The sequence below is a fragment of the Humulus lupulus genome, chromosome 1, assembly GCF_963169125.1.
Source record: "Humulus lupulus chromosome 1, drHumLupu1.1, whole genome shotgun sequence".
Taxonomy (NCBI): domain Eukaryota; kingdom Viridiplantae; phylum Streptophyta; class Magnoliopsida; order Rosales; family Cannabaceae; genus Humulus; species Humulus lupulus.
Genome location: NC_084793.1, coordinates 53,728,899 through 53,800,987, shown reverse-complemented (window position 1 = coordinate 53,800,987; position 72,089 = coordinate 53,728,899). Strand labels below are relative to the sequence as shown.

Here is a 72,089-nt window from a genome sequence, read left to right as displayed (position 1 = left end):
TCCCTTGTATATACCAAAACTTTGTAATGAACAGTAATATTCTTTTAGCCTAAAAATTTAATACCTAATCCTTTAATTAACTTTAACTACACGATTAAGTCCAAATGACTCGCTTAACGAGTTAAGCACTATTTTTAAACACACAGTATAACAGTCCCTGATTAGTAAGGCGTTTCACTTAATCTCTGTTCACAAAGGTGTGGTTTTTTCTTCGCTTGATACCAAAAACTTGGTATTTTTTAATAATTATGTTCAGAATAGTGAAGATGCTCACATTTACTATGATGAATCTGACTTAGATGAGGAGTCATTGAAAAAATCCTACAAAAAAAATGTATGGTCAATGGCTGAAAGTTTGCTCTGAGAATCGATTAATGGCTAGCAATAACAAGAAATCTTTGGAAAAAAATCAAAGAGCTTGAGTTGATTATTGTTTCCAAAGATGATAAAATTAATTTTTTGAGTAAAGAAATTGATTATATGAGAAAATGTGTCAAAATGCTTAATCCAAAATCTGGATTTTTGGATGATGTACTTTCTGCAGGAAAAAATGCTAGTGATTTCAGGGGATTAGGATCAAATGGATCTGAATCCTCTAGAAAAACAATTTTTGTAAAATCTATTTATTGTCTTTCTATCATTACAACTAACTGTTTTGCAGGAACAAGTGGTACTTCGAAGGAAACAAAGTTTACATCTATTACAACAAAATTGCAGCTGACCAAAATTTCTCTGAAGTAAAAAACTGGACAATTTGTGCCAGTTTTTCATTTCTGTGGTATGAAAGGCCATATTAGGCCAAAGTATTTTTCTCTATTGGATTTGTTGAAAAATAATTATATTAAACTTTTTTGTAGCATGAATCAATTCTTCACCAAAAACAATCCAAAATAAAAAAAATATATGGGTCAAGAAAAATCATTATGTTTGTTTGGCTGCTTTTACTTGTCATAAAACGCATGCATCTAGTTCATGGTACTTTAATAGTGGCTGCTCTAGGCATATGACAGGTGATGCCATCATACTCACCAATTTGAAATCCTTGAAATGTGGTGTAGTAACCTTTGGAGATGGGATGACGGGGAACATTCTAGGAAAGGATACCCTAAACGTGGATGGGTTACCAAAACTGAAAAAAAATGTTCTCCTTGTTGACGGGCTGAAAGCTAACTTGATTAGCATAAGCCAAATTTGTGACCAAGGATTTGTAGTTAATTTTTCTCATAATGAGTGTAATGTTGTGAATCAAAATGGTGACATTATTCTAAAAGGTTCTCATTCTTTAGATAATTATTACACACTCACGCAAAAATGTACATGTCATGCAACATCATCCAGTGTTAATAACACCTATTTGTGGCATGAAAACTTTGGTCACATAAATTTCAAAAATTTGAAAAGAATTTCCAATACATGTCTTATTCATGGAATACCCAATCTGGGTAAAGAATCTATTGGTAAGTGTGAATCATGTCAGTTGGGAAAATAGTTGAAAATTTCCCACAAATCTTTGTCTCATAATAATACTTCAAAAGTGTTGGAATTGGTGCATATGGATCTCATGGGATGATTTTTCTAGAATTACATGGGTTGACTTTATAAGAGAAAAATTAGACACATTTGATTCTTTTAAAACTCTCTGTATGAGACTTGGAGTTGAAAAAGACTGTAACATTGGGAAAATTGTAAGAATCCGAAGTGATCATGGTAAGGAGTTTGAAAATTCTGTGTTTGATGAATATTGGAAACCTTTTGAAATTTTGTATGAATTTTCTGCTCCCAAAACCCCATAACAAAATGGGGTAGTGGAATGGAAAAATCGTACCTTGCAGGAAATGGCTAGAGTTATGCTAAAAAACTCAAAGAAATTGTGGGCTGATGCAATTAACACTGCCTGCTACACAATTAATCGTGTCTTCCCGCGACGATGTACAAATAAAACTCATTATGAGATATGGAAAGGTAAAAAACCCAATGCTAATTATTTCCATGTTTTTGGATAACTTTGTTATATTCTTAGAGATCGTGAAAATCTTGGAAAGTTTGATGCCAAAAGCGATCTAGGGGTTTTTCTTGGTTATCCCAATAACAGTAGGGCTTATCATGTTTATAACATGAGAACTCAAACTCTTATGGAATCTGCTAACGTGGTTGTTGATGATCTGAAGGATTTTTCTGAGTATTCCTATGAGGAAGAAATTGATAGGTTCATTGATGCTCAACATTAAAAAAGAACGACAGATTCTACAGAAGGCCATTATGTAGCTACAACGTCTGAAAATTTGTGACAAAAACGAAATTTGTTGCAACAACTTCTGGAAAATCTGAGAAGGAAACACCAATCATTATCTCTGATTCAGTTTCGAGAGAACCTTCGGCCCAAGTAAAACAGAATCACCCTTCTAAACTTATTTTGGTGGATCCTGAAGAAAGCATGGTCACAAGAAGAAGATATGTTAATTTGGTTCAATTTGTTTGCTTCACTTCTATGTTTGAGCCAAAAACTGTGAAGGAAGCTTTGAATGATGAATCATGGATTAGTACAATGCAAGAGGAGCTAGAATAATTCATAAGGAATGAGGTATGAATTCTTGTCCCTAGACCAAGTCGTACAAATGTTTGGATCTTTAAAAACAAAACTAATGAATTTTGTACCATAATAAGGAATAAAGCTTGTAATGCCCCGACCAATTCTAAGACCCCAGACCATTAAAACTACTAAACATAATAACTATTTTGGAAGACATAATAAGTGAATAGAATTTTATTATAAAAATCCAAAATACGAGATCACATTGTTATTACATAAAAAAAAAACCTTTAATTAATTGTTCAAATACTAGATGCGGAAAAATAGATACATATATTAGAAAGACTCAAAATATAAAATTCATCCTCGATCTTTTCCAGCAGTCCATCCATTCAGTCCTCTCCCAATACACATGCCAAAGCTGCCACGAATCCATCCCGCCTTCCAAGCTTATTTTCCTACACCATCTAAAATAAAAAGGAATGAGCCTAATGCCCAGCAAGGAAAATCTACTAAAACATATCATAAATCATAAGACTAAAAACATATATCATAAAACATATGACGTAAAAAAGGTAAATCATAAAAACATAGAACTACAATATTAATGGCCATTAACTCATTACCGTAGTATGTGATAAAACCATCTAGGTCCTCTGTCTACTAATCGAGGTAGGTTAGATCACAAAAAAGTATATGATAAACCATCTAGGTCCTCTGTCTACTAATCGAGGTAGGTTTAGTCATAACTCTAATCTACGATAATGATAAAAATCTTGGGATTCATTTGCTCTCTAAGCAATTATATTTCCCAAGTGACTACAACATAAAACATATACATACATATGCATATAAACATAACATAACATATAAACATATCATAACACATACAATCTAACCTATTTTTCTTACCAAAACCAAGATATTGGAGACAAGAGCAGGATTGAAAACTCCTAAAACCAAACAGCAAGATCCATAAGTTTCTAAAGAAATGGAGATGAAAAGAAGATCTAAACCATCAAGATAGAAACTTATCGAAAACCTTAAGTTTCAAGAAACTCAAACACCTAATCAAAAGCCATTATAACAAGTTAGGATCTAGAAGAATATGAAAGAATAAAAAGAACTATAATGAACTAAACTTAAAAATAAGAATACCTTGGATAGACTAGAACCTTGATCTACACCTCAATGCCAAAATGTCACTCTATCTTACTTCTAAAGTGTTTAGAAAATCTTAGATTGGAAAGCTTTTAATTCCAAAACCCTAGGGTTTTATCCCTATAATAAACTTAGCAGCTTGGAGGCTCTGAAGAATGCTTGAATGATGAATGAAATGGCTGAGTGAAAGGTCCTATTTATAGAGTTCAAGGAGTGAAACCAACTCCTTTTAAAAAGAATAAATAAATGAATAATAATTTAATAAAGTTTGAATTTTATGTTCAATAGATGCCAAGAACTCGGTCAAAAACGTTCAGGAGCAAATCTAAGTTGTTGAGGGTTGTTTCTAATTCGGTTTCCACAAAATTTCAAAAATACCATAAAGGGTCGATATATCGCCCCTATAGGCGATATATCGCCTACCCCTATGTCCCAAGCCTTCATGGTTTCGTTCGTACGAAGTCGACGTATTTTTCGTATCAACCTTAGGCGACATATCGGACCCTATAGCTACAATATATCGGCATACGCTGATATTTTAAACACGTTTTTGCACACTTTCAGCACACTTGAAGTTTGTTAAAACAACTTTGACTGCGTAAAACATGATCCTAACAACTACTGGAAGGTTTTAGACCTTCTAGATCTATCCTTTATTAATTTATTCATCTAAAATCCTTAAATCCTTAATAAAAATGCATGTGGCAAGTGTCACACTCTTAATTATTCTATCTAAACCTTAGGTTATAATATATATTATTTTTAGGACCAGCTATATTAATAAAACCTTATGTTAAAATTAATATTTCTAAACTATAGGTTAAACTTATAAAATCCATAACTATTTCTATGAGTTTCCAACTAAATCTCGGCTTGAACCAATAGTCACGAAAACTAAAATACTACAAGCTACTACTACTACTACTACTATCTAGCTAAGTAAAATTCTGAGACACTACAAAGCTAGGCTTGTTGCACAGGGGTATACTCAAATTGAGGGTATTGGTTTTGATAAACATTTTCCCCTGTTGCAAGACTTGAATCCATAAGATTGTTGTTAGTTATTTCTTGTGTTATTGGTTTTAAATTGTACCAAATGGATGTTAAAAACACTTTTTAAATGGGATTTGGAATGAAGAGGCTTATGTTGAGTAACCAAAAGGATTCGAGGATCCTCATTTTCCTAATCATATCTTTAAGATGCAACAAGCCTTGTTAAAACAAGATCCTCGAGCTTGGTATGAAATATTGACCCAATTTTTGGTCTCAAAAGGCTACAAGAGAGAGGGAGTAGACAAGACTATTTTCATAAAAAATGTTGAAACTGATATTATGATTGCTCAAATATATGTCGATGGCATAGTCTTTGGCTCTACTAACAATTCTCAAGTACAAGAATTTGTGAAACAAATGCAGGAAGAGTTCGACATGAGCATGTCAGAGAACTCAATTTTTTCTTGGGGCTTCAAGTTAAGCAGCCCGATGACGAAATCTTCCTTTCCCAAAGCAAGTATGCCAAGAACTTGGTGAAGAGATTTGGGCTCAAGACAGCCAAACCTACCAAGACACCCTTGGGAATTACGATCAAACTGTCCAATGATGAGAATGGGACCAAGGTGGATCCAACTCTTTACTAGAGCATGATTGGGAGTCTTTTGTATTTAACTGCTAGTCACCTAGACATTAGTTGCAGTGTTGGAATATGCACTCGGTTTCAAGGAAACCCAATGGGGCCCCATGTGACTGGTGTAAAGATAATTATTTGCTATGTGAATAATACACTTGATTTTGGTATATGGTACTCCAAATAAACAAACTCTAACCTTGTGTGCTATAGTGATGCAGATTAGGTAGGAAACACTAATGACTGCAAAAGTACAAGTGGTGGATGCTTCTATCTAGGGAACAATTTGGTTTCCTGTCATAGTAAAAAGCAAAACTCCATCTCCTTGTCAACTACAGAGGCTAAGTACATAGTTGTTGGTTGCTATGTTGGGGTTTTATGCCCTAATTAAAACTCAAATTCTTTGTAATCTCATTTTATTATCAATAAAAGAATAGAAATCATTTTTTGACTTGGTCAATCACTTTGCTCACATGTTTTATTTTCATGATTATTTGTTTAATATAAACTTCTATTAAATCCCGAGCATATAGCTAATCTTATTTATAGTGACGTAATCACAGTGGAATATAAATATGATTATATGTTCAAAAATAAGTTAGTCCTAAGATTAGTTAGTGCACCGGATTTACACTGACTTGCCAATCTACGATATGATCTACTTACACATTACAGTGTTATGTTCTTTCCAGAACATTAGCAAAGTAGATAAGATCGGATGTATTTGTTACATCGGACAGGACCGATATTGACAGTTGATAAGATAAGTAAACATACCGTTATTATCTATTCTAGTCATATCATATAGTTGACCATAGGTCAATTCAATCTCAATTCTGAGTGGTTAGTATTCTAACTGATTGTATTATTTGAGTTCTTTGACTTGTTCGTTACCAGCTTACCCTACGGACTAGCCCATACTTACATCTTGGGAACTCGATAGTATAATTGAGTGGGAGTGTTAATCATAGATATGAACATCTATAGCTTCTGATGAAGAAGTGAAACGATGGTTTCCTTTTAGTTTGGTTCAAGGTGATAAATGATAGAGATCTCATTTCAGTAATTAAATTAGTTTACTGAAATATCATTTACAAGGAACTAAGTGTTTTAAGGATAAAATACAGTGAGGGGTAAAACGGTATTTTAGTCCTATCTCATTGTAGACCGTCTATAGTGGATTGAGTGACAATTATGGTTGTAACAATGGATAATTAATAGCGTATCTATATTTGTTATAGAGCGTTCTATGAATTCAAGAGTGCAATTCCAAGTCTATAGTGGAGTCACGAGGAATTAATAAGTTAGTAAATTTATTTGTTAAATTTATGATAACTTATTGGAGCTTGATTTCATAGGCCCATGGTCCCCATTGTACCTTGGATAAAATCATCTAGATAGTCTCAATTAATTGATTTAATTATCAATTAGAATTATCAAAGTTGACCAGGTCAATTTTGGATAGTTTCACAGAGTTGTGTAATTTTGAGAAGAAAAGAGAAATTATGGCAGATTTATTAATTAAAATAAATTGGTATCTAAAGTAATAAATAAATTTAAATCAAGGTTCAAATTATAAATAATTAATTTGATAAAGGATTTAAATAATTATTTAATAAATTAAATCAATAGAAAATAATACAGGCCTTGATTTTAAGTCCAATGGGCTTATAATCAAATAGGAAATTTCACGGGTCTATAGCCCATGATAATTTCGACCTAGGGCTTCAAAATGGCTGTTATTTTATTGATTTTTTAATTAAATTAAATGGCCTAATTGAGTCTATAAAAGGAGTGCTTAGAGAGAAGATTTTAGAGACGACAGATAAGTCACAAGTCAGATTTTCTGATAGTTTTATATTCTCTCTAAACACAAGTCCTTTTCTAAGCCACTTTGTTATTTTCTCTTCTTCTCTCTATATCTATCTCATGTGTTGAGAATTGCCCACATTAGTCTAGGTGGTTCTAAGGATACATTGGAAGATCGTGAAGAAAATAGAAGATCGGTTCAGTTTCTTGATAATACTCTGCGACAGAAAGGATACAAGAGTTAGAGAAATTGAAGGAAGGACTCTTAATTCCGCTGCGTATACTGTAAGTATTATATTATTTGTTTCTCTTTGAATTCAATTTTAGAAACATGTTTTAGGCTATCTCGTATTAATTTGTTTAATATTAGATATACATGAAAATAAATAAAGATCTTGTATAAGCTTTTTCCAACAAGCTGCTGTACTCAACTATTATGGATGAAACAAATGTTGGCTAACTATCGATTTGACCTTAAAATTTTTATCATTTTTTGTGATAATACAAGTGCTATTAATATCTCCAAAAATCTAGTTCAGCGCTCTCGCACCAAACACATTGACATTCGTCATCACTTTATCAGGGAACTTGTTGAAAATAAAAGTTTAGTTTTAGAATATGTTGAGACTAACAAATAAATTGCAGATATTTTTACTAAAGCTCTAGACACGGTCAGATTTGATTCTATCAAGAAATCCTTGGGGTTTTGTTCTCTTTAAATTGCCAATAATTGAAATTTTTCCATGTATATGCGTGTGTAATTCTCTTGTCCTGCCTAAAAGAAATTTGTTAACCATTATATTCAAAAATGTATTTTTAGGAGAATGAACTTTATAATTTTTATATTTTGTGGTGATTAAAATTATATTCGAAAATGTTTTAGACCCTCCAATTTATATTTGATCAAATTAATATGTTTTTAATGTATGAGCATTCATTTTCTTCTTCGGGCACCATTCTGGAATAGTGCTACCTACACTGATGTGTGAAAGCCAGCATTGAGCAAGTTGGTACCAGGTAATTAGCAATTATATGGAGGATACTCTACCAGTGAAAAGGACTACCATCAATATAGAGTCATAGCCTCCATTGTGGGTACAAATAGAAAAAGGCTAACATTGTCAAACATGGGCAATGACCCTAGCAGAAAAAGGCTAAAAAGAAACGACATAATTTTCCTTGCTTACACATGCACACAAAAATGCATGTTGTAGAAACTATGTAAGAATCGTTGTAAGTCTCACACACATGTTAATTTGATTAAAATATATTTTGTGACTAATGTATGCTTTTTTGGATTAATTTTATCAACATCACTTAATACAAAGTCTTTAAATCTTGTTACGTCCTCGCGGTGCCTGGATGCAATAAAATGGTATAGTATGGGACTTCCCCCAAAATTTCTCGTCTAATAAACATCTATCGGAATACAAATCCAACTCTTATACCTCAATAACCCATCTCCAAAATTGTATGGTCCTTAGCCACTGCAGCTAGGACGTCCCATCTATGTCTCATCAACTAAGAATCACTTGTCTAACCTTCCTTTGTTCTCTTTAGGTATCAGTTCTAAACTGAATAACTATCTCAGATCCCTTAGGCTTAAAAAATCTACCGTTACATTTGTTTTTGTTCTGACAAAAAATTCAGCACTAGATTAGTAATGAATCGTTGCTTCAACTCCTATAAGTTGTTCTCGTATTTGTCTGACCATACAGACCTCAAATTATTTCGTGTCCATTTTGTTGATGGTGTAGCAATCCTTAAGGATTCTTCTATAAAACACTGGTAATACCTCATCGCTCCAAGGAAACTTCTAATCCCAAAAGAATTCATGGGCTTAGCCCATTTCTAAATTCCTTAACTTTGGATTGATCCATCTCAACCCCATTCTTGCCAACAATGTGACTAAAGAATTTCACCTAAAGTAACCGGAGCTTATGCTTCTCGAATTTGACATACCATCTGTGTTCCCTCTATCCATGTACTATCTACTGGAGATACTGCCCATACTCTATCTTACTGAGAGTTAATCAGAATATCGTCGGTGGAGATCATCACAAATCTGTCTGGATAAGTCTGGAACAATCTGTTCATTGAATCCATAAAATCCTATACGAAAAGTTGTCTTCAATATGTCTTATCCTTCTTTGATCCCTAGCTGGTAATAACTAGATTGAAGATCAATCTTCAGAACTCTTTTTTTGCCTTTCAACTGATCAAATGAATCATCAGCCCCTGATAGCAATTACTCGTGCTTGACAGCCAACTTGCTCAATTATCTGTATTCAGCACATATTCTCAATATCTCAACTTCTTTCTTTATCAACTCACACTGATATATTGCATGGTGAGGAACTAGATCTGGTAAACCCCAAATTGGTAGTTCTTATAACTATACTTCCAATTATGTCACTGTGTCAATCTCAGGAGAGACTCAGTCCCCCTACCATGATACAATCCCTGTTACTCCTCAGAAAACCCATATGAAACCTCACTGGCCAATCTAGTCTATACTAAGAGTCATCTCAAATTCTCTTATAACTAACTCTTATCAATTCCACTGATGAATCTTTTCTCATAATAATCTGACCCATCTCTTAAGAAGTCACTAGTTCCCCAGTAGGCAATAGGGTTGCAAATTCTCACCACAACACAATCACATAATCTATACAATATATCTATGCTTCTGATAGATGCAACAACAAGAAAAGGTACATGGCACCAGAACCAATCAACATAATATAAGAATCATAGCTAGGAAGCTGACCTGTCACCACTGAGGGACTAGCCTCAGTCTCTGACTACATCTGAGCGAACACTCGAGCTGGAGTCGAGCTGTCTGCCCCCTTTGGGTCTTTCTTCCTCACCCTTGGGTAATCCCTCCTGAGGTGCTCAACCATTCCATGTAAGAAACATGCCCTTCCTCGGCATTCTCTCAGATGGCACCTCCTGCACCGAGTGCATTTCTGGTACAGTTTCCAACCCTTGCCCTCACCCTGATCTTAGCGTCTCGGAACCCCTTTTCTAGTCCAGGGTTACTGAATATGTCTGTAACCTTTCCTTTATGATCACTAGGGCCTCCGCCCCTGTCTGACCTAATAAACAAAGGTATCACTGTCTAAGCTTCACGCTCTCCAGTGTTCTCCCTCCTTATCTCGTTTCTTGTGCCCTCAACGACAAGGGCCCTCCCTACCACCTGAGCATAGGTAGAGATATCATGCACTGGGGCGTTCCTAACGCCCTGAGCTATCCTAGAATTCAATCCTCAGATAAATGTTGGCACCATATCAAAAGCAAATTTGCCTAACCCATCAAATTTGTTAACATACTCTATTATTGTCGTGTTTCCCTGAACCAGATTAAGAAATTCATTTTTCTTTGCAGTCTTAACTGCATCACAATAATATCTCTCATGAAACAACTGCTTGAATTCTTCCCAGTTCATCGTTACTGTATCTCGCGTTTGGGATACCACTTCCCAGCAAGTTCGGGCATCCTCTTGTAATACATATGTAGCACAGATCACTCTATCATGGCCTACCACCCCCATAAAGTTGAGCATGGAATTGATCATGCCCATCCATTGTTCAACTCTGAATGGATCTCCCTCAAAAATTGGAGGGTAATGTTCTTAAAATCTCTCATATACTAATTCCCACTTGTTCCCAAGCCTAGGCTAAGCCAAAACTAGTGCCACACCTGGCATAACAAAGAAAGAAGTGTTCTCTAGAAGAACCTGCTGTTTCAACCACCTGATCTCTTCATATTGCCTTTGTAATCTTGCTTTCATATCTGTAAACACCTGCTGCCAATTCTGAGGAGCAGGCAGAAGGCTTTAGCCCTGGCTATAATTTCTAACCTCAATATGAACACCGTCGGGTCCCATTGACTGCCTTGGGTACATAACCTCTGAGTTCGTCTGTAGTCAATGACTTGACCTATCAGGCATGATGACCACATCTAGAAGCCTTCCCACAGGAAAACAAACAACACCACATTCACATGCAACAATAGTACTAAAATGCATGCCCATAAAATTCATGCATCAACTAATAAGCCTTGTTCTTAACAATATTGATATCATGCTCTCTACTCTAGCTTGCAGGTAAAGCATTTATTTATCAACTAAGTAGGCAAGCACATAATCATATCAATAGTTACCAAACCTTGAGTCAAGCTTTTCTTTAGCGGTGAGTGTACATGCCCAACCAGTCTTCAGGAACCCTTAACCTTGGCACGCTCTGATACCAAGTTGTAACGCTCTGGATAGCCAAGGCTGTGTGTTTTAAATAGAACTAGACTTACTAAACGAGTCATTTGGCCATAAACATGTGACTAAACGTGATTAACGTTTTAGGGTTAAAATTTTTGGTCAAAAGAAATAAACATTTAATTTCGTACATGGGATCCCAAAATAAACATTTATAAGGTTATTTACAACTCAAAAGTTACAACAAGCCGACCTAAGCGACAAAATAGGGTTTGACCCTAGTTCGTCTGACAAACCCTGGTCGTGGTGGTTGAGCAATCGCATATGTACACGCTACCACCGATGCTCTCCAACTTATGGCTGGTCCACCTTCCCTTTCCCCTTACGTGCACCACAAAGCACATGTGAGCCAAGGCTCAGCAAGAAAACCTCACAAGGTATAACAATATACTCAAATATTCAAAAGCACTAAACTCATGCTTCACCTATATCAGATACATTTGTTCCCATCATATAACCTATAAATGCATTCCACAGTTTACAAATAAAATATTCATTTAAATCATACAATCGATTATTCGGCCCAGGATATCATTCCTACCGAGCGACCCAACTGAGCGAGGTGCATACTCAGACACCCAACCTGCGGTTCATGCCGAGTAATGGGGACCGCACCTTCATGTTGGACTTGTTCTTAGTCACATGGTCCAAGAAACAATCTTGCTGAACGACCCAGCCGAGTGAGTGCGTACTCAGGCGTTCAACTCTTATCTCATGTCGGGCAAGTGGGGACCACACCCTTAGATTACACTTGCCTTTAAGCCTGCATTCCATACGCATTGTCAAGCGGTCCAATCGAGCGACATGCGTACTCAGGCATTCAGGTCGCGGTTCTTTCAGGGCGAGTAGGGACTACACCCTTATCCAGGACTCACATTTGCGTCCTGCGTTCCACATGCATTGCCGACTGGCCCAACCGAGCGACATGCGTACTTAGGCATTCAGCTCGCAGTTATTGTCGGGCGAGTAGGGATTGCACCATTATCCAAGACTTGCCTTTCGACCAACGCTCAGTGCACTATTGTTGTCCTTGACTTATAATTCAAGCCTTTCGACCAATGCTCAGCGCGCTATTGTCACCCTTGACTTATGAGTCAAACCTTTCTCAATCAGATAATGCAAACAAGCATACATCATTTAACAATTATCCAGATACAGATCATTCAAACATGCATAATCAAATAATCACATGCAAAATCATAACCATGCTCATTCACAGGGGCCTGAGCCCTAATCATAACTATGTTTAACAATCGGGCCGAGCCCTAATCACATATATCACATAGTGGGTACAGTTTTCTTACCTCTGGTACAAGCACTAGATAGATAAAAATGGCCCTCGAGCATGATCCTGTCCTGAGCCCTAGCGGTAACCAAGTCACAACCATAAATAATATCCTCATTATGATTCAATCCCAAAGACAAACTCTGAGACCAATCTCGTGCTCTCAGGACTTCCAATCCATCCCAACGGGGTGGTGGAACCATCCCCCGAGCCCCCAAGCTCTAAAAATGGGGTTTTTTGAAATTGACATAGGGCAGGAGAGCCCAAAGATAGGGCACGGGAGCCCAACCAAATCAAAGAGACCCCAGAACTTCCCCTACATAGCGTAGGGCGCCCAAGCTAAACAAAGAGCCCCCAAAGCCCTCCCTTGCATAGCGCAGGGGCGCCCAAACCCAAGGCAGGGGCTCCACCTCACAAACCCATAATTTTTGGGTTTCCACTTGCGTTTCTCCGGGCTCCACTCATCACAACTCGCCCCAAGGACCAACCCCAACCAGAAATAAGTCCCAAAAATAATACACCCCAAGCAACATAAAAACACCCAAAGTTCAACTAAAAATACTTTGAACCTCAAACTCACCCTTTGAGTTCCAAGAACTCAACTCGTCTTCAAAATCTGAAATTTAATCCATAGAACACAACTTCCCAGCTACAACCAGACCTCCCAAACCAATTCAAATAAGTTAACAACCTCAAAACATCAAATTAAACTTCCTAGACTAAGGAATTCCAACCATCATATTACACTTAAACCTTCCTCAAGAACACCATAACATTAGGAAGAACTCAAGAATAACTTTAGAAAATCAGAGGAGAATTCCTTACCTCAGTTGTGAAATTCAACCCCTAAGCTGCTCCCAACTAGATCCTCAGCTTCAAGCTTTCAATTCCCAAGAAAAATCTCCTCTAAAAAATCAAAGACTCCCTAAGTAATCAAGAGAGAAGGAGAGAAACAACATAGAGAGAGAGAGAGAGAGAGAGAGAGAGAGAGAGAGAGCTGCTATTTGGTGTTTTCTACCAATTTCTAAGAGTTTCCACTCAATTAAGTCACCCTAAAACCCAGAAAAGATCAAACTACCCTTTGGTCAAACTTAATTCCTTTAATGCCCTTAAGGGAAAAATGGTCTTTTGCCACCATTTCCCACTAATCTTCAAATTACCTCATAATTTCTCAATTAATTATAATATCCCAAAATAATCACCAAATAAATTCCCATTACCCAATAATACCCAGTAATGTACTAAATTACAAAAATACCTCTAGGCTCACCCCGAGAAAGGTATTTGGCCCAGTTGTGACTAAACTGCTAGTTTTCTTGCTAGGATCGCCTCGTGCCGAACAACTCAAATATATCCACATAATAATGTGATCTCAATCAATATGCACATATATATATAAGTATGCCCTCAACGGGCCAAAATTACAAAAATGTCCTTCTAATAAGAAACGGGCCCACATGCATGCCTAATACACCTAAACATGCCAACATAGTCATATTATAATATAACTCACATAATTCATATAATCATGCAAGTTTTCACAAACATGCACATAATATTCAATTATTGCCCTCCTGACCCCCAAATCAAGGCACTAAGCCTTATTAGGTAAATTGGGACATTACAATTATCCCCTCCATACAGGAATTTCGTCCTTGAAATTTTACCTGAACAGCTCGGGATACTGATCCCACATGTTGGACTCTAATTCCCAGGTCGCCTCCTCGACCTTGCTGTTCCTCCATAATACCTTAACCAAATGTATAGTTTAGTTCCTCAGGACCTTGTCCTTCCTGTCTAATATCTAGACTGGTTGTTCTTCATAAGAAAGATCTGCCTATTACTCCATATCTCGTCACTCAATACATGAGTCACATCGGATACATACTTTTGAATCGTCAAAATATGAAACACATTGTGTACGGCCGAAATTGCTAGAGGTAAGGCCAATCTATAGGCCACCTGACCAATCCTCTCCAGGATCTCAAACAGTCCTACAAACCTAGGGCTCAACTTGCCCTTTTTTCCAAATCTCTTCACCCATTTCCATGGTGAAACTCTAGGGATGACATAGTCTCCCACTTGGAACTCCATGTTCCTGTGCTTCAGATCTGCATAACTTTTCTTACTATTCTGAGACGCAAGTATCCGAGCTCTAATCTTCTCAATAGCCTCATTGGTCCTCTGAACTTCCTCAGGACCCAAGAAATTCCTTTCTCCCATCTCATCCTAGTGAACAGATGATCTACATGTCTTCCCTACAGCATCTCATAAATAATTATGCCAATGGTCGGCTGATAGCTGTTATTGTAGGAAAACTCTATCAAAGTCAAATACTTACTGCAGGATCCTTTAAAGCCCAGTACTCATGCTCGTAGCATGTCTTCTAATATCTAAATCGTCTTCTCTGATAGAAAGTGATATGAATTGGTATACCGATCCACAATGACCCATACCGAATCATGTTGACCCACGGTCCTTGTAATGCCCTAGATATCCAAGACTGTCACACTATGTATTTTAAATAGTGTTAGACTCTCTAAACGAGTCTCTTTTCCATAAATGTGTAACTAAACGTGATTAACAGTTTAGCGTTAAAATTTTGGGTAAAAAATAAATAAAAATTTCATTAAAATATTTACGTTCATACATGGGATCCCAAAATAACGTTTAAAAGGTCTATTACAGTTCAAAAGTTACAACCAGCCAACCTAAGCGGCAAAATAGGGTTTGACCCTTAGTTCCTCTGAGAAACCCTTGGCCATGGTGATCGAGCAGCCGCATATGTACACGTCGCCATTGAAGCTCCCCAACTCATGGCTACTCTAAATTCCCTTTCCCCTTACCTACACCACATAGCACCCGTGAGACAAGGCTCAACAAGAAAACTTAAGCATGCCTAGCAGTAATGATCCTACTCATGCATGCATTCTATGCAAATACGTGACTATACTATCACACAGGGGCCCGCTGCCCTAACTAGATGACTAATAAGTCATATTGGGGCCATGCCCAAGGATATGGGACTAATAAGTCATCCCGGGTCCCATTGCCCTATCCTTTGTATAACTAGCCTTAGAGTTGGCCCAGCATACCTGGCGCTTAATTTTCCATGACCATTGGGTCGGACAAGCATATAATGCGCTCCTAGTTAGGCCTAACCAAATCAAACAGCACTCAACGCTATTGTCATCCTTGACTTATAAGTCAAGTCTTTCTCAGTCAGATAATGCAAACATGCATATATTATATAACATTTATCCAGATACTGGGCATTCAACATGCTTAATCAAATAATCACAAGCATAATCATAATCATGCTCATTTACAAGAGCCCAAGCCCTAATCAAATCTATATTTAACAACCGGGCCAAGCCCTAATCACATACATCACGCATTGGGTGCAGTTTTTTTACCTTTAGTTTGAGCACAAGTTAAGTATGAATGACCCTCGAGCACGATCCTTTCCTGAGCCCTAGCGGTACCCTAGTCATAACCATAATAAATGATATTCATCAATATCGAGTAAATAAGGGCTTTCAAACGAGTCCTAGCCTCCGGGACCTCGAATTCTACTAACCCGAGTAGTAGAATCCTCCCTGAGCCCTTAGGTTTGAGTTCCCGTCACTCAAAACCTGACTTGGCCAATTCTCCCTATGCGCATCGCGGTGCCCCCTTACGGGTCGTGGCATGCCTCAAGTCAGAAAACCCCTGGCTTAAATCCCAGGGACGCGTGCCACGACGCAGCCCTATAGGGTCGCGGCGCACTTGCAAGATTCAGAGAACCCCTGACCCTAGGTTCACGCAGGTCACAGTGCGACCCTACGAATCCAATTTTTCCTAGCTTTTCTCCAAGCCAGTTTCACCCAAAATCCTTTCCAAACAATCCCAAAGCCAAAATTCAATCCCCTAAACATCATCGGCACATTAACACCAACAGAACCCAACCCTAAGCTCACTCAAAATCCCACTAAAACTCAAAATCAATACCTTGAGCCACAAATCTCAAGAACACCTAAGAACCACAATAGAAATGAATAAAAACAGGGATTAGTAGCTCACATCTACTAAGAATTCTATCCTTCTAGCTGCAGCTAATCCAATCCTATCCTCAAGAACATCAACCACACCAAGTTCAAGCTTTCAAACCTTGAATTCCCCTAGCTTTTCTCAAAAACCAATCCAACCTAGTGAGAAGAAGGAAAGAACGTAGAGGAGAGAGAGAGAGAGTTGCGAGTGTTCTACTGGGTTCTGTTTGCTGAGTATATCACTTCCCTAGGCAGTAAATGTCTAAAATACCCTTGCCCACTAACTAACTCATCATAAGCCCCCAATGGCAAAATGGTCTTTTGCCACATTTTCCCGTTAATCATAATTAACATCTCACAATTCCAGTTATTTCCAATATCCTCGGATAATCACTAAATAATTTCCCATCACCTGATAAATCCCAGTAATGTACTAATTTACTGAATACCCCTAGGCTCACCCCAAGCCGGGTATTTGATCAGGTTATGACTAGACCACTAGCTTGCTCCCTAGGATCACCTCGTGCCTAATAACCCAAACATATCCACATAATAATATGGTCTCACTCAATATACACACATATATATATATACAAATATGCCCTACACGAGCCAAAATTACTAAAATACCCTTCTAATAAAAAATTGGCCCACAAGCATGCAAATACAGTCATTTTATAATATAACTCACATAATTCATTTATTCATGCATCAAATCACATAATAATGCAATTAATCAATTATTTCCCTCCTGGCCCCCTATTCAAGGCACTAAGCCTTATTAGGGAATTTGGGAGGTTACAGTCTTGGGTAACCCAACCACAAAATCCATGTGATATCCTCCCATTTCCACTCTGGGATATTTAGAGGCTATAATAGCCTTGGTAGTATCTATTACTCAACTCCCACCTACTAACATGCCAGGCATTTAGTCCCATAACCAATTATATCTTTCTTCATCCCAAATCACCAATACAAAGTCTTTATATCCTATTATGTCCTCGCAGTGCCTGGATGCAATAAAATGGTATAGTATGGGACTTCCCCTAAAATCTCTCGTCTAATACAACATCTATCGGAATAACAATCCAACTCTTATGACATAGGTATAATCTGTCCCCGCAGATTTCACAGATGTCAAAACAGAATCTGAAGATTGGAAAATCTTCATCAATCAAGGATATTGTCAAATATTCTTGCATTTATTATGGATCTTCTCTCAACCTTTCTCAGCACGAAATGGTCTATATAAATAGGATGCTATGGCTTTGAGAATGGCTGAACTGTAATGCCCTGGATAGCCAAGACCGTTACACTGTGTATTTAAATAGTGCTAGACTCGGTAATCGAGTCATTTTGCCATAAACGTGCAACTAAACGTGATTAACGACTTAGGGTTAAAAAATTTGGACGAAAGGATTAGTCATTTTATTAAAACGTTAAGTTCGAACATGGGATCCCACAATAAACATTTACAAAGTCGTTTACAGTTCCAAAAGGGTAATTACAACTCAAAAGTTACAAACAGCCGACCTAAGTGGAAAAATAGGGTTTGACCCTACTTCCTCTGAGAAACTCTGGCTGTGGTGGTCGAGCAGCCGCATATGAACACATCACCACCGAAGCTCTCCAACTCATGGCTGGTCCAACTTCCATTTCCCCTTACCTGCACCACATAGCACCCGTGAGCCAAGGCTCAGCAAGAAAACTTTAAACATGCTCATAAGCAGTTAATAACATATTACCGAATCATAATAAGCATGCCTAGCAGTAATAATACTACTCATGCATGCATTCTATTGATATAAATGACTACAACGTCATATTAGGGTCAGTTGCATTAATTAACTAACTAATACGCCATACTGGGGCCCAGTGCTCTAGGATATGGGACTAATAAGTCACCCCGGGGCCCGTTGCCCTATCCTCTGTATAACCAGCCATGGAGCTGGCCCAGAGTACCTGGCGCTTTAATTTTCCACGACCATTGGGTTGGACAAGCATATAATGTGCTCCTAATTAGGCCTAACCATAACGACCAACGCTCAACGCGTTATTGCCGCCCTTGACTTATAAGTCAATGATTTCGACCAACGCTATTTCCGTCCTAGACTTATAAGTCAAGCCTTTCTCATTCAGATAATGTAAACAAACATACATTATGTTAGGAGTATGTCCTAAAAGCATGTAAAATACATTTATTATTTCGATGAATAAATAAATACAATGGTTTATTATTGTTATATGTAGATTATTAAATTATTGTTTGAATAATTTTGTAAATATCAGAAAAATTCCATATTCATTATTGAGGATGTGATCTTGTATTAGTACGAGAGAATTAAGATCACATGAATGAATAGAAATAGTCAACAACGACAAATTGAAGTTATGGAATTCTTTAATTGGGGTTGTAAGTATAGTTTGCTGAGTATCATGTTGATACAAATAATCTAGATTCGGATTATTGATGTGGAAAGACATCTCGGTAAAGGTGCTTTATATAATATGATTATATATGACATGGACCGATATGAATAAAAGTATTTATCCAAAAATCATTTAAAAATAAAGACTTGTAATTCATATCATAAGTGATGATCATTTATAGATCAACCTAAATCGTGAGTGTTCATGAACTCTTGTTCATGTTTATTAAATCTTTTGATTCATTCGTTAAGGTCTCTTCATAGATTGAGGCTAATGACTTTTGTTTTGGAGATTTAACATCATGGATGGCTGGGAACATGTATCAACAATACGGAATCTAATCTTTCCTAACGGATCGTATATTAGTTCCCTTAAGGGTTAATTCTGGAACTGAATGATTTTGAGCTCAAATATATAATTATATTATAGATTAATTATTCACTAGTTAATTAATGGTACTTAAGGAATAAGAAGTAAATTAGAAAGGTAAAATGGTAATTATTCCATTATAATTTATGAACTAATTAATTAGAGGGTTGATCCTGCCCCGAGCCCTAGCGGTAACCTAGTCACAACCATAAGTAATATCCTCATTAAGATTCAATCCCAAAAACAAACTCCAGGACCAATCTCATGCCCACGAGACTTCCAATCCCACCCAACATGGTGGTGGAAACATCCGAGCCCCCAAATTCTTCCCAAGCTCTAAAATTGGGTCTTGTTGAAATTGGTATAGGGTAGGGGCGCCCAACCAAGTCAGAGAGCCCCTTAGGACCTCCCCTGTATAGCGCAGGGGAGCCCTAACCACAAACAGAGAGCCTCATGCCCTCCTCTGCACAGCGCAGGGGCGCCCAACCCCAAGGGCAGGGGCGCTACCCTGCGAACCCAGAAATTATGGGTTTCCACCTGCGTTTCCTCCTAATTCAAACCACCAAAATCCACACCAAACACATCCTAAAATCAAAATTCAGCCTCAAAACATCATCAATACATTAAGACCATCAAAACCCAACCTTAAACTTCATCAAAACCCCACCAAAACTCAAAACCCACATCTTGAGTTCAAAGCTCAAGAACACCTCAAGAACATAAAGAATTTATAGCATAACTAAGAGAATTCTTACCTCAAACTATTAGGCTGCAATCCTAAGTTGTCCCTTAGCCAAATTCTAGCTTTAACCTTCCAATTTATGCATTTTCCTTCCTTTAAAATCCAAAAACCCCCAAGTGCTAAGAGAGAGAGAGAGTAACGAGAGAGAGAAAGTTAAGAGCTAAGAGTGTTCTAATTGTTATGTTCTACTAAGTTCTGAGGTTATTATCTAACTAAGCCACCCCTTAAACATAAAAAGTCCAAAATGCCCCTTAGCCCATTAGTTATTCTCTCATGCTCAGAAGGGTAAATCCGTCAATTGGCAATTTTTTCCGATGATCATAATTAACGTCTCATAATTCTTGTTACTTCCAAATCCTCAAATAATTACCAAATAATTTCCCATTACCCGATCAATCCCGGTAATGTACTAAATTACCAAAATACCCCTAGGCTCACCTCGAGTCGGGTATTTGACCCCGTTATTACTAAACCGCTAACTTACACCCTAGGATCACCTCATGCTGAATAACTCAAACATATCCACATAATAATGTGGTCCTAATCAATACACACACATATATATATGTCCTCAACTGTAATGCCCCGAATTCTCCGTTGTGTTTAACGGCGTGACCAGTAGGCCGGGAGGGCCATACTTGCTTAATTATGTTATTAATTGATAAAATGCATGTATATGTTGATTATATTATGATATGATGTGAAATGCATGCATGTGAGTCCATATTTCTTTATACAGGGGTGTGATGGTAATTTGGCCCGTTAAGGGTAAATTGATTATTTGAACGCATGTTGGTAATATAGATTGAGACCACATTATGATGTGGGTTTGTTCGAGCCATTTGGCATGAGACGATCAAGGAATGTTGAATATCGGTTTGGTCATAACAGGCATAAGCTCGGGGCTCAGGGTGAGTCTCGGGTGTTTTAATGATTAGAGTGTTACCGGGCATTAAAGGGTAACGGGATGTGAAATATTGGAGTTTGAGAATATTGAGATTAGCGGGAATTGGGAAGCGTTAATTATGATTAACGGTGTAGGTGGAAAGTACCAAAATTTCCCTTAAGTTGGCTTTAGAGACTTTTAAAGACCTAGGGGTATAATGGTCTTTTGGCTAGGATATATATGAGCTTGGAAGGCTGTAGAGTAAAACAGAACAAAAACAAAGTTTACTTCTCCTCCTTCCCGTACCTTCACTTTCCTTGTCTCTTCTTTGGAGATTTTGAGCTCAAGGGGTGGAACTAAGCTAGGAAATCAAGGGGCTTAAGTTATAGACTTGGTTCATCCATTGAAGAGGGTTCAATTCCAGGTTTGAGGTAAGCTCTGTCCATTAACTTGCTGGTTTATCTCTGTTTCAGTATTAGATTTCAACTTGTGTTTCTATGGTGAATTGTTGGAATTGATGGAAGTTTGATTGGGGTTTGTCTTGGGTTATGATGAGGGATAGTTATGGGTGATGTTTGGAGGTTTAAATGGGTGTTTGAGAGAGGTTTGGGTGGTGTTTAAATTGGGTTTGAAGGGTTGGTTCCAAGAGAAAACGCAAGGGAAGAAAAACAGGGGTTTTGGCTGAACTGGAGCTTGCGCCGCGGCATGGCAGGGGTGAGCCGCGGCCCTTGGGGGCTGCTGGGTTTAGGCGCCTCTGTCTGAGGGGCGGGCCGCGGCATGGCCAAGGAGGGCCGCGGCCCTTAAGGCATTTTTGGCCAGAATTAGTTTTTTGGCTCGGGGATGCTAGCCTAAGGCCTCGGGATTGAACCTACTACCCGGTTGAGTAGTGTTTGAGGTCCCGGAGGTTAGGTTTTGGTTGGGAACCTTTTATTATTCATTTTATTGATGGAATCCCATGATTTGGTTATGACCAGGTAACCGCTAAAGGACCAAAAAGTCGATCGTTCTCAGGGTTGTTCTTTTATTCGTTCTTGCTCGAACCAAAGGTAAGAAAACTGCACCCCAAATGTGACACGCGTGGATATTCATGAGGCATGTTGATTGCGAGAATATGGACATGGACTGAATATAGAATGTTTAGCATATGTTTCTCATTTGTGCATGGTACTAACTTATTAGTCAGGTTTGGCAAGGGTGCTAGTATCAGCTGCGAAGCTATGACTTATTAGTCAGGTTCGGCGGGGGTACTGGGCACTGATCACGTTGAGCTGGCTCATTAGTCAGGACGGTCTTAGCGTGAGTCACGCAAACCAACAGAGATTAGATCTAATCGACTACTAGCATTGAATGACTCAAAGAGCATTAATGCCAGACCGACCCCGAGAGTCGATGAATGAAATAAGCACTTGGAGGCTAGTGGCTTACCTAGCAGCCACTCTCCCATCTGAATTAGTGACATGTATGGCAGTCACTCAGTAGGGTTACCAGAACCTGTTGAAGGCTAGTGGCTTACCTATCAGCCACTCTTCCATTTGAATTAGTGACTTGCTTGTCAGTCACTCAGTGTGGTTTATCAGGACCTCATATGGTGCTTACTCATTTGTTTGAAAGCTTTATGCTCAGTGTGATTATAATGATAATCATTTGATAATGTTTATATAAAGTGTTATGTTTTCTTGCTGGGCCTTGGCTCATGGGTGCTATGTGGTGCAGGTAAAGGGAAAAAGAAGCTCACCTAGCCTTGAGTGGAGAGCTGATGTGGTGGTGTGTACATATGCAGCCGCTTGACCACCACGGTCAAGGTGTTCTCAGAGGAACTAGGGGGTTTACCCTATTTTTGCCGCTTAGGTCGGCGGGATTGTAACTTTACAACAGTAGTGGCCATTTTGTACTGAGAACAGCTTGTAAACGTTTTTTTTAGCTCTGCAGAGCAGTTTGTAATAAAAATCTCCATTACCTTTTTACTAGTTTTATACCTTGACCTGTTAATTACACTTAGAGCACGTTTTTGACCAAAGGACTCAGGTAGTGAGTCAAATTTCCGGTCCACCGTTCACCGTAACTGTTCTGGGGTAGCCATGGTGTTACATCAACGGGCCAAAATTACTAAAATGTCCTTCTAATAAGAAACGGTCCCACATGCATGAAAATACAATCATATTATAATATAACGCACACAATTCATATAAGCATGCATATCATCGCATAATAACGCAATTAAATCAATTATTGCCTTTCTGGCCCCCTAATCAGAGAACTAAGCCTTATTAGGAAAGTTGGGATGTTACATGAACTTTTTGGTGTAATGTTTTGAGTGAATTGTAATATTTGTGAGAGTTCATTGTCTTTATACAAGAACATCTTGTTCAAGTGATCTTGTAATTAATTGAATGTTTATTTTTTGGTCTGTCCATATCACATTCATGTATTGGGTATAGATTGTATTTTGAACACAACTCTTTAGGTCTTTGGGAGGAGACTTCTTCAAGTCTTGCTTCGAGAGGAAGCAAGCACTCACTGATCATTGAAGGGAGTTCAAGTGGTTAGGCATTTAATCAAAACTAGATATGTGAAAAGAAGTACAATAAAGTTGCGGCAAATCTCAAGAGGGAGTCTTGTTTTGTTTAAGTCAATATTTTTGTACTGGGGTTTCTTTACTAATTTGTTTTATGCTTTAGGCATGGTCCCCAATGAGTAGGTTATCTGAAAGGGTTTCCGAACCTTGTAAAAATTTGATGTGTTCTTTATCTTTTATGCACCATTTTTCATTGTGTTCAGTTTTTGTCGTAACCAATCCTCATTCTGTCACGACAGATCTAAAATCTATTTTAACAATCAATTACCATTCTGCATTTTTTAATTTAATTACTTTGGTAATTATTAAAAATAGAATTTCAATTGGTATCAGAGTGGAACACTTATTTCTAAGTGAGATCTTGGTATATTCTGTTTGTTAGATATGCCTCAAATAGTAAGGCCTATAGGCCATTAGACTTGGAGTCTAATGTGATAATTGAATCTAGAGAAGTGGTGTTCTTTGATAATATTTTATAGTGTGATATAAATTCTCAGGAACCCACATGTGTTGGAGAATCTCTTAAAGAGAAAGATCCAAAGGTTGATGAGCAACCAATATTGCCTCGAAGAAGCCAAAGGCTTAAAGAGTTGGGGTCAATTGAGAAATGTTCTCATATAGAGATACTCTGCAATAAACTTGAAGAAGTCACAACATTTTTCTATGATTCTTCAAGTTGAGGATGATCCCAAAACCTACCAAGAAGCAATGTCTTCAAAAGACTATGAGATGGATTCAATTATGTCAAACCACACATGGGAATCGATCAACCTTCCACAAGGTTCAAAACCAATTGGGTGCAAGTGGGTATTTCAGAGGAAATATCACGCTGATGGCACATTATAATCCTTCAAGGCAAGACTAGTAGCCAAAGGGTTTAAATAAAAGAATGAATAAATTATTTTGACATGTATGCATCGGTTGCTAGGACAACCACTATAAGAGTACTATTTTCCTTATCATCAATATATATATCCTTTATGTTCATCAAATGGATGTCAAAATGACATTCCTAAATGGAGATCTCGTTGAGGAGATCTATATGGAACAACCAGAAGGTTTTGTTCTAAGGTGAAATGAACATAAAGTGTGTAGGCTTGTTAAATCTTTATATGGTTTAAAACAAGTACTGAAACAATGGCATAAGAAGTTTGATAAAGTTATTGTTTCGGATGGGTGTAGACATAATAATTGACAAGTGCTTATACTCTAATACTTGTGATGGCTATGTCATCTTGATGTGCCTATATATTGATGATTGTTTATTTTGAGTAATGAGATGAGAGGCATAACGAAAATGAAGAGGTTTCTATCTTACACTTTCTAAATGAAGGAGCTTTGAGAGGTCGATACCTTCTTTGGTATAAAAGTGAGAAGAAATAGTGGGGCTTATGCCCTAAGTCAATCTCATTTTGTTGGGAAAGTGCTTGACAAGTTTAGCAATCATAAAATCAAAGAGGTGAATATACAATTTGATTCAAGCATAAAACATGAAAATAATAATGGTAGAGCGGTGGCTCAACTTAAGTGTCAATTAAGGAGTCTAAAGTATGTCGCTTATTGTACAAGAGCGGGTATTGCATATGCGGTTAGTAAACTAAGTAGGTTTACTAGCAATTCAAGTATCAAACATTGGAAGGAGAATTGAGAGAATTCCAGCGTACCTAGAGAGGACCAAGAAGCTAGATCTCCAATGTTTTCTTAGATACTTAAAGGATATTCTAATGCAAGTTGAATATCAAGTGTGGGAGATAATCTCTCCACAAGTGGTTGGGTGTTTATGCTTAAAAGAGGAGAGGTTTCTTAGGGCCCAAAGAAACAAACATATATTACACTCAACCCTGTAGAATGAGATTATAGCTCTAGCGGGAAATGACAAAGAGGAAAAATGGCTTAGGGATTTTGTAACGCCCCACATCGCTATGGCTACTTCCTGGAATGACAACTGGCCCTACAGAGCAACACGAGTCTTTTCAGCATGCTTTGTCCTCACTCGCATGCTTCCTAGGAAAACTTCCCAGGAGGTCACCCATCATGAGACTACTCCAGGTCAAACACGCTTAACTTTGGAGTTCTCAAGTGATGGGCTACTCAAAAAATATGCATCTTGTTGTCATAGGTAGTAGCCATCAATCCATTTAAGTCATCTTCAACTATGTAGTCCCATACCTAGATAGTCTTAGAATCATCACACTTGACCTTCCCCATGCGATGTGGGATTGCACAGCTTTTACCCGGTCTTTCTCCCTGCGAATCACGGGATTCTGACTGTCACAATTACCTCCCCCCTTAGGGGTCCAACATCCCCGTCAGCCATACTTCTGGCTAGGTCAAAGCTCTGATACCATTTGTAACACCCCACGTCACTATGGCTGCTTCTTGGAATGACAACTGGCCCTACAAACCAACAAGAGTATTTCCATCGTGCTTTGTCCTTGCTCATATGCTTCCTGGGAAAACTTCCCAAGAGGTCACCCATCATGAGACTACTCCAGGTCAAGCACACTTAACTTTGGAGTTCTCAAGTGATGGGCTACCAAAAAGAAGATGCATCCTATTGGCATAGGTAGTACCCATCAATCCATTTAAACCCTCTTCAACTGTGTATTCCCATACCTACACAATCTTAGAATCATCACACTTGACCTTCCCTGGGCGATGTGTGATTGCACAGCTTTTACCCGGTCTTTTCCCCTGCGGATCACAGGATTCTAACTATCACAGATTTCATGAGGAATATCCCAATGGTGATAAACAAGCCACATTAGCTAAAGCCTATAACGACATATATATAATGGGAAGTCTAGACATATAAGTCTAAGACATGATTATGTCAGACAATTGATTCGAGGAGGAATCATATCGATCTCATATGTTAAGACAAGTGAGAACTTAGCAGATCCATTTACAAAACCTCTTGCGAAGAGGTTAGTAAGTTCCACTTCAAAAGGGATGGGACTAAAACTCCTAGAATATTATATTCACCAACGATGGCAATCCACCTCCAAACTTGTGAACATTAAGGGCAAGAGTTCAATGGGTAAGAACAAGTTATTGGGTGAATAGTTTCAACACTAACAAAGTCGTGAGTTCCATCCAAGGATGGTTAGTGTTGGTTGCTACCGAGTGAGGGTTAAGCCTAGGGCGTTTAATGAAGTTTAGTTGTTTGCAACAAGCATCTCTAAAGGTAGCAAAGATGTTGTAAGAACTTCACCTATGTGAACTTAGATGTGGTGTCGCCTCTCATGGAAGTTGGAGTTTCTCCCCGAAAAGTTCATGAAATGGATGAGCACATGGCCTTATGAGTGTTAAGTAAGAAAAGTGGAAAAATGAATGGTCAAGTGGAGGTTTGTGAGGTGTTATCGGTTTTATCATTAAGGAATACTTGGTTCAATCTTTAAGACATCAATGACTTCGATAAGACTTTGTAATACTTTCACTAAGGTAAAGTTCAAATCGATAGATACTTTATTTTATGCACAAAAACTGTTAAGCTAAGAAGATAGGATTATATTTCACCAAGTGAGGGAATTTTTCCATTGGTTAAATATAATGGTTAAGATGTTTACACGTTGAGGTGAAAAACACTTAGCGGTCTTTGTAATGCCCCAAATTTCCTAAAAAGGTTTAAGACCTTGATTAGGAGGCTAGGAGGGCCATAATTGATTTATTATGCTATTTAATGTTAATATGCATGTTTATGTGAATTATATTATTATATGATGATAAATGCATGCATATGGGTTCACATTTTATTATAAGGGCATTTTGGTAATTTGGCCCGTTGAGGGCGTGATTGTGTATTTTCATGCATGTGGGTGAATTATAAATAATATTGCATTATATGTGGATTGGTTCGAGCCATTCGGCATGAGACGGTCATGGAATGCAAGTTATCGGTCTAGTCATAACGGAGTTAGTTTCGGGGCTCGGGGTGAGTCTCGGGGTAATTTGGTGATTAGAACATTGCCGGGAATTAAAGGGTAACGAGATATGAATTATTAGCACTTGAGAATATTGAGAATAACATGAATTGGAGGGTGTTAATTATAATTAATGAGATAGGCGGGAAAGGACGATTTTACCCTTGGAAGTCTTTAGAGGGATTTTATTGACCTAGGGGCAATATGGTCATTTGGCAAAGGATATGTATCGTTTAAAGGCTATAGAAAATGTAAGAAAAATAGAGCATCATCATCCTATCTCATCTCTCTCCCGTACCTCTCCTTCTCTTCTTTTCCTTTTCTGATTTTTGAACCTTACTTGAAGAACCAACCTAGGAAATCAAGGTTTGAGGTTTAGAACTCTGATTCTTCCATTGAAGAGGATCTAAATCAAGCTTGAGGTAAGAAATTCAGCCATGAAATTCTTGTTATACCCTGTTTTTTCTAATAAGTTTTCAGTTGAGAATTTGAGATGATAACTTGAGAATTAGTGGAAATTTTTTAGTAAGATTGATTGGGTTTTGAAGATGTTGTGATATGTATGAAGTTTAGGGGTTGAATTGGATGTTTGGGTGATGTTTGGGATTGGTTTGGAGGCTTGGTTTCAAGGGAAATCACAAGCAGGGAAAACCAGAAGGATTCTGGTCTGTAGTTGGCGCAGCAGCGCTAGGCAGGGTAGAGAGTTGGGCCTCCCTGACTTGAAATAGCACCTCAGCGCCATTTAATAGGGCTGCAGCCTGGTTCATTTTCCAGTAAGCCTATATTAGGGCTCGGTATGACTTTTAAGGCTCGGGGATGGGTTCCTTGACCCCGTTTGGGTAGATTGAGATTCCCTAGAGTGCGGGATTGATCTCGGGAGCGTGTTTTTAGATTGTTAACCTCTTATTGATTTACTTTATTAATGGATTCCAATTGGTTATGACTAGGTGAACGCTAAAGGATCAAAGGGTTGATCGTTCTCAAGGGTCGTTCTTTTATTATTTCTCGCTCAAACCCGAGGTAAGAAAACTGCACCCTGTGTATATGACATGCATGGTTATTCCTAATGCATGGTTGATGTTTAAATGTGATGCATGTGATGCACGAGAAACATGTGAATAGGGCATGCCATGAATATTGAATATGAGATTGTTCAGAGCTTGAATCTATGTGTTTATGCATGATCCTAATTATGCTAGCAATTGTTAAGTAAGCATGCTGAATGCCTTATATTCAGATATTTGACATATGATACATGTTTGATAGCATTGCTTACCTGTGTATGGCACTGACTAGTCAGGGTCGGCACTGGTCGCGTATCACTAACCTAAGAGCCGAAAATGGCATAAGCGTCATGAACGCAGGGCCGATAAAAGATTAGATCTAATCGATATCAGCGTTGAATGACTCTAGGAGCATTAATGCTGGACCAACCCTAAGGTCGATGAAAATTATAAGCGCTTGACTAGTCTAGGACTAGTTACTCAGAGCCAGGGCCAAAGGCCTAGGTGACTGTTTGTCACATGGCTAGGGAGCGGAATCCCATGGTTGTGACTCTATGGTCATGCGATAGGTTATATTGGTGACTAGTTCATCGAGCACCTATTTTTTTCAAGCTAGTGAAATGATCACTTATCTATAAAGCCCCGGTGACCCTATTGTCACATGGCTAAAGGGAACGGAACCCACCTTAGTGACTTGTACAACTGTCACTCTTTTATTTAGGGCTATAAGCCCGGTATGGTTACCGGAACCACCAATGTTAAATCACTATTCTGATTAGGATTGACTTGATAGTCATCCACTCAGGAGGGTAGGATTCCTTATCCTAGATATCCATCATTACGTGAACCTATTTGCCTTATGATTTGATGACATGTTATTACTGTTCATGAGCATATTAAGTTTTCTTGTTGGGCTTCGGCTCACGGGTGCTATGTGGTGCAGGTAAAGGCAAAAGAAAGCTGGACCATCCTTGAGTTGGAGAGCTTAGGCGACGATGTGTACATATGCGGCTGCTCGACCGCCATGGCCGAGGGTTGAAAGAGGAACTAGGGTTAAACCCTGTTTTGCCGCTTAGATCGGCTGGTTGTAAATATTTTCTTGTAATAGACCTTTAAATTATATTTTTGGGATCCCAATGTATACAGTAAACGTTCTAATGAAACGTTATATCTTAACCAAAATTTTCAATCCCTAAACCGCTAATCATACTTAGTTACACGATTTTGGCCAAATGACTCGATTAGCGAGTTTAGCACTATTTATAAGGCACACCGTAATGGTCCCTGGAGTTTAGGGCATTACAACTTGGTATCAAAGCGAGCCAAGGTTTATGGTTCCTGAAGACAAGCCGGGCATGTACACTCGTCACTAAAGATAGCTTCATTCAGGAATGGTAACTATTTCTGTAGTTATGTGCTTAACTGCTTAAATAGAATGTAATGCTTTACCTACACATTGTATTAGGGAGCATGAGATTCTGATAGAGCCTGGCTCTTGACTATATGATTATATGCTCCATGAATTTTTATATGAATGTGATCATATGATTACCTGCTCCATGAATATATAATTGTAATATTTGCATGCTGGAGTTGGAGGCATGGTATGAATATTGGAAGAGTAGGGATTATGATTGATGTATGAATGTTATGGGCATGTTTTAGCATTGCTGTGCTTTGCGATTGTAGTGTGGTAAGATTGTTTCCGTGGGGAAAGCTCTTGATATGCTCATCATGATTAATAGGTTAAGTTATTAACTGCAGATTCAATCACCAGGTTTATATTCAAGGCAGGTAATGAGGCCTGGTGTTGGTTATACAGAGGCTAGGAATTACAGCCAGGGTTTCAGTTCTTCATCTGCTCCTATGAATTTTCAGCAGATTTCACAGATTTGCAATCAAGATTGCAGAGGCATGAGGAAGAGATTAGGTGTTTGAAGCAATAGCAGAATCTGTTGGGGAGCATCTCTTCCTTTGTTGTGCCAGGAGTGGCACCAGCTTTGGCTCAGCCTAGGGTTAAGAATAGATGGGAATTTCTCTGTGGAAGATTTCAGGAGTATTACCCTCCAGTCTTCGAGGGATGCCTAGATCCATTCGGAGCTGAGATGGGCATGATCAGTTCCATTCTTGACAGTATGGGGCTGGTGGGTCACGATAGGGTGGCTTGTGCGACATTTGTATTGCTGGATGATGCCCGGACGTGGTGGGAAGTAGTATCCCAGACACGAGATATAGCTGTGATGGACTGGAAAGAGTTTAGGCAGCTGTTCAATGAAAGATATTATTGTGATGCAGCCAAGACTGCTAAGATGAATGAGTTTCTGAATCTCGTTCAAGGAAAGGCAACAGTAATTGAGTATGTTAACAGATTCGATGGGCTGGCCAAGTTCGCTGTTGACATGGTACCCACAGATGTAGCTCGGAAGGAAAAAAAAATTCAGGGATTGAATCCTGGAATAGCTCAGGGCATTAGAGTTGCCCCAGTGCATGAAGTCTCTACTTATGCTTAGGTGGTAGAGAAGGCTCTTGCTGTTGAGAGCATAAGAGATGAGAAGAAGAGTGCTAGGGAGCATGGAGCTCAGATAGTGGTATCTCCACTTATTGGAGTAAGCAAGAAGAAAAGTTGGATGACTTATCCAATATGCACTCGGTGCAAGAGGCGTCATCTGGGAGAATGTCGAGCAAAGGCATGTTTTGCATGTGATATGGTTGGGCATATCATGAAGAATTGCCCAAGGCTAAAAGAGGATGAGCAGAAGGGGATGGACAGCTCGACTCCAGCTCGAGTGTTCATTCCGAGGCAGTCTGAATCTGAGACCGAGACTAGTTCCTCGGGGGTGGTCGGCTTTCTAGTTCTGATTTTTGAGTTATGCTGATTGGTTTTGGTGCCATGTTGTTCCATTATTTATTTCATATAGAGAAGCATAAGGTTATTATTCAGATTGCATGGTTATGTTATGAGGGGAAAAGTGATATTGTATTGGTGATTTAAGGGATGAGGTGAATTATTGTGGAAATGACTCATCACTGGTTTTGATAAGTTGGTTATGACTGACTTACTTTGGTATGATTCTGGGATGTGGATTGGTTAAGTAAGTATAATGCAATGCTAAATTGTAGGGAAAGGATAATAACTCTTGGGCTTAAAAGTGGGAAGCCTTGAGACAGTTAGCATAGTGTATGGATTATGTATGCTTATGACATCTATATTAAGAGCTAGAGTTTTATGGCAGAGAGATGTATGGAACTCTTAGCTAGTGTGGTGGATACCACTTAGATTGTGATAGTAGGGTTAGAACAGACTGGAGTAGTCTGTGAGTTTTTGGGTGTATTTCCAGGGGATTTGCCAGGGTTACCTTTATATGAAGAGATAGAATGGTGATTTGATTGGTGCTAGAAATGGAATCATGTTTTAGGGCACTGTATTGAATGGTTTAACAGGGTTGTAAGAACTTGAGGCTTAGATATTGAGTACGATGGAATTCTCAAAAGTGGATTTTTGATCTGGTTAGTACCAGTTAGAGACCAGGGAGAAGATTAATCAGAAGATTGTTTTATAATAGATAAGGGCACTGGGAGTGCTGAGTTATGATTTGAGAGTTTGACTAATGTTGAGTTATCTTGATGAATCAGATGAACAGAGCATTCAAAGGATTATTTGAATGGGATTTGTGATCGTCTTGGACGATGGTATTGTGGTGTTTTCTTTGCGAAGATTTTCCAAGGTCAAGGAACGCCTCGATAGGCAGAAGTTTCCTTGGATGAACAGGATATTATATGTGCCATGAGAAAGAATTATGAGTCTTCTTGCAAATCAGAATCAGTTTAGAAGTTGTTATGACACCTCAGTGGCAGAGAAAAGTGATTGCCTATGCAACATGTTGGTTAAAGGATCTGACCAGAGCTAGAGTAGAGAATCTGGTGGGCCAGGTGGCCAGTTGTATGCTTGAGATTACTAACTCAAAGAAGATTAAAAGGAAAGATGATTAAGTGAACCACAGATAGGAAAGATTGAGTGGAAAGTCTTAGTTGCATTAGTTAAGGGTGTTACAGTGTCAGGTATGAATTTATTAAGGTATAAGAACTGGATTTGGAATCCAATGGACATTGAGATTAATTGGGAGATTCTGGATGAATCTCGTGCTACTCTTCGTATTCTCTTCGTTCAGGCATCATGGCAGTGTACCAGAGTTTGAAAGCTTTATATTGATGTCCTGAGATGGAGAGGGACATAATGGAATGCGTGGTAAAGTTCTTAACCTGTTAGCAAGTCAAGACAGGGTATCAGAAATCAGTGGGGCCATTGTAGCCTTTGAGTATTTTTATAATGGAAATAAGAAAGCATCGCGATGGGTTTCGCGGTGGGATTGCCCAGGTTAGTGGGTCAACGTGATTTGGATTGGGTCATTATGGACCAGTATTTAAAGTGAGCCATTTCTATCAGTAAGGACAAGTAATTAAGTTGATCAGTATTCAGATCTCTTTGTGAGAGAGATAGTGCGCCTTCATGGAATTTGATGAGGACACCAAGACTAAAGATCCAAGTCAAGTTCCAGTTGGTCCGGTGACGAGGGCGCGAGCCAAGAGATTCAAAGAAGAACTTAACAACCTAGTCCACAGAGTCCTAAAAACAAGAGGAGACCGTGGTCAACACTGAAGGAGAACAAAGACTTGTACTGCTCATCAAAGTAGACTCAGTTTAGGAGCTTGATCAATATTTAGCTTCTTGTAATGAGTCTTATTGGATTTTGGCATCTTGTTTTTTTATTTTAATCAGTCACTTAATCACGTTTTATTTAGTCTATGTTTTTTTTTTGTTTAAGTCAAACATTTGACTTGTGAGAGTCCAAGAGTCTTTCTATTTGTGATTGTTAGGGTTTTCATTAGGAAGACAAAGGGGCTTTTCTTTCATGTAATTTCGGCCATATTAGGGCTTGTAAACGTTTGGGAAATTCAGATTATTTTGGTTAATGAAAATATTGTGAGGTTTTCTTCTTGAGTTCTTGAAGAGACTTTTCGAACTTATCAAGGGATTTCCTTGTGGCGTTCAACCTGACTTATCAAACGGATATTCCATCCCTGTTTGTGGCGTCTTCCTCATACCAAGGTTCATGCTTGGCTAAGCATTGGGTCACGGTTCATCATTCCAGATTCGTGTGTTCTTGGTGGCTGCCATATTTGGTGTCGGGTTTCACCACAATCGTTGGTGTGGTTCGTATCAGAATTCAAGGTCTATCTTATTAGATTAAGACTTTATTGTTACTTCCAGGTCTTGGAAGGGTTAAGGAAGGCGATGAATATATAGATGAAATTCAGTACAATTCATTCTTCTCAGACTAATGGTAAATCAGAGAGAGAAAGAGAGTTATCCAGTATAGGAAAGATACCTTATAAGATGAGGTATGTTGAGAATGCTTAGCACCAACTCATTGGAATGAGATGGGTGAGGTGTTGATTCTGTATCATGTGATGGTTCAGGGGACCATTGAGATTATTAGAGGTTAGAGCTTGGATGCTCACTTCTCAGAGTAAATGGAAAATTTTTTACTAAATTGAAAAGCAGGAACATAAAGTTCCAAGTAGAAGATTGTATCTTCCTTAAAGTATCACCAAGGATAGGGGTGAGGAGATAAGGGCAAGTTGAGCCCTAGAGTAATTTAACAGTTTGAATCCTGGATTATTTTGACAGTTTGAGTCCTGGATAGGACTGGTCAGGTTGACTTTGGATCGGCCTTATCTTTGGCACTGTCAATTGTATACAGTGTACTATGTATCTCCATGCTGAGGACATGGGTTGAGAGAAACTCATGAGTTGAGTTATGAGAATCTGGGGATTTGAGGCTAAGTTATCCTATAAAGAATAGCCAATCCAGATATGAAACAGAAATAAATAAGGTTCTGAGGAACAAAGTGTACCTTGGGTTAAGGTATGTTGCAGAAACAGTGAGGTCGAGGGAGCGACCTGGGAAACCGGAAGCAGTTGTGCGGAATTCTTATTCCGGGCAAGTTAGATAAATTTCGAGGATGAAATTTCTGTAAGGAGGGGATAGTTGTAATGCCCCAAATTTCCTAATAAGGTTTAGGACCTTGATTAGGAGGCCATAATTGATTTATTATGCTATTTAATGTTAATATGCATGTTTATGTGAATTATATTATTATATGATGATAAATGCATGCATATGGGTTCACATTTTATTATAAGGGCATTTTGGTAATTTGGCCCGTTGAGGGCGTGATTGTGTATTTTCATGCATGTGGGTAAATTATAAATAATACCGCATTATATGTGGATTGGTTCGAGCTATTCGGCATGAGACGGTCATGGAATGCAAGTTATCGGTCTAGTCATAACGGGGTTAGTTTCGGGGCTCGGGGTGAGTCTCGGGGTAATTTGGTGATTAGAACGTTGCTGGGAATTAAAGGGTAACGGGATATGAATTATTAGCACTTGAGAATATTGAGAATAACAAGAATTGGAGGGTGTTAATTATAATTAACGAGATAGGCGGGAAAGGACGATTTTACCCTTGGAAGTCTTTAGAGGGATTTTATTGACCTAGGGGCAATATGGTCATTTGGCAAAGGATATGTATCATTTAAAGGCTATAGAAAATGTAAGAAAAACAGAGCATCATCATCCTATCTCATCTCTCTCCCGTACCTCTCCTTCTCTTCTTTTCCTTTTCTGATTTTTGAACCTTACTTGAAGAACCAACCTAGGAAATCAAGGTTTGAGGTTTAGAACTTTGACTCTTCCATTAAAGAGGATCTAAATCAAGCTTGAGGTAAGAAATTCAGCCATGAAATTCTTGTTATACCTTGTTTTTTCTAATAAGTTTTCAGTTGAGAATTTGAGATGATAACTTAAGAATTAGTGAAAAAAATTTAGTAAGATTGATTGGGTTTTGAAGATGTTGTGATATGTATGAAGTTTATGGGTTGAATTGGATGTTTGGGTGATGTTTGGGATTGGTTTGGAGGCTTGGTTTTAAGGGAAATTGCAAGGAGGGAAAACCAGAAGGATTCTGGTCTATAGTTGGCGCAGCAGCGCTAGGCAGGGCAGAGAGCTGGGCCTCTCTGACCTGAAATAGCGCCTCAGCGCCATTTAATAAGGCTGCAGCACGGGTTCATTTTCCAGCAAGCCTATATTAGGGCTCGGTATGACTTTTAAGGCTCGGGGATGGGTTCCTTTACCCCGTTTGGGTAGATTGAGATTCCCGAGAGTGTGGGATTGATCCCGGGAGCGTGGTTTTAGATTGTGAACCTCTTATTGATTTACTTTATTAATGGATTCCAATTGGTTATGACTAGGTGACCGCTAAAGGATCAAAGGGTTGATTGTTCTCAAGGGTCATTCTTTTATTATTTCTCGCTCAAACCCGAGGTAATAAAACTGCACCCTGTGTATATGACATGCATGGTTATTCTTGATGCTTGTTGGATGTTTAAATGTGATGCATGTGATGCACGAGAAACATGTGAATAGGGCATGCCGTGAATATTGAATATGAGATTATTCAGAGCTTGAGTCTATGTGTTTATGCATGATCCTAATTATGCTAGCAATTGTTAAGTAAGCATGCTAAATGCCTTATATTTGGATATTTGACATATGATACATGTTTGATAGCATTGCTTACTTGTGTATGGCACTGACTAGTTAGGGTTGGCACTGGTCGCATATCACTGACCTAAGAGCCGAAAACGACATAAGCGTCATGAACGCATGGCCGATAATAGATTATATCTAATCGATATCAGCGTTGAATGACTCTAGGAGCATTAATGCTAGACCGACCCTAAGGTCGATGAAAATTATAAGTGCTTGACTAGTCTAGGACTAGTTACTCAAAGCCAGGGCCAAAGGCCTAGGTGACTGTTTGTCACATGGCTAGGGAGCGGAATCCCATGGTTGTGACTCTTTGGTCATGCGATAGGTTATATTGGTGACTAGTTCATCAAGCACCTATTTTGTTCAAGCTAGTGAAATGATCACTTATCTATAAAGCCCCGGTGACCCTATTGTCACATGGCTAAAGGGAACGGAACCCACCTTAGTGACTTGTACAACTGTCACTCTTTTATTTAGGGCTATAAGCCCGGTATGGTTACCGGAACCACCAATGTTAAATCACTATTCTGATTAGGATTGACTTGATAGTCATCCACTCAGGAGGGTAGGATTCCTTATCCTAGATACCCATCATTACGTGAACCTATTTGCCTGCTTGAATAGGGCTATATTTGCTAGGCGTGTGCCTTATGATTTGATGACATGTTATTACTGTTCATGAGCATATTAAGTTTTCTTACTGGGCTTCAGCTCACGGGTGCTATGTGGTGCAGGTAAAGGCAAAAGAAAGCTGGACCATCCTTGAGTTGGAGAGCTTAGGCGACGATGTGTACATATGCGGCTGCTCGACCGCCATGGCCGAGGGTTGAAAGAGGAACTAGGGTTAAACCCTGTTTTGCCGCTTAGATCAGCTGGTTGTAAATATTTTCTTGTAATAGACCTTTAAATTATATTTTTGGGATCCCAATGTATACAGTAAACGTTCTAATGAAATGTTATATCTTAACCGAAATTTTTAATCCCTAAACTGCTTATCATACTTAGTTACACGATTTTGGCCAAATGACTCGATTAGCACTGTTTATAAGGCACACCGTAACGATCCCTGGAGTTTAGGGCGTTACAGTTTTCACTTAAGGAGAAGTGAAAACATGAGATTGTGGAGAAGGAATTTAAAAGTGACTTTTATGGGTCTAAAGTGATACAATGAGGTATCCAAACATTCACAAAAAGTTTGGTAGCATTTTGAGAAATTTTAGGAACATTGGAGGGGGTCCAAAGTCAAAGGGGGTGGTGATGCATCTCCCCCTAAGTGGCATAGAATCGCCAAAATGCGAAGGGCTTTAAAAATCCTAGCAAGCAATGCCCCACCTGCTAGTAGGTGACGTATCACCTGATAGGTGATACACAGCTTGCATGTAGGCGATACTTCACCTGGGTGGTCTTTTATGGTTGTGTAGTTTACGTAAAATGCTCCAAATGATTCCTACACTATATATATGGGTTATTAGAGTTGTAAAGTCTTGATCACACTTTCCAACTCTCTTTCTAACCTCTTTCTCTCTCTAGCTTTCTAAAGACCAAAGTTCTCCAAGAAACTCATCAAGCATTGCTTGACTTGCATGAGTTTCAAGGCCTGTTAAATCCCAAATCTCATTTGACTTAGTTAAAGCTTCAAACAATAAGGGAAAGCTTAGAATAAAGATTTTAGACAACAATATTCTTATTGTGTATAAGCCTTAGAATCTCCCCAAGTTTGAAGATTCAAGTAGCTCAATGCAAAGGTTATATCTCTCTAGCCCGAATCTTGTATTTTGTTACTATGTTGTGTTTTCATTGTTAATATTGATTAAATGTTTCTAAGTTCATCTTATCATCATTTACTCATTTAGTTTCTAATATTAAAGATTGACATTCATATTATGAACATGTTTCTTTGATTATCAAGATTAATATTCACACTTTGAACAAGGTTCTTGCTTAGCATTTAGGGTTTCAAATATTGAACTATTCCCATTATTAATTGTTGATTTGCAAAGTATAAAGCCATATATTCCCAACAGAAACTCCATCTTATCTCTTGCCGGAATGGTTTCAGTGATGGTTTTCCAGAGGGACATACTAGTCGTCATATGGATCCATGTATTCCAAATCCACTTCCACAACTTCCTTGGTGTACTAAATTTATGTTTTTGGGCTTCTATATAAGCTCCTTGGACTGTGAACTTACCATTTGCATTACTCTTCCACACCAGAATGTCATGTTGATCATGAGGAAGTTGTACAATTTTTGAAATTCTATTGCCCAAGTTAGCACCAAAAATGATTTTCAATAGGTCTTCATTCCACTTCCCTTTTGTTGTCATTAAGTCAGCTACTGTATAAAGATGAGGAGCTTTACTTCTATGGGCTTCCATAAACTCCAAGTACTCATCATACTTAAGCTAAGGGATTCACAGATGCCGCCAAACATCCACTTTTTTTCCATCTGCTAAAATGGTGTGGCTACCGCTCTTGATAGTAGGGTGACCCTCTAGGATGGCTCTCCACATTGGTGAGTTGGAAGTCTTTTGTTCAACAGCCCAAAAATTCTTCTTGTCATAGTATTTCTTTTTTAAACACTCCATCCAAGGCTTAGGATCACCTTTAGCAATATGCCATGTTAGATTACTAAGGAGGGCTTTATTTATGTCTTCAAATCGTCTAAAACCCAAACCCCCCAATTCTTTAGGCTGGCACAAAACTTTCCAGCTCTTCGTTGCTTTGTACCTCTCTTTGTCCATGTTCCAGTCCACCAGAATTTTCTCACTGCTGCATAACGGCCTTACCATTTATAGTGAAAGAAATTGAATGCATTAAAATAAAGGAGAATAAACCAATCAAAATTAAATACAACATCATAACAGGCCTTCCCATCTGAGCTAGCATTTGCAGGAAGTAATGGTTCCAATATAAACCTGGAAAGTTGTTTCACATAATAAAATTTAGACATTAAAAAAAAGGTGCCGAAGAAGCCAATAGATGTGATCATCTTACATCGTTGTCTCAACATCTCAACATCTTCTTGCATGCTGCTTCTTGTTTTTTGAAATATTAATTCTCTAATTCAACATTTTTATAACCATATACATTTTATCAAAACAAAAACAAAATAAATACTTAAGCAATGGTTTCAACTTTCAATAGAAATGCCCACACACAAATTGAAAAAAATATATATAACTATAATGTAGAAGCAATAATTTTACATAATATGAGATTCCATAGTGACTGCCATTCCATGGCATTTTCTTTTCTTTTTTGCTTCTTTTTCTTTTTTCAAATGATGAAATGTTTACATGTCATTATTGTTATTTAAACTTATATGATCCCATTTGCAAGCCAACAAGGAGCAAAAGAAAATCTATACATAGGAGCAAATTGTAGTAAAAAAATATACATTTAGTATAACATTTGAAAAATAAACCGTGGTGATAAACTAGCTATCTATAAAACTAAAGATACACACTATTTTTATAATTATAACAGCTATAATCAATTTATCTAATAATTAATAATTATAATCTTACTAACAATTAAAATTAATCCAGCTAACAAATATAATAACAAATATATAGAGTTGAGAAAATTAACCATTGGTATATTCTCAATAGACGGAAACCCAAAGCCTGTGTGTTAGAGAAATAATATGTTCCAATGGAAATAAAGGAAACCAAATATAACTCTAGACACAAATAATACAATAGACAAGATGATAGATAAAAATGTTCCAACTCAATTGCAAAAGGTACAAATAAATAGGAAAAAGATGATGAAGTAGTAGAAGAAAGATACAGCTCAAAGCATAAATATTACAAGTAAATGGAAATGGAAGATGATAGATATATAGAAAATACAACTCAAAGCATAAACTACAAATAAATAAATGAACTAGAAGAAAGAAATATGAACAATAGCAATAATAAGACCACTCTTACACTCACACCACCTTAAGCGTAGAGTAGTGGGGATCACCAACTTGAACAAGATTCAAGATCTTTGTCCAAAATCTTATTTCCCCTATTCTCTAAGCACTAAGGGAACTCTCCAATGGAAATATCTCTCTAGAATTATTAGGCCTTTTGGTGAATTTCTAGAAAAATGCTCTAGTGGATAGAAATGGTGTATCTTGCAAGTGAACACAAGGCTCTTATTTATAGATTTTTTTGGATCACCTTTTGATTTTAAAACTCCACCAACTCTTTGGCTGTTATAGAACATCAATTGGACGTTCATGGTGTTAAATGGAAGATTTAAGAGTTATATGAGTTGTTTGAATTGTTTGGAAAGGTTTCAAACAACTCAAAATTTGAGTTGTTGCAAACTAGGTGATACGTTGTTGGGAATATATAACTTTATACTTTGCAAATCAACAATTAATAATGGGAATAGTTCAATCTTTGAAACCCTAAATTCTAATCAAGAACCTTATTCAAAGTATGAATGCAAATCTTGATAAAAAAACAAACATGTTCATGATATGTATGTCAATCTTGAATATAAGAAACTAAGTGATTAAATGATGATAAGATGAACTTATAAATATTTAATCATTAATGCTAACAATGAAACACAATAGAGTAACACAAAACAAAGTTAGGGTTAGATAGATACAACATTTTATTTAGAGCAACTTGAATCTTCAAACTTGGGGAATTTCTAAGGCTTAGACACAATAAGAATAGTGTTGTCCGAAATCTCTATTCCAAGCCTTCCCTTATTGTTTGAAGCTTCAACTAAGTAGAATGAGATTTGGAATTTAACAAGTCTTAAAACTCATGCAATTCAAGCAAAGCTTTATGAGTTTCTTGGAGAAAACTTTGGTCTTTGAGAGCTAGAGAGAGTTGGAAAGTGCGACCAAGGCTTTACAACTCTAATAACCCATATTTATAGCGTAGGCAGCGTCATTAGTCTAACCAATAGGATTAGAGTATTTAAAACACATCATTTGGAGCATTTTACGTAACTTTGCGGCCCTAAAAAACCACCCATGCAAGTGATACATCGCCTGCTAGGGCTTTTGAAGCCCTTCGCATTTTGGTGATACTACGTCACCCCCTCTGACTTTGGACCCCTCCAATGGTCCTAAAATTGCTCCAAATGCTACCAAAGTTTTTGGGAATGTTTAGATACCTCATTGTATCACTTTAAACCCATAAAAGTCACTTTTATATGCCTTCTACATAATCTCTTGTTTTCACTTCTCCTTAAGTGAAAAATCGTTAAGTGTTTTGCACCTCAACGTGTAAACATCTTAACCATTATATTTAACCAATCTCAACGGTTTTTACCATGGTGATAGAGTTCAACGTTTGAAACCTGCATAGGATAGGTTGGAGTTACCCTTTGAACCTTCCCCTATGTAAGTATATTTACTTTGCTGGCTGATTAGTGGGTGCGATGTCTTTGAACTGTTCTATCGTTCGTGTAAACAATGATATACCACTATAAGAATACCCTAATCTATTACTTTATAAAAAAAATTCGCTCATCTCGCATGTATTAGAAAAATACCATTTTAAGGAAAAGTTCAGTGGAGCCTTGTTAAAACATGCAATTTGGGTCCAATAGTTTGAAATAAAAATATTATGTCTTCATGCAGTATTTGGAAATAAAATAAAATAATAAGTCTCGCTGACATAATTTATACATAGTTCATAACACAATTTCTTAATTATTCTTAGCGCTCTCTTGATCGTTATTCGTTCATAGGACACCCCACGCCATACATACTCAGACGTCGGAACTCCCCACATCACTGCATGTGCCAAGGAGAAACCCTATTGTTTACCCGAAACGGGGGAACGTAAGGGGGTGAGCTAAAAGCCCAGTAAGGAAGTGTTGACCCTAGATTTGGCCAACGACACGGAGTCAAAATAACAACAAAGAAACAAAAAGGAAATCAAGAATGAAATCAAATGGGAAGAAAGTGACACAAATGATTTATAGTGGTTCGGTCCCAACCGTGTGGTAATAACCTACGTCCACTTAGTGTTCTTATTGAAGTTGAAGCCCAGTGCCATGATCAAAGAACTAGGGTTCTTGAGTTTCACAAGCCTTAGGAGAATTACAACCTTTCGGAGGATAATCACACTATGTTCTCTCTATGAGTATTCGAGTTCAAGATTCAAAAGTCCCTTCCTTGAGCCCTCTCATGCATATTTATAGGCTCAAGGGGGTTACATGGGCAAATGGGCCTTAATTATCCTTAATATATGTGTATCAAGGCAATAAAGAGAAAAGATAATAAATGTAGTTATTACAAGATTGCATATCTTAAGAGAATTAAACTGAAGCATGCAACCAGACTGGTCGCATCTAAACGCAAGATTTTATGAGGCAAGAAACACTTGGTCGATAGGCGAACAGCACTCCTTCACTTTGACGCTGCCATGTGCTAACCACATGTAATAAATTCTTTCCACGTTATCAAGAGTCATTTTTGGGTAAACAGGAAGTACAAACATTACAACAATATTCAATAAAGCACAAGGAAAACATATTTGTATCGTAAACTTATGGCGAAACATATCATATTCACACTCATAAATCATAGTCATAATCGTACATCATAATCATACATCATGTGATCATGGCACTCTATTGTCCATGTCACATCATGAGGTAACCAGCAAAAGCATAAACTGGTAAGACTTCCTCAATGAGGTAAATAGGATCTCATGTCCTCGAACAACCTCGGTGCATCCGTCCTATGAGTTACGTCATATCCTTAGTAACTCATTTGTTGTGTCACGTTCAGCATGCTAGCAACCTATTACTTTTCATACATCATACAAGCACATGCATAACAGTTCATATCAAAACATAGAAATTCATACTTTTCATAACACTTAGCTTATCATAACATATGCTTTTCAACACTTTATCTTTTGCAACATAACAATTCATACCTTTCATAACATAATTCATAAAAAATTCTAACTTCCTTACCTCAAGTCCAAGCAAAATAAAGTGTGGAGTACTTCACAACGAGCCTAAAATCACAATCAAGTGTTCGTCTTAAAATCATGTAAGATTATACATGCCCAACATACATGCACACGTGGCACAAGTTACACCACACTACAAACATTCAATAATTTCACATAAAATCATAAAGGAACAACTTCAAGTCTACTAGTGAATCATTAATGCTTGCAAACCAACAATCATACACTTATCTAAATGGTGTATATTTGAACATAAAACTTAGCTTGTATGTAACATGCATACATGAGATGGTTCTTAAAACTTGCGTTGAAGTTGATAATATTTACTCCTTTATTTTCTTATCAACTTCACAAAAATTCAGCAAGCATAAAATAAATTGTCAATTTAATTATTACTACTTTATTCATTTAAGTCATACATTTGTCATTCATAAATTTTATTTCAAAATTTTAATTTACCAAAATAATTCTTTAGCTTTAATTGTATAAAATAACAATTTCATTTATTATTTAATAACAATTAGAAGAATGTGACAAAAAATCTTGTAGTTACTTATAAAATAGTTAATTTTGCATGATTAATTTATTTCACAAAAATTCTTTTTATCTTGGAAAATAAAATCAATATTACAACATGACATATTAATTTTAAAATATATATATAACATTTCTAGATCACAAAATTTTACATTTATGTCATAAATATATAAAAGTTGGAAAATTCCAACTACATTCTCATTTATTAAATAAATTATTTGGTCACCTTTTAAAAAATAATTTTACTTAATTATTTGTAAATAAAAAAAAACTACATAAATATATGTGAGAAAAATACCCATTAAAGTATAGAAAAATCACATTTATCATATGTAAATATTAAGACATAAATTTCTAAGACATATATTTGATATCTTTTAATTTAAAGAGATTTTTCCATGAATCTAAATATTAATCAGCAAGCATGTCATCATATTAATTTTAAGGCGTGATTTTTCAAAACATATTTTTACTATCCATTTTGAAAAGGAAAAAAACAATCTTCCATAATACTAAATAAAATTTCAGCAAGCAATATATATTCATAACTAACAAACCTTCTATTAAACTATTTTAACAAACTAATATAGTATGCTTGTATACCTTCATGGATTTAACAACACCAAAATTAAGCTATTCTATACTACATAAAACACCCAATGTCGAATTTCTATATAGCATAATACATATGAGACTACAAACTTGACATGCTCATAATCAATAGTTTTAAAGAAAGAATAAAGAATACACAAACACCCATACAACCCTAATATGCATTTTATCAATATTTTTGCATATTCTTGCATAAATCATTAGAATCAAGATGTAACAACCCTCAAAATATACAAGACCAAATCATGCAGAAACTTAAAACTTTTTACTTTTAACTCATTGTATCGAAAATCCATATAAAAAAACTTTTAAAAGATCGTGTGCGCACACTTTTAGTTTAGCAAACAGACTTACAACTACTCTTTTACAAAGTTAAAGCAAAAACAAATTTCATAAAAGAAATAACAAGCTCCCATAATTTTTTTTCAAAATGGTGTTCCATCAAAACCTCCCAAAGTCGGGCCACATGTACATATCCACAAGCAAACTCCGGCGCTCACTGCTCCACTTTGCTTTTGCACTTACCTACAACATGAAACAACTAGGCAAGCAAAAACGCTTAGTAAGAATAGCCTATATTAAACCCAGTAACGGGTTGCCCTAAGGTAGTTATCGCTACCGGTCATTAGGGTATTGGATAAATTCCAACCCTATCATACAATTCTCAAACAATAACCAAATCAGAATCAAATACTTGATTGTATCTAACAAATAACGCTACACATATCATGATAACTTGCACTCAGAAAATCCCAAAACATTCAAGATATATAACACATATCATAACTAATCAATAGATTAACAACAAGGGATTCGGGCCTAAACCAGGTTCCAGCATTTATGTATTGGCTCCAACCCGGACTATATTACCATTGTCCTAGCTCCAACCCGAACTATATTTTTACCATGTCCTGGCTCCAACCTGGACCATATTACCACTGCCTTGGCTCCAACCCGAACTATATTTTTTTACCAGGTCATGGCTCCAACCCAGACTATATTACCATTGTCCTGGTGTAGAGTCTAAGAACTTTACTTAGCTAGTTAGATAATAGTAGTAATAGTAATAGCTAGTAGTAGTTGTCGTATGTTTATGATTGTGGATTTTGGTTCAAACCGGGACTTAGTTGGACACTCGTAGTAACACTTGTAGATTTTCTAAGTTTAACCTATAGTTTAAGAATATTAATTATAACCTAAGGTTTGATTAATATGACTAATTATGAAGGTGATATTTATTATATTATAAGGTTTAGATAGACCCAATAAGATATTAACACTTGTCTTGTGTATGTTTAATGAGAATTAAGTATTTTTGAGGAATAAGTTTATTAAGGGTAATATTTGAATATCCTAGGGTCTGCCAGCAGCTTTGAAATCGTTAAAGGACTTAATCAAGGTTGTTTACTCAATTCAAATTAGGCTTAAAAAGTGTGATTACGTGTATAATATGTCAACGTATGCCGATATATCGTAGCTCTAGGGGGCGATATATCGCCATACGGGGATACGAAAAACACATAGCTTCGCACGACAACCTCGACGAGCCTCAGGCATATGAAGCCAGGCGATATATCGCCTATAGTGGGCGATATATCGGCCCTATGGCGTAACATTTCAATGATTTTGAAACCGAGCTCATTTCAATCCTTAACCTCTTGATAAGTCCAGCATCTTTCTGACCGAGTCTTCAGCCTCTGTTGAACGATTATTCAAATGTTTTTCAATTAAAAAGCTATTATTTTATTTGAGTTAAATGAAGATCTTTTCATTCTGGAACTCTATAAATAGGACCTAGTACCCAGCCATTTCTTCATTCATCAAGCTAAGTTCAGAGCCTACAAACTGCTAGGATTACTTTAGAGTGCTAAACACTTAGGTTGGGGTTATAAGTTTAATCATTATAAGCTTAATAAACACTTGGGAAGTAAGGTTTATAGTATATTTTTGTTTGAGGTGTAGTTCGGTCATAGAAGCATTCAAGGTATTCCAAATTCTAGATCATTTATGTATTGTTTCTTTAAGTTCTTATAGTTTTTCTACTCAAACCCTAACTCGTTTTCTCTATTCTTGGTTAGGCATCTAAGATCTTGAACGTAAGATTCTTGTTGGTAAGTATCATTTCAATGGTGTAGTTATTCCTTTCATCTCTTTTCCTTAGTATACTCACCTTCTCTATTATGGTATTTAGGAGTGTTCCAAAATCCCGACTTTGTTCTCCTCATCACGGTGTATTGGTAAGAAAAATAGGGTAGTTTTATATGTTTATATGTTATGTTGATATGTTATGATAAGTTATGCTATAGTATGCTATGATATGTTGTCTTATGTTTCAAGGTTATGATTTACCCTACCTCAGATATTAGACAGGGGACGTAGATGGGTTATCATAAACCTACCAAGTGATCTAACCTACCTCAGATATCAGAAAGGGGAAGTAGATGGTTTATCACATGTTTTAATGGGCATTAATAGTATAGTCTTATATGATGTACTTCTTTATAGATATATGCTATATGTTTATAGCTTATAGTTATGTGTATGATATGTTTCATGCTTGTAGTAGATTTTTCCTTGCTGGGCATTAGGCTCATTCCTTTATGTTTAATATGTGCAAGAAAATAGCTATGGTGGCGGGAAGATTCTTGGCAGCTTGGGAATGTGTATTGAGGCAGGATGGAATTGGTGGATTGAGTGTTCGATTTGAGGATGAAGTCCTTCCTAGTCTTTTAAAAATTATGTCTTATATGTATTTTTCCGCACTTAGTTATGTAACTAATTTATTTAAGCTATGTTATGTTTTTATTTTAAAAACAATGGGATCCCATATCCTACTTATGCATTTATGTATTTTTGAACCTTTACTTTACAGTTTTAAATGAAGTTATGGTTATTTCTTATGTACGTTTTCTTAAGATTAGTATAGTAGTTTCTAACGGTCCAAGTTTAGATTAGTTGGGTCGTTACAGTTGGTATCAGAGCAACGGTTCATCCGCGTGAAGTTCTCCTCGATACACACACTCAAAGCTTCGAATCTAACCGCCAAGTAAGTGTTTAAGTTATAGTTATTATGTTTTTATGTATAGCTAACGACTTTAGCCTTTATGTTTTCAGTTAAGAATGAACGAAGCATTAACATATGAGGATATCCGAGCCATTAAGGCTTTAAAGAGAATTAGAGAACCAAGAAACACCATAGGAGTGCTAGAAAGAATCACTCAGAGGCTGGTTTTGTTCCACAGAGAAATAGGTCATCTCCAAGAATCTAAGCAAATCGTGATGAGAGCAACAGAGCAATATGTTTTAGTAATTATACTATTTAGAGATTATCATACCGTAACAGCAGCCATAGAGGAAATATGGGAAACAATGGATGATGAAGATGAACTGCTGGTAGCAATGAGATATTATTTTCTCTTAATTAGGTTCACTTCAAAATCAGAATTTCAGTTTACAAATGAGCAAAAGCATAGAATTTTTACGAACCTTCCTCAAGGGCATTTTGAGGCACATGATAATGAGGACTATGAGGAGTTAGATGATGATATGCTAGATGAAGGATCGGATATAGAAGATCCCAATTTTTAGATTAGTTTCATTATTTATTTTAATTTATTTGTGTTCTTTTATGGTTGTAAATAAGTAAAAAACTTTTTCCAAATTAATATCATGGTTATTTTGGTTATCATGTATGAGTTTGATTTTCTTTTGCAATCATAATAAATAATAAATAAAATAAATAATGACTAAGTTCGGTGAGGGTGGATACAAATCAATGAACCAAGTTTCTATATTGAGAGTTAGGGGGCCATAGTAGTGGGAACGATTTTACTGATCCCAGCCCTCCCTCAATATGGTTAACTTTGGAACAAAGATGAGTTTCGAGCCTGAGAATTAAGTCATATAGGATGATTAGAAACAAACCTAGAAAATAAAGATGACTTGTTTTTCTAAGTATAAAAGCTCACTCTACTAATAAAGAAGACTTATATAATTTTCATAAGAAGTCATAATCAATATGTTCGAGTTATGTTTGTTTAGATTAAGTTTTTTCCTTAGAGCCTATTAGGGTAGAATTCTAACATGTTTCTCGCAACTGTTAGAATTCTACTGCGATGGCACTCCGAAGATCTGCTCGCACCAACAGAAATTCCTCCAACGCTGCTCCGGTGAGCAATGAAGCCCCTCTAGTTCGCAGAAGAGGATTGCGTGCTACTGCCAGCCGCAACGCGCTGCCACCACCAGCTGACAACACTGCGGAGATCACCAGACTACGACAACCAGTCGAGGAGCTATTGCAGCAACAACGACAACAGGCTCAGCCCCAGACTCAGCCTCTGCCTCTGCAGCAGCCACAACAAATGGCCTCAGCACCCCAACAAGTTGGTTATGGGGATGGCCAATGGCGAATTATGCACCGTATCTAGTACAGCACATGGAGCCAGTTTATGAGAGGTTCCGTAAGCAGCACACTTCAAACTTCGAAGGGACTACAGACCCCTTTGAGGCAGAAGAGTGGCTAAGGAATGTAGAGCCAATCCTGACGCACATGAACCTCAGTAACGCAGAACATATATCCTGCCAATACATGTTTAAACTAACACCCTACCAAATTTCATAGCTTTTTTATTAGTAAAACTCGTTCAAAAGTCAAAACAATCTGGGCAGTGCATGCTGCCCATAAATTTTCCAGATTTACATCAAAATGCCAAAATGTTCATAACTTGGGTTTAAAAATACATTTTTACGATTTTCCAAATTCTATCATTAAGTACTCACAAATAAATATGCAACTACACAAATATGTTTCATAGACAGAGGCAGTAGAGTGTGATCTGACCCATTGGAAGCCAGACAACGAAATTTTGGCAGCATGCATTTTTACACAAACTAACATCAATAAGAATTTCTAGCATAACCCTAGCCACATGCATGCATGCAAATCATCATACCACGCATAAATCTCTACCTTAAGCATAAAATAAGCTCAAAAAAACTATTGAAATACCCTATACAACCAGATCTACAAGAATCACCACAAAACATAAAGAACTCAACCATAGATTCTACCTTTCGAAGCCCTAGCTTAGAGATGTGTTCCTTAGCTCTTCAACACCTTCCCTTAGTGCTATAAACTCTCGAAACCGAGCCCCGAGTTCCACATGAAAATTTTTAAGAAAGGGATTAGGGTAGAAAACTTAGATGAGGAAGAAAACATGCAAACTACCAAAATTTCTTACCTTGCTTCCACTAGATCACCAAAGTGTTATCTCCTTGAAGTACTACCTGTACAAGCCTCTCTTGAACCCTAGAACACAAGATCAAAGCCATGCATGGCTATTAGATCACATGCATGCAACATAAACCCTTAGGGTTTTGGGTTTGAAGAGGAAGAGAGGAGAGGAAGAGAGGAGAAAAATAGAGTAGGGTTTGAAACTTACTCTTCCTTAGTGTGTTCTTGAGCTTCTCCCCTTCTTTAATGGGGAAAGAGTGCTCTTGCTCTTGGAGAGAAAATTACAGAAATGGAGAGTAGAGAGAGACTAGGGCTTCTGTTTTGGGGAGAGAGAATGGAGAGAGCTATTTTCTTGAGGATAAAGAAAATTTTAAAAATATAATGATTGGATGTGTAAGAGGGAAATGATTGGGGGTTTAGCCAATGAGTGGGTAAGGCTCTTGAGATCCCTAGGCATAGCCCTTTCCGCCCACCCGTCTCTCTCTCCTCCCTTGGAAAAGACCTTTATGCCCTTGCTCGTCTTTACTTCTCTCCTTAGACACTCAAGGGCCCTTTGATAATTTTACTTATCTAAAATTCCCTAAATTTTACCCTATAGTTTTTAAATATCTCCAAGCTTAATTAATTAAATTAAATGTGACCTAAAAATAAAATTTGTCACATATCACATAATTTTGGTAATTTTATCAAATTGACCAAAATGCCCTTAGTGGCCCAAGCAAGAAATGCTCATTCTTAAGCTTGGTTGATTGGAATTCAAACCTCAATCAATTTTTCTTAAACTTATTGGCTCGACTATAAAGTCCCAGTTGCCAGACAAAATTAATATTTTATGCCATAGTATTTCCTTTTATATTTAATCCGAGATTTTTCTCCCATTAGGGTTTATTCCTTGGTCTGAGACCAATCTTTCTTTGCATAAAGCTAGATCCAGTACCGGATCATTACAGCGGCTATAAAATTCACTAATCATCACCAATTCATATTATATCATTTATCAAAATAATATTCCACATAATTCTTCACTGACTCCAACCGGCTATTAACGGGTGTTCAAAACACGGGATGTTACACAAGATATCAATGGAAATTCTAACATGCTCCATATTACAATAGTATTACAACAAATCTTCCATGCTCGTAATTAAATCAAACCAAGGAATCCTAAACCTAATATGCCATAGCTGAAACCCTATATACCATAACAACTCCATGAATCACAATTTCCACATAGCTTATCATCATACCCAAAACTCATACCCTAACATGGTTCATAGTGATAAATATACAATATAAACATCATATTCCAAATTTACATAACATACTCCAAATCAATAAGCATGCTCATCAAAATTCAAAGAAACATATGAAACCCTAAAACATACCCTATGCCGAAACATGCATCAAAATATTCTTGTTTCCATAATTTAATTAAAAACCTAATCATGTTTCTAATCAAGATCTCATCACCACACATGTATTCATCATACCAATATTGCAACAACATACACTTGAACATATATCCATCAAACAAAACATCATCATACATCATAAACATGCTTTCCCAAATCAACAATCAATAATCCAATGCCACAAGCAAGAATATGACAATATTAAAACAACAAAAGGGTTAGGATTCTCCATTACCTCCTTGGTAGTGAATCAAAAACACAAAACTATGATCAATCCCCTTGGACACCTAGGAATTTTCAAAACCCACAACAAAGAAAGGAACAATGTGTTGGGAAAACTTATACAAGATCTTAATTATTTTCATGTAAATCATATATTAAACACATTAATATAAGACAACCTAGAACATGTTTCTACAATTGAATTTAAACAAAGATAATGATAAGAGCACTTACATTATACGCATCGGAATGTATTAGTTCTTCCTTCATTTTCTCTAACCCTTGAATCAATTCTGTCGCAGGGTATCACCAAGAAATTGAACCGATCTTCAAATTTCTTTATAGCTTTCCCAAGTATCCTTAGAATCACCTAGACTAGAGTGGGAAATTCTCAATACATGAGATATATACAAAGAGAAGAAGAAAAGAAGAGAATATTGAGGCTTAAAAAAGGACTTATGTTGTAGAGAGAATCTAAAACCTAGAGCATCAAGAATAGATCTTCTGATCTTCTCAAACCAAGTATTTCAAACATCTGATTTCAACTCTCACTTAGCATTCTTTTTATAGACTCAATTAGGTCATTTAATTTAATTAAAAAATCAATAAAATAATAGATAATATCAGCCATTAGGTCGAAATTATCATAGGTTTTAGGCCCGTGAAATTTCTCATTTAATTATAAGCCCATTAGACTTAAAATCAAGGCATGTATTATTTTCTATTGATTAATTAATTAATTAATTATTTAAATCCTTTATCAAATTAATTATTTATAATTTTAACCTTGATTTAAACTTATTTATTAATTTAGACACCAAATTGTCTTAATTAATAAATCTGCCCTAAAATCTCTTTTCTTCTCTAAATTGTATAACTCTGTGAAACTATCCAAAATTGACCTGGTCAACTTTGATAACTAAATCAATTAATTGAGACTTTGTAGATGATTTTATCCAAGGTACAGTGGGGACCATGGGCCTATGAAATTAAGCTCCAATAAGTTATCATAAATTTAACAAATAAATTTACTAACTTATTAATTCCTTGTGACTCCACTAAAGACTCAGCATTGCACTCTTGAATTCATAGAACACTCTTTAACAAATATAGATACGTTATTAATTATCCATTGTTACAACCATAATTGTCACTCAATCCTCTATAGACGGTCTACAATGAGATGGGACTACAAATATTGTTTTACCCATCATTGTATTTTATCCTTAAAACACTTAGTTCCTTGTAAATGATATTTTAGTAAACTAATATTAATTACTGAAATGAGATCTCTATCATTTAGCACCTTGAACCAAACTAAAAGGAAACCATCGTTTTACTTCTTCATCAGAAGCTATAGATGTTCGTATCTATGAATAACACTCTCACTCAATTATACAACCGAGTTCCCAAGATGTAAGTATGGGCCAGTCCGTAGGGTAAGCTGGTAACGAACAAGTCAAAGAGCTCAAATAATACAATCAGTTAGAATACTAACCACTCAAAATTGAGATTGAATTGACCTATGGTCAACTATATGATATGACTAGAATAGATAATAACGGTATGTTTACTTATCCTATCTACTGTCAATATTTGTCCAGTCTGATGTAACAAATACATCCGATATTATCTACTTTGCTAATGTTCTGGAAAGAACATAACACTATAATGTGTAAGTAGATTATATCGTAGATTGGCATGTCAGTGTAAATCATGTGCACTGACTAATCTTAGGACTAACTTATGTTTGAACATATAATCATATTTATATCCCACTGTGAATACATCACTATAAATACGATTAGCTATATGTTCGGGATTTAATAGAAGTTTATATTAAACAAATAATCATGAAAATAAAACATGTGAGCAAAGTGATTGACCAAGTCAAAAAATGATTTCTATTCTTCTATTGATAATATATTGAGATTACAAAGAAATTGGGTTTTAATTAGGGCATAAAACCCCAACACAATGCTCTTAGAATTAAGAAGAAGAAGAAGGATAGCTTATAGGATTCAAAGCACTAATACAAGATCACATACCTAAGGATTTTCGAAAAACCCAATTCCTTTTCCTCTTCTTTCTTTCTTTCTTCTTTTTTATCTTCTTTTCTCCTTCTTCCCTCTAGATGGACGACTAAGGTTTCAAAGCTGATAGGAAGAGGCTTAAGGACCTATTTATAGGTGATAGCTAGGTTAAGGAAAAAAAATTCGAAGTGGGTTTTTCATAACTCAAATATCCTGTAACTTGATACCCATTTCTGACCAGATTAAACCACGATTTCGAAAAAATACTATTTCCAAAAACTTGTAGATAATTTAATTATCTTTCTAATGGTGCCAATTTTTCCTAAATCTAACATCTACCATGGAAGTTATGACTATTTTAATGAGGTTGGGTCCAAAGTTTCGGGAACTCAAAAAAAAAAAAAGGCAACTCTCTTCTTACCATTTGTTTCCCATTTTTCAATAGTGTGAACTAGAGCTGTAAATACGGGCCAGGCTTTCTAGCACGGAACGAAACTGGCACGAGCACTGATAAGAGTACAAAATATACGCTTATTCATAACTTTTTCAATTTGATTTGGTTATTTTTCTCAAGTGAAAGTTTGTATTTGATCTGTTTGGTGAACTTATGCAGTGTGTCGCTATAATTCTGATTAGTATGAAAATTCGGATAAATATATGTTTAAGTAGTCAAAATTGGTTAATATTTGGAAATTTGGCACAGGCGATATATCGCCACTTGAGGAATTTCAATTTTGGCTGAAGCAGAAACGACAACAGATATTGTGTTTTTATCGAGTACATTCGACAGGCAATATATCGCAACATGATAGGCGATATATCGACACAAGGGTATTTTTAGAAATTTTTATGGAATTTCGTAGGTTTTGGTGGAAATAAAAGAAGATTTGGAGAGAGAGGGAAGAGAGTTCTGACAGCAGGAGAAAATAAACAGAGAAGAATTCATTTTTTTTATTTTTCATTTCTTTATGCTTTTGAATTTTCGATTATGTGATGATGTTTAATATTATGAACTAAATTCTTATTTAGATTATTTTAATGTAGTCAATGGATATTCTATTCGTCTTTAATGAAATTTCTATGATTTTTTGAATTTATGTTTATTTATTGTTCTTATGTTTAATGCTTGTAATTGATTGGCCATCTTTTGCATGATTATTGGGTTTAATTCAATATCTGAAAAGTGAGAATTGGAATAGCTTTAGGCAATAGACATAGATTTCAATTTAGAACGAAAGTATCAAATTGGTTTGTGTAGTAATTAGGTTTTTGTTCTTAATGTGGTTTATGTGTAGAATTTATCACAGACATGTAGAGAATTCACAGGTAAACTGAATATTTTATATCTTGAGAAAGAATAGAATTGTCAATAGTAAACCTGCTATAATCATAGGTTAAAGAAACATATTAGTAGTATTATTGTTTGAATTAATAGAATTAAAAGTTGATGAAATTAGAATGCTCTAATATTTCTCTTATATTAAATTTCGTTGATTAAATTTTGCTTTTCTAGTTTATTTTTTGTTGTTAATTTTTCATTCAATTTTCATTAGTCAAATAGAAATAAACTTTTGCTATTGATAATTAGTGGATCAATTCCCTGACGGAACGATACTGTACTTCCACTACTATTACTTGTTTATTTGATTGCGTATACTTGCGCAGCAGAAAAAAAAAACGCAACAAGTTTTTGGCGCCGTTGTCGAGGAATTGATATTCTATTAATATCAAAATAGTTAATTTTTACTCTAATTTAGCTGTTTTTATTTATTTGTACTAATCTAAGTTGTCACACTTTGCTGAAATAGGTGAATCTTTTGTATGCAACATGAAGGGTCTACAAACCTTTTGCCTGTTAATCCTGAAATTGAAAGATCCTGCAGACAAAACAGAAGGAATAAGAGGTTAGAAGCATCAATGGCTGCCAACCAAAGAGATGAGGCTAACAACAATGATGGTCAAAATCACATCGCTCAGGACCAAAATGTGCGAGCATTAAGAGATTATGTGCTCCCTGCTGTCACAAGAGTGCACTCATGCATTAGACCGCCGACTGTTACTGCCAATAACTTTGAGATTAAGTCGGCGATGATACAAATGGTCCAGACTTCTGTCCAGTTTGGTGGTCTCCCCACTGAGGATCCTAACTTGCACATAGTGAACTTCCTTTAGCTATGTGCAACGTTCAAGTTTAATGGGGTGAGGGATGATGCAATAAGATTGAGACAGTTCCCTTTCTCACTAAGGGATAGGGCAAAAAGTTGGCTTATTTCTCTACAGGCCAACTCAATAAATACATGGGAGGAACTAGCTCAGAAGTTTCTCTCCAAGTTCTTTCCTCCTGCAAAAGCTGCCAAGTGGAGGGGGAAAATCAATAACTTTTATCATAATGAGGGAGAGTCATTGTACAATTCTTGGGAAAGATTCAAAGACCTGCTCAAGAAATTCCCTCATCACGGTATAGAGAAGTGGATGTTAGTCCACAATTTTTATAATGGGTTGTGCGGTACTACTCACACTATAATAGATGCAGCAGCAGGTGGTGCTTTCATGAGTAAAGGGGCTGATGAGGCCTATGAATTGTTAGAGGAGATGGCTATGAGCAATTATCAGTGGCCTGCCGAACGAGACACCTCACAGAGAAAAGTAGCTGGGGTACATGAATTAGATGCTATCACTACTTTAACTGCTCAAGTTGCTTCATTGACAAAGCAATTGCAACAAAACAAGATCTCAGCTCAAGCCCAGGCTATACAGATGCAATCAGGGTGTGAATTATGTGGAGGGCCTCATTTGTATGAACAATGTACAGTGGCCAACATGTATGGTAATATACCAGTTGATCAGGCTCAGGTACAGGCAGTTGGTAATTTTCAGAGGCCATATCAAAACCTGTTCTCCAACACTTACAATCTTGGGTGGAGAAATCACCCAAATTTCTCATGGAGAAACAATCAGGGCAAACAATCACAGTTTCAAGGGCCATACCAGCAGAACATGTCACAACAGCCTATGAATCAAGCCTCATCGTCACACCAGCCTAGGCCACAGGACCAACCAGAAAAGCCTAATGATTTGCAAGCAGCTTTGTTGACTCTCACTAATACTCAGACTCAATTCATGACTGAGACCAGATCCTCTATTCGAAACGTTGAGACACAAGTGGGTCAGTTGGCCAACATGCTTAATAACAGACCGCAAGGGAATTTTCCTAGCAATACTGTGGTAAATCCTAAGGAGAACTGTCAAGCAATTTTGTTGAGGAGTGGTAAGCAAGTGGAGCAGCCCAGTGTACAAAAGTCAGCAGTTCAGAATGAAGAGTTGGGTGAGAAATCTGATACAAATGAGAAAGGGGTTACTGAAGACCACCAGAGTTCAGAAAAGAGTCCTCCAATTGTTGATGACCAGCCAGTTCGAGTTCCATATCCTCAAAGGCTTAGAAAAAAAATCTTGATAAATAGTTTTCTAAGATTCTAGAGGTATTCAAAAAGTTGCACATCAATATCCCTTTTGTTGAGGCCTTAGAGCAGATGCCCAGCTATGTGAAATTCATGAAGGAGATTCTGTCCAAGAAGAGGAAGATGGAAGATGAAATTCATGATGGTGGCACTCACTGAAGAGTGCAGTGCAATATTGCAGAGGAAGTTGCCCCAAAAGTTGAGAGATCCGGGGAGCTTTACTATACCTTGTACAATAGGGATGTTTGAGTGTAAGCATGCTTTGTGTGATTTGGGGGCGAGTATAAATCGGATGCCTTTGTCTGTATTCAAAAGACTTGGTTTGGGGGAGGCTAGTCCTACTACAGTCACATTACAGCTAGCATATCGTTCAGTTAAACATCCCAGGGGAATCATAGAGGATGTTCTTGTTAAAGTGGACAAATTCATTTTTCCAACAGACTTCATAGTATTGGATATGGAAGAAGATGAAAATGTCTCAATTATTCTGGGAAGACCATTTTTAGCTACTGGGCAGGCTCTAATTGATGTGCAAAAAGGTGAACTGACACTTCGAGTTTAGGGTGAAGAAGTGGTATTCAATGTGTTTAAGGCTTTAAAGTTTGCAAATGTAAATGACAGCTGTTTCAAAGTTGACATGGTAGAGAAAGTAGTGGCAGAAATTAACCTCACAGAGGATTCACTTCAGAAAAGTTTGACGACTGATGATATAGATGCTGAGTTAGACAGAGAGGTCCAGGAGTGTGTACAGTGGATGAATTCTAAAGGGCCAATTTATAATAAAAAATATGAAGAATTGGGTCAGGGACCCGAAAGACCATTACCATCAGTTCAGAAACCTCCAGAGTTGGAATTGAAATCATTGCCAGCACATCTTCAATATGCTTTTCTGGGTGAGAAGGAGACTTTACCAGTCATTGTGTCTTCTTCTCTTTCTACTGAGGAGATGGAAAAATTGTTAAGGGTTTTGAGAACCCATAAGTTGGCAATTGGATGGACGTTGGCATATATTTAGGGAATAATTCCATCCACAGTTATGCACAAGATCTTGATGGAAGATGATAGTAAGCCCTTCATTGAAGCACAACATCGATTGAATCCGACAATGAAAGAGGTGGTAAGGAAGGAGATCTTGAAGTGGTTAGATGCTGGGGTGATTTATCCCATTTCAAATAGTAGTTTGGTAAGTCCAGTTCAGGTAGTCCCTAAGAAAGGAGGGATTACAGTGGTGAAGAATGACAATAATGAACTTATCCCAACGTGTACAGTAACTGGTTGGAGGATTTGTATTGATTATCGTAAACTGAACAAAGCAACCAGAAAAGATCACTTTTCACTGCCTTTCATTGATCAGATGTTAGATAGGTTGGATGGACACTAATATTACTGTTTTCTGGATGGCTATTCAGGGTACCATCAAATAGCCATTGCTCCTGAGGATCAAGAGAAGACGAATTTCACCTGTCCATATGGTACATTTGCATTCCGTCGTATGCCTTTTGGTCTGTGCAATGCTCCAACCACTTTTCAAAGGTGTATGATGGCTATTTTTTCTGATATGGTGGAACGAAGCATTGAGATCTTTATGGATGATTTTTCTGTTATGGGTCTTCTTTTGACGATTGTTTATTGAATTTGGAAGCTGTGCTGAGAAGATGTGAAGAGGCGAATTTAGTCTTGAATTGGGAAAAATTCCATTTCATGGTAAATGAAGGCATAGTACTTGGGCACAAGGTGTCTAAGAATGGTATTGAGGTTGACAAGGCTAGAATTGCTACTATTGAGAACTTACCGCCTCCAGTTTCAGTGAAAGGGGTGAGAAGTTTCCTTAGTCATGCGGGGTTCTACAGAAGATTTATAAAGGACTTCTCCAAGATTTCTAAGTCACTCTTGGAATTGTATGGGGTGCCATTTGAGTTCAATGAGAAGTGTCTTGAAGCTTTCAGGATACTAAAGCAAAAATTGGTGTCAGCACCTATAGTAATTTCACCAGATTGGGAGCTGCCATTTGAGTTAATGTGTGATGCAAGTGATTTTGCAGTGGGTGCAATTTTGGGGCAGCGTGTTAACAAAGTATTTCAGACTATTTATTACGCCAACAGAACACTCAATGGTGCTCAGTTGAATTATGCCACCACTGAGAAAGAACTTCTTGCCATTGTATATGCATTCGATAAATTCAGGCCTTATCTGATGGGAAACAAGGTTATTATGTATACGGACCATTCAGCAATCAGGCATCTTATTGCTAAGAAAGATTCTAAACCCAGACTTATTCGTTGGGTACTTCTTTTACAAGAGTTTGATATGGAGGTTCGGGACAAGAAGGGTACAGAGAATTTGGTAGCGGATCACTTATCAAGACTTGAGTTGGGGGATGAGTCAGAACTTGTTGCAGGGGAGATTAATGAGAGTTTCCCAGATGAACAATTATTTGTTGTGGAAGATGATTTGGTGCCATGGTTTGCTGATTATGTGAATTATTTGGCAGCCAATGTAGTGCCACCAGAATTTGTAGGGCAGAGATTGAAAAAGTTTTATCATGATGTGAAGCATTACTACTGGGATGATCCTTTCTTATTCAAACAATGTCCAGATTTGATTGTCAGAAGATGTGTCCCAGAAAGAGAAATGAAGGACATCTTGTTTCATTGCCATGCATCACCTACTGGTGGACATTTTGGGGGAGCAAGGACTGCTGCAAAGGTCCTTGAATGTGGATTTTATTGGCCTACTTTGTATAAAGACAGGTATGACTATGTGAAACGTTGTGATCATTGTCAAAGGGTAGGTAATATCTCAAGACGTCATGAAATGCCTCTCACTAACATATTGGAGGTTAAATTATTTGACGTTTGGGATATTGACTTTATGGGACCCTACCTACCCACCGTCGTTTGGTAATTTGTATATCTTGTTGGCTGTGGATTATGTAAGTAAGTGGGTTGAAGCATTAGCTACTTCAACAAATGATGCTAAGGTGGTAGTCAAGTTTCTGAAAAAGAACATTTTCTCTCGTTTTGGCACACCTCGAGCGATTATAAGTGATGAAGGGACTCGTTTTTTCAATAAGATTTTTGATTCCTTAATGGAGAAGTATGGAATTAAACACAAGATGGCATTGAGATATCATCCACAATCAAATGGGCAAGCGGAAGTGTCAAATCGTGAGATTAAGCTAATTTTAGAAAAGACGGTGCAAGTTAATAGAAAGGATTGGTCTAATAAGCTTGATGATGCATTATGGGCTTATCGGACAGCTTTTAAAACGCCAATTGGTACGTCTCCTTACCATCTTGTATATGGTAAAGCTTGTCACTTGCCATTTGAACTGGAGCATAGGGCGAGTGGGCATTAAAAAAGTTGAATTTCGATCTAGTAGCTTCGAAAGCATTAAGGCTAGCTCAACTGAATGAGCTAGATGAATTGCGTCATGATTCCTACGAGAATGCAAGAATCTACAAAGAGAAGACAAAGAAATGGCATGAAAACAATATTGTCAATCAGAATTTTCAAGTGGGCGATAAGGTGCTGTTATTTAATTCTCGTCTCAAGTTATTTCCGGGAAAATTAAAGTCTCAATGGTCGGGGCCATTCATTGTTACAAAGGTCTTTCCATACGGGGCTTTGGAGATTCAACAAGGTGATTCTTCGCTGTTTAAAGTTAATGGACAGTGGATGAAGCATTACTATGGAGGTGAAATTGAGAAGAAGGTCAATATTACACTGGTGGATTCTTAAAGTCAAGAAAAGAAGATTTGGAGAGAAAGGGAAGAAGGTCTGACGGCAGGAGAAAATAAACAGAGAAGAATTCACTTTTTTTATTTTTCATTTCTTTATGCTTTTGAATTTTAGATTATGTGATGAAGTTTAATATTATGAACTAAATTCTTATTTAGAGTATTTTAATGTAGTCAATGGATATTCTATTCGTCTTTAATGCAATTTCTATGATTCTTTGAATTTATGTTTTATCTATTGTTCTTATGTTTAATGCTTGTAATTGATTGGCCATCTTTTGCATGATTATTGGGTTTAATTCAATATCTGAAAAGTGAGAATTGGAATAGCTTTAGGCAATACACATAGATTTCAATTTAGAACGAAAGTATCAAATTGGTTTGTGTAGTAATTAGGTTTTTGTTCTTAATGTGGTTTATGTGTAGAATTTATCACAGACATGTAGAGAATTCACAGGTAAACTGAATATGCTATATCTTGAGAAAGAATAGAATTGTCAATAGTAAACCTACTATAATCATAGGTTAAAGAAACATATTAGTAGTATTATTGTTTGAATAGAATTGAAGGTGGATGAAATTAGAATGTTGTAATATTTCTCTTATATTAAATTTCGTTAATTAAATTTTGCTTTTCTAGTTTATTGTTTGTTGTTAATTTGTCATTCGATTTTCATTAGTCAAATAGAAATAAACTTTTGCTATTGGTAATTAGTGGATCAATTCCCTGACGGAACGATACTGTACTTCCACTATTATTACTTGTTTATTTGATTGTGTATACTTGCGCAGCAGAAAAAAAAACGCAACAAGCATGACACGACACGAAAAAATATGGCCTTGGGCCAGCCACGACACGAATTGAAAATTGGCACGGCACGGCATGACACGACATGGGCCTGAGCACAGCACGGCATCACAAGCCCGAAGGCACGACACGAAAGCAGGAACAAACTAGCCCGAAAGCACGACACGATAAAAATCCCGATATTTTGACATTAATAATGATAATAAATTTTATTTGTCAATTATCTATAAATTAAAATGATAATAAAAGTCTATTATTTTTCTCAATTTTATATTTTTATAATTATTTTAAGATTTGTGAGTTAAAATTTTTAGTATTTATTATTAGGTATTCAAATTCTAATAATTATCTTTGATATAATTTTGTGCAAAGTATTGTTAAAAAGTATATAAAAATATCTAAAACTATAATTTAAACAAAGAAATGTATTTGGATTGGTGGTGAGTCCATTGATTGTTAAAGAAGAGGTGGAGGGTTCAATTCACATTTTTTGGCAATAATAAAATGGACCTAAAAGTGGGCCCAAATAAGGAAAGTGGGCCAACCCGAATAAGGAAAGTGGGCAGGCCCGACTTGGGCCCGACACGGCTCAACATGGGCTAGTCCCATGGGCCATGCTGGGCTTTCTCTTTCAAATATGGGCCAGTCCAGAACGAATTGAAATACGGGCTCGGCCCGAATTATTCGGAGGCACGAAAAATGTGGGTCGGGCTAGGCCACCCACATTTACAGCTCTAGTGTGAACACAAGCCTTCTAGAAAATTCCCTCTTTATTTCTCCCATTTTTCTTTTTTCTTAATTAATAAAATAAATTAATAAATAATAAAAATTATTATGCATGGAAACTAATGCATGCACACAGTGCATACCATGCATATCATGCACATGCACACACAAAAGTGTACAAGTGCATCTCTACTAACCATGCACCTTGGTGCACACAACCAAACCTCAAGAATTCACATATAAAATAATTAACAAATTTAAATTCACATAATTTCTACCAAGCAATTCAAACAATCAAAAATAAATTTCTAACAATTAACAATTAATAATAAAATAAAGCACACAAATTAATAAACTAAAAGAAAATTTTGGTGCGCTACAATATACCCTACATAAAAGGAATTTCGTCCCGAAATTCTTTCTTACCAAATAACTCAGGGTATCTTTCTCTCATGTCTTCCTCCAGCTCCCATGTTGCCTCTCTTTTCATGTTATTCTTCCACAAGACCTTAACAAATGGAATCATTTTGGATCTCAATTCCTTGATTCCCTTTTCAATTATACGCTCTGGCTGTTCATCGTAACTTAGGTCCTGCTTCAGCTGCAACGACTCATAACTTAGAACATGAGAAGGATCCGACATGTACTTACGCAACATCGAGATATGAATGACATTATGCATTTCAGCTAGTGTTGGGGGTAGTGCTAAACGGTACACAACTTGCCAACTCTATCCAAAATCTCAAATGGACCTATAAATCTTGGTCTCAACTTCCCTTTCTTCCCGAAACGCATAACACCTTTCATTGGCGAGACTCTCAAGACACAAACTCACCTACTGAAAACTCGATGTCTCTTCTCTTAAGGTCTATGTAGCTATTTTACCTACTTTGAGGAGTAAGCATCCTTTGGCAAATTTTCTCAATCGCCTCGCTTACCTAACAGCCTCGGAGCCTAAAATTTGCTTCTCCCCAACTTCATCTCAATGCAAGGGAGCTCTACACTTGCGCCCATAAAGCATCTCATATGGAGACATCCCAATAGTGGACTGATAACTATTGTTATAGGAGAACTCCATAAGGGGTAGGTATCGACTCCAAGACTCCAAAAGTCCAAAGCGCAACATCTAAACATATCCTCTAAAATGTGAATAGTCCTCTCAGACTGCGGTCTGGGGGTGAAAAGCAATACTGAATTTCAACTTTGTACCCATAGCTTTCTGCAATCCCTTCCAAAAGTTTGATGTAAACACTGACCCTCTATCAGAGATAATCGAATTCGGAACCCCATGAAGTCCCACTATCTCTCTAACATACAATTCTGCGTACTGATCTGCCAAGTAGGTGGTCTTAACCAGCAAAAAATGGGTGGACTTGGTGAGCCTGTCTACTATTACCCAAGCCGAATCATGTTGTTTTGTGGTCCTAGGTAATCCTACCACAAAATTCATTGCTATGTCTTCCCACTTCCATTCCAGAACGTAAAGTGGTTTAAGCAGTCTGGCTGGCCTTTGGTGTTCTGCTTTAACTTGCTGACATGTCAAACATCTAGCAACAAACTCAGCGACATCTTTCTTCATTCCAGACCACAAATACAATGCTTTAAGGTCTTGGTACATCTTTTTCGACCCTAGATGTAAGGAATAGGGTGTTTTATACGCCTCTTTCATAATACTTTCCTTAATCTCATCATCGTTAGGTACACGGATCCTATCCTTATATCGTAGCAATCCTCCATTAGACATAGCAAAGTCACCGCTACCACTTTCTTGTACCAAAGCCTCTTGCTTCATTATGGATTCATCCACCTTCTACCCTTCTCTGATCTGTTCCAATAGGGAGGACTCTAGAGTGAGGTTTGCTAGACCTCCTGTTACTAACTCAATACCATCATTAATAATTTCTTTCTGCAAAGGTGTCTCTATTGTACTCAGAGTCATTGCCTACTCAATGCATCTGCCACCACATTGGCCTTGCCTGGGTGGTATAGAATTTCGCAATCATAGTCCTTTACTAATTCTAACCAGCTCCATTGTCTCATATTCATATCTTTCTGAGTGAAGAAGTACTTCAGACTTTTAGGATTGGTGTATATCTCACACTTATCTCCATAAAGGTGGTGCCTCCATATTTTTAGTGTGAACACTACTACTACCAATTCAAGATCATGGGTGGGGTATCTCTGCTCATAATCCTTGAGTTATCTCGAGGCGTATGCTACCACTTTCCCATTTTGCATCAACACACACCCCAATCCATTCTTAGATGCATCATAATACACAAAAAAAACTTCTCTCCCTCTGTGGGAACACAAAGGATCGATGCAGAGATCAACTTATCCTTTATAGTCTAAAAGCTCTCTTCACACTTAACAATTCATGTGAACTTTTGGTTCTTGTGGGTCAGGTTGGTCAAGGGTGTGGAAATCTTGGAGAAACCCTCGGAAAACTTTCGATTGTAACCCCTAGTCCTAAGAAACTTCGAACCTTAGAGGCATTCTTGGGTTGGTGTCAGTCTCTAATGGCCTCAATCTTAGCTGGATCCACTGTTATTAATTCCATCTTTGGACACTATATGCCTTGGGAAAGTTACTTGTTCTAACCTGAATTCACACTTGGAAAATTTAGCGTAGAGCTGATGTTCTCGAAGTCTGTTGAGCGTCAGTCTCAAATGCTCCTCATGCTCTTCCTTAGTCTTAGAGTAGGTTAATATGTCATCTATGAACACCACTACGAACTTATCCAAAAAGTCCTTGAATACTCTGTTCATCATATCCATAAATGTTGCTGGGGCATTGCTGAGTCCAAAAGACACCACTATAAACTCATAGTGCCCATAACGGGTTCTAAATGTCGTCATGACTTTTACCTTTAATTGATGATACCCATATCGCAGATCAATCTTAGAGAACATTGATGTCCCTTGCAGTTGATCAAAGAGGCCATTTATCCTAGGCAAAGGATATTTGCTCTTAATTGTGACCTTATTGAGTTCTTGGTAATCGATTCACATTCTCATACTTCCATCTTTCTTTTTCACAAACAGAACTGGTGCTTCCATGGCGAATGACTAGGTCGTATGAACCCCTTGTCCAACAATTCTTGTAGCTGGGTTTTGAGTTCTTTCAGCTCTAAAAGTGCCATTTGGTAGGGTGTTTTGGATATTGGTGCTATTTTTGGTGCAAGTTCAATCACAAATTTGATTTCTTTGTCGGGGGATAAACCTGGTAAGTCCTCGGGAAATACCTCCGGGAACTCACAAACATTGTGAACATTCTCAAGTTTTATCTCGGTCTCTCTATACTTATCCACAACATTTTCCAAAAATGCTAAACACCCATGTTGCATCATGTTCCAAGCTTCTAATGCAGATATGGTAGGCATGCGAAATCTCATCACTTCTCCCTTAAAAGAAAAGAGTTCCCCTTCTTCAGGTCTGAACTCTATTATCTTTCTCTGACAACCTATCGTTGCTCCATATTTGGCTAACCAGTCCATGCCAAGTATAACATCATAATCTGGTATGTCTAGCTCTATGAGGTCTGCTGGGCACTCTCTGCCCTCAACTACTATAGTAGGTGACTATAACCACCTAGTTGATGACATAATGTCTCCTGTGACAATCGTGTTACTGTTGGTCGCCTCTCCCTGGGTCAAAGCAAACACTCTAGCTGGAACTAGATTACAATTGTTTCCTTGTCCAGCTCCTGCCCTCCACTATGGGCAATCCTCCTTCAAGTGGCCTGCTTGACCGCACTCATAGCATCTATTTGAGACTGCCTGATATTCTCCTAAATGTCTGCGTGAACACTTGGGACAATTGGGGAACTTGGTCTTACAGAACTGGTGGTTTCCATGATTATGATTGTTGTTGTGGATGTTGTGAATTTCAAATATTATTTGTTTATTTAATTATTATTTTAATTTGATTAAAAATAATTAATTAAAATAAAAGATAACTGATCAGTTTGAATTAATAAAGTTAAAAGAAAAATAAAATTATTTTATCTTATCTTTATAAGTCTAAAAAGAAGCGATTATTTTTAGATCAGTTGTCAAGTTGTTATTAGACTCTATCTCAGAAAAGTATCGATAGAATTTTTCTAGACCTAAAAAATTCTAGAGCTTTCTACAACCTTCTCCTTTCTCCAAACTCTCTAGATCTCATGTGTTGAGAACATCTAGAGAGCCGAAATAATCAACATTTTAATCCTACGTGCCCACACAAATCCTTTTGTGTTTGGCGAACGACTTGGAAGACTAGGGTGTAAGTCTTCACTGGAGGAAGATTGTTTGATTATACTAAAAGAGTCAAGGAATCTCGATAGGATACAAGAGGTGATATCATTTTACTTGTGTTTGTTGACTTAATGTGTCTATATATATATATGTGTGTGTGTGTGTATTGATCCTGACTCAGTATTAATGATTTTTTAAAATCCCCCCACCCCACCTTCCATTGCGTCCCTGATTTTATTCATATTAATACCAACATTACAACCTATGTCGAGTGAGTGTATACATCACTCAAATAGTGGCCTTGCCATCACGGCCTACATTCCGCATGATTATAGTCGAATGTGATCCATGCCGATCAATTACAAACAGTTACAATACAAATAAGCATAGCAAATACCAATATGCAGACAGGGGTACTCAACCTTAAATCAATTTAGATATACGGTCATAACCATACCCAGACATAACAAGGTTGTTGCCTTAATCTATGTGCATATACCAGTTTTCTTACCTCGATTCCAGTGCAAGAAATGAGACGACCTCGAGTGTGATACTCTCTCAAGACTTCTGAAACACTTTCTGAATTTTCGAAATCCCTAGGTTGAAGATGACCCTTTGCTGCTGCTAATCCCTCTTCTTGAAACTTGATTCCCTTCTAGAATCCTCAAAGTTTGAAAAGGCTTGATCGTAGCCTTGGGTGCTTAGTATTTTGTTGAGCTTGAAGAGAAAATAGGGTGAATGGTGGATGGGCTAGAACATGTAAGAGAAACCTTCAGCACTTGTTTTTTTTTCTTTCTATTTATATGGTCAAATGAACATTTTTCCCCTCCCATTTACTTAACCCTTTAATTAACCACAAGGAAAATTTGGTCATTTTGCTTAAAATTCTAATTATACCACTAATCTCCAATTATCCAACTAATGTCCATCAAACATAAATATTCCATTTCACTGATATCCTCGAAATGTGAAAATTCTCATAATACCCCTAGGCTCCATTGTGGTAAAGCAATATACAATTTTTTCATTGTAAACGGAGATAGTAAAGCAATATACGATTTTTTCCTCCATTGTGGTTTTGCGTCTCTCTTTCTTAAGATTTTCCTTAGTCCTACCTACGCAATTTTCGTAACAAGCTTTGAGTTTTCCATCCATATATCGTTGACGAGTTCGTGCCGTCAACAATTTGGTGTCATCTGTGGGAAGAACAGTATCAAGCCAACGTTCTTTCATCACTTCTAGCAAGGAAAAATGCCAAGGCGTTCGAAACGCCTACATTAACTACAAGACGTTGAGGTTCGCCTGGACGGAGAACAGCTGATAGCCTCCAGAAAGGATCCTCCGCCGCCTAAGCATGGAGATATGCTAGAGGGACATTCTGCCCAAAGAAAGGAGAAGGAAATATCATCCCCGGCTATCCAACCCGGCGCAAATCATTTAGAGCCACTAGCGCACCCACATCCTCGACCCCCGGTGGCACCATGCTTGCCACCGAGACCCGGGTCCCTCGACGCACATGCCAGGCAAGAGTCCCCGAGTGCACTCAGTGAGTTTCATCTCAAGGACTCACTTTTATGAGGACGAGATTCACGAGTTACACAAAAAGAATTGAAGGCTGGAAGCCACACTAGAGAACATGTAGGAGGTTTTAAACGGCCTTCTGCAAGGAAAGTCGAGCATACCCCTTCCAAAGCATAAGGAGAAAGAGTGTGAATGAGAGGAAACCACTGTCCCCGTAGACGATGGGAGAACCCGACTTTCCACTAGCAACACTCCCCAGACAAAGTACCAAGAGGGACCTAGGTCGGCAAAATACTCCCAGGAGCAAAGGCGGAGGGACGACGCTGGTCGTAAGAACGAAGTCGAAGTCACTTCTAAGGAGGCACCCCCTGACCTAAGACAAAAGCTCAATGGGAGGAGGTCAGAAGTAAGGACAATACCTCCTATGGCCCCTACGAAGGGCAGAGAGAAGAGAAAGGCCAACCCTACCGAGCTGAGGGACTCCTTGAATAGGAGGCGACAGGAGCTAGACATCGAGATGAGGAGCCTTTGGAGCAAGATCATCACGACGTCTCGGGGGCACATTACCGATGAAGAGTTCGACTACGAGTCACCCTTCACGCGAGAAATCCAGTTTGAACGACTCTCGGATAACTTTAAAGAACCTCATATGACCCCATATGAGGGCACCTCGGACCCCAAGTACACTTGGATGCCTTCAACAATTTGATGAAGCTGAGAGGGATGAATAGTAGAGCAAGGTGTCACTGTTTCGTTATCACGCTGAAAGGGCCTGCATACAAGTGGTTCAAGAGGCTGAGGTCAGAGACCATTAGGGCATGGCAACAATTTTCTAATGAGTTTCTCCAACAACATCATGACGTACGCGATTACACCATGTCGGGCACTAGCCTCGCTAACATAAAGCAAGGTGAAGGAGAAAGTCTGAAGAGTTATATCCATAGGTTCAACATGGAGGCGGCTAAAGTGGGAAGTCTGACCAGGGAAGAACTCAAGATGGCAATCACGACTGGAGTGCGCCCAGGCAGTATGCTTTGGGATAATATGCTCAAAAGGGAGGTCACCGACTTAGACGACTTTTACGAAAGAGCACAAAAGTACATTTGTGTCGAGGATGGCCATGAGAACCTGAAGGCAGGGAAAAGTGAATCCCATGTTAAGCCCTTAGCCCATGAAGGTTCAAATGGCGTAAAAAAGAAGAGGGTGTACAAGGGGCCGAGAGATGACCACCAGAGAAGGCCCAAACGCGGAGGCGACCCTAGGCAAACGTCTTACACCTTCTATACAAACCTGACAGACACCAGAGAACATATCTACCTCACGAATGAAGGCCAAGTTCCCTTCAAGAAGCCCCCACCGATGAGAAAAGATCGATCCAAAAGGGACCCTAGCAAATACTGTCAGTACCACAAGGACATTGGCCATACCAAAGCAGAGTGTATGTAGCGTCCCGAATTTGCTAATAAGGCTTAGGGCCTTGATTAGCGTGCCTGGAGGGAAATAAGTGATTTATTATGTTAATATGTGAATTTGATGAGTATGTGATTAGAAATGCATGTTTAGGTGAATTAAATATGCATGTGGGCCCCATTTGGTTATTAGGGGCATATTTGTAATTTTAGCCCGTTGTGGGCATAAATGCAATATTTGTGTATATTGTGATTGATACCATGAGTGAGTGGTGATATATTTGTGAAGCACGATCTGAGACGGTCCTAGGGAGCAGTTTAGCTAGAAAGTCACAACTGGGTTAAAATACCCAGCTCGGGAGGAGCCCAGGGGTATTTTGGGAAATGTATTAAGTGTTCGGGATTTATTGAGTAATGGGTATTAGTTTGGTAATATATGGACATGTTGGGTTTAAACGGGGATTTATGGGAACACTCGAGGAATTAGTAAGATTTGACAAATGACTAAATTACCCTTGGTGGTATTTGAGGACTTAGAGCAATTTGAGGGGCAATCTTGACTTTTGGCAATTGGATATATTCACTTGGGAGCTGGGGATACTAGAAACACTTAGACAAAGCAGAGGAAAGAAAAAGAACAGAAATTTCTCTCAGCTCTCTCTATTCCATTCGGTTCCTCTCTCCTTCTCCATAATGCTTGATTGTGAAAGATTTAAGGCCAGAAATTCAAGGGATTCTAGGCTAGAATTTGGGAGACTTAGCTAGGTGCAAGGGTAAGTATTTAATTCAGTTCTTTGTTGAATTCTGCCAAGAAATGTTGTGGTTTGAGAACTGAATTGTGTTTTGCTTTGTGGATTCTTGGGATGAAGTTTTGGCAAGGTTAAGCTTAGGAATTTGTGGATTTGAGCTTGGAATTGGATTTGAAAGCAGCTCAGAGATGAACTCCTACTTGAGGTAAGAATTTCATTGATTTTTGAAGTGAATATTCTGGTGTGGTTTAAGTTTCTGTGGAGTTTTAAACCACTAGGTGATTTTGAGTTTGGATGAGTGTTTGAGTGTGTTTCTGGTGTTTATGAGTTGCTATACTTTTTATTTAAAGTTTTAGGTCGAATTAGAACTTGGGTGTAATTTGGTATTGATTTGGATAAGTTTTGTCTCGGGAAAAATGGTAGGAAAAACCAAGTTTTCTGGGTTCGCGTATGAGTGTCGTGGCTCTGTTCTTCCGTGCCACGGTGCTGGGTTGAATCAGGATAGGGGAGCCCTGCTGAGCGCCAAAGCCCCTAGACCGCAGTGCTAGGCCATTTTCAGGATGTGGTATTTTGTGTTTTTAGGGTTTTGGCCTAAGGGGCTCGGGAGACGCTTTCGCCACCTTGTGTGGGAAAACGGGAGGTCCTGAGAGCATGGGATTGGTTTCGGGGTACAATTATGAATTGGTTAGTAACGAGAGCGTTACTTGTGTGTTGTGACTAGGTTTTCAGCGAGGCTCGGGTTAGAGGACTATGCTCGGATTTCGGTGCTCAAGAAGCTCGGGACACAGGTAAGAAAACGATTGCACCCATAGAGCAGGGTGTGGCCCTATAGTTTGTATTGCAGGGCACGACCCTATGTGATTGTGTTGTAGGGCGTAGCCCTATTATTTATGTTTGTATTTGTTGATTATATGCTATGTATTGCATATTTGTGAATGAACAGCGAAGGTCGAGAACGGTAGGAAGCCGAGTACGGCAAGGGCCCGGGAACGGCGTTAAGCATGTGGAGTGCAAGGCCGAGTACGACAAAGGGAAGCCGAGTACGGCAAGGGGTCAGGAACGGCATTAAGCCCGTGAAGTGCAAGGCCGAGTACGGCAAAGGGTCGGAAGTGGCGTTGAGTATGCGAAGTACAAGCTGCTAGGATGAGACCCTTCTCGGATGCTTGAGTCATCCTCACGGTGTAGACCGCGAACCCAGGGCCTGGTAAAGCGCCTGGGACGGCATGGCCGTTATGTGTTTAGCATGTTGGATGCCTTGTTATATGTTGATTGTTTGTGTTGAGTTTTCTTGTTGGGCTTCGGCTCACGGGTGCTCTATGGTGCAGGTAAGGGCAAGGGAAAAGTCGACCAACCATGAGTACGGAGAGCGTGGAGCGACGTGTACATGTTTGGCCTGCCTGGCTGCCACGACCAGGGGTATTTTTGGGAGATGTTATGTATTAATCTAAATTTTTTCGTTTAGTCAACCTTAATCATGTTTTTGAGTTGTAAATATTTCTAAACAGTATTTTGGGATCCCAAATGTATAACGCTTTATAATTCCAATGAATGACTACATTTTCAAATTATATGACTTTTATTACAGTTTAGCCACACTTTTAACCTAAAACCTCGATTAGCGAGTTAATTACATGTTTTAAACTTACTTAGCATCAACTCTAAGGAAGGTGTTACAGTGTAAACATTTGAAAGTAGAAATTGAGGAGCTCATACGCAGGGGGCCCTTGGGCAGATATGTCAGAAGGGAAATGCGCCGACGTCACCTCGGGCCCGAGAAAGAGCCCCGGAAGTACAAGGAGAAGTGAGAACGTTCTTCAGAGGCCCGCGATTTGGAGGCGAGTCCATGAAGGGGCGAGACAGGTACACTAGAGAAGCCAGATGAAGTCCACCACCGTGTGTCATGAGCCAAGAGCAACAACCCCCGATGAGTTTTAAGGGAGAAAATGACTCAATCACTTTCACGGAGGAAGATGCACGAGGGGTGCATTTCCCCCACAATGATCCTTTGGTGTTGACCGTTCAACTAGCCAATATGAGGGTACATCGGGTCCTCATAGACAACAAAAGTTCCGTGGACATCTTGTATCGCCCCGCCTTGGAGAAGATGGTATTGGCCATCAGACACTTGAAACCCTGTCATTCCTCCTTATACGGATTCACAGGGGACTCGATACAACCTTTAGGAGTG

The 72,089-nt window shown here is 37.7% G+C and overlaps 3 protein-coding genes across 3 annotated transcripts; all 3 read left to right on the top strand.

Annotated features, from left to right (window-relative positions):
- The first annotated feature begins 55,170 nt into the window (after positions 1-55,170).
- Positions 55,171-56,730, top strand: LOC133814808 (uncharacterized). Its single transcript, XM_062247722.1, has 3 exons — positions 55,171-55,410; positions 55,534-56,342; positions 56,448-56,730. The coding sequence occupies exons 1-3, from the start codon at positions 55,171-55,173 to the stop codon at positions 56,728-56,730; spliced, it is 1,332 nt and encodes a 443-aa protein (XP_062103706.1).
- A 123-nt stretch (positions 56,731-56,853) lies between these two features.
- On the top strand, positions 56,854-57,726 carry LOC133814799 (uncharacterized). The gene is made up of 2 exons (XM_062247716.1): positions 56,854-57,250; positions 57,356-57,726. Exons 1-2 carry the CDS (start codon positions 56,854-56,856, stop codon positions 57,724-57,726), a joined length of 768 nt encoding a protein of 255 aa, XP_062103700.1.
- A 686-nt stretch (positions 57,727-58,412) lies between these two features.
- LOC133814788 (uncharacterized) lies at positions 58,413-60,452 on the top strand. Its single transcript, XM_062247707.1, has 3 exons — positions 58,413-59,461; positions 59,649-60,009; positions 60,054-60,452. The coding sequence occupies exons 1-3, from the start codon at positions 58,413-58,415 to the stop codon at positions 60,450-60,452; spliced, it is 1,809 nt and encodes a 602-aa protein (XP_062103691.1).
- The last annotated feature ends 11,637 nt before the right edge of the window (positions 60,453-72,089 follow it).

Excerpts from the sequence above, each read along its gene's own strand:
- LOC133814808 (XM_062247722.1), top strand. The coding sequence starts at position 55,171 with ATGGCTGCCAACCAAAGAGATGAGGCTAACAACAATGATGGTCAAAAT. Across the intron at positions 55,411-55,533 it reads AGGATCCTAACTTGCACATA|GCCAACTCAATAAATACATG; the intron begins GTGAACTTCCTT and ends ATTTCTCTACAG. Across the intron at positions 56,343-56,447 it reads AATGATTTGCAAGCAGCTTT|ACCGCAAGGGAATTTTCCTA; the intron begins GTTGACTCTCAC and ends GCTTAATAACAG.
- LOC133814799 (XM_062247716.1), top strand. The coding sequence starts at position 56,854 with ATGGTGGCACTCACTGAAGAGTGCAGTGCAATATTGCAGAGGAAGTTG. Across the intron at positions 57,251-57,355 it reads TCTAATTGATGTGCAAAAAG|AGAAAGTAGTGGCAGAAATT; the intron begins GTGAACTGACAC and ends TTGACATGGTAG.
- LOC133814788 (XM_062247707.1), top strand. The coding sequence starts at position 58,413 with ATGGTAAATGAAGGCATAGTACTTGGGCACAAGGTGTCTAAGAATGGT. Across the intron at positions 59,462-59,648 it reads CCTACTTTGTATAAAGACAG|TAAGTGGGTTGAAGCATTAG; the intron begins GTATGACTATGT and ends GGATTATGTAAG. Across the intron at positions 60,010-60,053 it reads GTACGTCTCCTTACCATCTT|GGCGAGTGGGCATTAAAAAA; the intron begins GTATATGGTAAA and ends ACTGGAGCATAG.